General features: G+C 37.5%; 2 protein-coding genes and 3 pseudogenes across 2 annotated transcripts; 3 read left to right on the top strand and 2 right to left on the bottom strand.

Annotated features, from left to right (window-relative positions):
• The first annotated feature begins 1,789 nt into the window (after positions 1 to 1,789).
• Positions 1,790 to 2,745, top strand: LOC110218078 (olfactory receptor 8G1-like; annotated as a pseudogene).
• A 12,113-nt stretch (positions 2,746 to 14,858) lies between these two features.
• LOC110218106 (olfactory receptor 8G50-like) lies at positions 14,859 to 15,808 on the top strand (annotated as a pseudogene).
• A 12,459-nt stretch (positions 15,809 to 28,267) lies between these two features.
• LOC110218115 (olfactory receptor 8G50-like) lies at positions 28,268 to 29,199 on the top strand (annotated as a pseudogene).
• Positions 29,200 to 43,521: 14,322 nt separating this feature from the next.
• LOC110218079 (olfactory receptor 8D2-like) lies at positions 43,522 to 44,443 on the bottom strand. The gene is given in 2 exon segments (XM_021000623.1): positions 43,522 to 44,139; positions 44,141 to 44,443. Coding segments are annotated over 2 exon segments (921 nt in total).
• A 20,519-nt stretch (positions 44,444 to 64,962) lies between these two features.
• LOC110218080 (olfactory receptor 8B3-like) lies at positions 64,963 to 65,933 on the bottom strand. The gene has a single exon (XM_078146509.1). It carries the CDS (start codon positions 65,902 to 65,904, stop codon positions 64,963 to 64,965), a length of 942 nt encoding a protein of 313 aa, XP_078002635.1. The 5' UTR covers positions 65,905 to 65,933.
• Positions 65,934 to 72,089: the final 6,156 nt, after the last annotated feature.

The following is a 72,089-nucleotide window of genomic DNA, read 5'->3' as shown; positions in this document are numbered from 1 at the left end:
AAATTATCCTTATAATGTACTTACTCATGACCCTCATTGCTCTTTTCTCAATATTCTCCAACTTTTCAATGGCCCTCCTAAGCTATGGAAAACAGAACTACATAAAATGTTCCCAGTGTGGTTTGACCAAAGTGGAATATGATAGAGCTATCACCAGAACTATCGCAGAAGCCTCTGTGTGTGTATTACTAATGAGGTACCAGGAATCTTCTAAACAGCCATAAAAGCCTTAACATACAGCAGCAGGAGTTTTGTTCACACATATCATTTTTGGAAGTTAAGACTCTTCATGTAGCTCAGAAGACCATTACTTTTTGTTTTTGTTTTTTTGGCTCTCACATATTTCTTAATTATATTGAGTTTGCAGTCAACTAAAAAACCCAGATCTTTGTCAAACAAACTGACTTTTAAATATGGCTCTATATTTTTTAGACTATTGAAACATGTTTTAACTGCTGTTCAAAATCTTACATTTATTTTTTTAGTAAATTTCATCATATTAGATTCAGCCCAATCTTTTAAACTGTCATGATATTTCTGGATCATGTTTAGGTCAGACTGTAAGTTTACTGTAATTGTAAGTTAGTCATGTCTCCTAGCATTGTGTAATGTTTGTATTTGATAAGCATGCCATCTATACTTATATCCAAGGTATTTAACAACACAAGAACAAGTAAGAATTCCTGATGCACTATACTGGAGACTGCCTATCCAGATAACTTTTAAAAATTATGACTACTCTTTGTGAGTTCACCAAATTACAATTCTGTCCATTCCATATCCCTTCATTCTTTCTATAATAGGATTTTTATGAAATATTTTGATAAAATTTAGGCACATTATATATTACAGCAGTTTCCTGGTTGGCCATCATATTAACATACTGTTCTAGTAAAAACTATCTGGAGTTCCTAAGAACTGTCTCAACAGAGGACAACCAGAATTTCTTCTCAGCTCATACCTTTCCAACTGTTTGACCTTACCAATAACTGTACTTTTCTGAGACCTTTTTTCAATGTGATGAGAAAGGACACAGAGTACACAGTCCCCAAGTTGGCAAACTCCAACAGTATTTTCTGGGCAGTTCATGGGCTATGGACAGAATTTTGCAAGATTTAAGAACTAGAATGGAAAGGTCACAGGAAAGTAAATTAGATTTAATCTAATCAATTAGATTGAAGCTAAACAATCTTTTTAGATTAAAGATGAAAGAATTGTACATCTTCCTCAACAGCATCAATCTTGGACCTTGGATAATATCATCATTGCCTTTCTTACCCCTGTAGCCATGTTAACAATTGTAGAAAGGCATTATTTAGAATTCAGTATAACCACTACTATAATTGACATCAAGTGAGAATTAATTTTAGATTACATCTCTTATGTTTACTAACTGTGAGAACTAGACCCTCAATATTTTCTAATATTTTTATACATGTAATACCTACTTCAATAATTGCTGCAAATACTATAGTTTGCAAATAAAGATCTTTGAAACTATGAATGTTTGTAAGAATAAAAATAATTATTATTGTATGTTGGAGAGGAAGTCAGGCATGGATTTTTCCAATGGTCTGGAATACATGAAATATATAACCGTGAAAGCTGAGAGTCGGTAGCTGTTTATAGGAAAAGAGAATTAGACAAAAAGATTAGGTGACTGTACACAATTTTATTCTTCTGTCTGAGCTGATTTTTGAAACTGGTAATGAGGACACCCTCTTTCTTGTTGTTTCTGTTTTTTCTTCATGTTTACAGTTTCTTGCCTCCTCCTACTCTACAATCAAAAAGAATGGAGAAAGGAAATTATTCCCTAGTGACTGAATTCATCCTCATAGGGTTAACAGACCAGCCAGAGGTCCAGCTGCCCTTCTTCTTCCTCTTCCTAGGGATTTATGTAATCACAGTGGTGGGAACCTGGGCATGATAATATTGATTAGACTTAGTCCTCATCTTCACAACCCTATGTATTATTTCCTCTGCAGTTTGTCCTTCATTGACCTCTGTCAGTCAACTGTCATTACTCCCAAAATGCTGATGAACTTTTTATCAAGAAAAAACACCATCTCCTACCCTGACTGCATGACTCAGTTCTATTTTTTTGCCTTTTTTGCAATTTCTGAATGTCAAATGTTGGCTGTGATGGCCTATGATCGCTATGTTGCTATATGTCATCCCCTTCTTTACAGTCTTATTATGTCTTATCAAGTGTGCTCCTGGTTGGTAGGTGGGGTGTATGTATTGGGCCTCACTGGGACCTCAGTTCACACCGGCTGCTTGCTTAGAGTGCTCTTCTGTAAGGAAAATGCCATTAATCATTACTTCTGTGATCTCCTTCCACTCTTGAAGCTCTCTTGTTCTAACACATACGTCAATGAAGTGGTGGCTCTGGCCTTCAGCACATTTAATCTCCTTTTCCTAACCTTGGCCATTATTTGTTCTTATGTCTTGATCATAGCTAGCATTTTAAAAATTCACTCCACAGAAGGCAAATCAAAAGCCTTCAGCACCTGTAGCTCCCATATTGTAGCAGTTGGTATCTTCTTTGGCTCTTCTTCATTCATGTATCTGCAGCCATATTCAGTGAACTCCATGGATCAGGGGAAACTGTCTTCTGTCTTTTATACTATTATAGTTCCCATGCTAAACCCCCTAATCTACAGTCTGAGAAATAAGGATGTCAAAATCGCCTTGAAGAAAATTATAAAAAAGAACATTTTATTGAAAGGAGCAATACCAAAATAATTGGTTTAGTGGAAGTTAGGATTCCAAGGGGGAGAGAGAGAGAGAGAGAGAGAGAGAGAGAGAGAGAGAGAGAGAGAGAGAGAGAGAGAGAAGAGAGAGAGAGGGAGAGAGAGCAGAGAGAGAGAGAGAGGGAGAGAGAGGAGAGAGAGAGAGAGAGAGAGAGAGGGAGAGAGAGAGAAGGAGAGAGAGAGAGAGGAGGAGAGAGAGAGAGAGAGAGAGGGAGGAAAGAAGAGAGGGAGAGAAGAGAGAGAGAAGAGAGAGAGAGAGAGAGAGAGAAGAGAGAGAGAGAGAGAGAGGAGAAGGAGAGAGAGAGAGAGAGAGAGGGAGGGAGGAAGAGAGAGAGAGAGAGGAGGGAGAGAGAGAGAGAGAGAGAGAGAGAGAGAGAGAGAGAGAGAGAGGGAGGGAGGGAGAGAGAGAGAGAGATGGGGGAAGGTGGGGAATAAGGAAGAGATTTGTACAAAGAAGATACCCTGGCCAACACATATAATTAATTTGAATTCCAACTCAGAGATTCTTTGGGGACATATCTTAAACTACGGTAGGCTGAATTTCTCTTCCCACATTTACACTCCTCTTACAACTCTTGCATATCAGATGAGTAAAATAACTGAAATTCATCCATGGATTGATTTGCTCCTTATACTGAAAGAGATGGCTCTTCTAATTTAAAAAGATTTATAGAACTGTAATTTTCCTGGATAACCTTCTGTGAGGAAATGATTGCTGCAATTAGAATTAAACTTCCAAGGATTCACAACATGAATGATACAGAAAAGTATTTAAAAAATTGCAATTCCCTCCCACTTGTTTTTAAGTTGAAGAAACTGTATCCCAAAGAGGAGAAGTGACTTGCCCAAAGTCACAGAGCAAGTCAATAACAACACCAGGTCTTGCACTTAGTCTCTTCACTCTCAGTCTTTTGTCTTCTCCAGAACATCATGTAGTCATCAATACAAAGGAATTAAAAAGTGGAAAACGAATTACAACCTTATATGTGATAGGATGTGTACAGTAAATATTAAGGACCCATCCTCTAACTCCATAACAATATGTAAAGAAGTTCCTTATTCGTATAACCAGCTTTTAAGAAGGCCTCATGCAGGCAGAGAGAAACATTTCTGGGAGATGCTGTTATAGCCACACAGTGTTTTTCTTCTTGTGTTGGAAGAACTCAGGCTCAGAGTCAATAGCAGCTATAGAAGCATGAACTGTGGGAAAAACTATTGTCCCTCTGGAAGTTTTAAAGCTGACTCTATAATATGTGTGGAAAATTGCATACATTTTCAGATTTTTTTCAGTGTGCCTATTGGTTCTCTTGATTTTTTCCTCATGTCCTTTTATTTCATTTCTTTAATAACAATATTCATTACATAGGAGAGTTCTTTGACAAAGGAATAGGAAGAAATATTTAGAGGTGTTTCAGTTATATAAAAAAATGCCTATTTAAAAATAAGCATATATCAATAAAAACCTATTTAAAAATAAGCATATATACAGAATGATGTATGTGAAGTTGTGGCTGAGAGTATTTGGCTGTGGCAGCAGCAAGGTGGGGTGTCATATGTATTGAGAAAGTAATGATATTGATGGCATTTGGGATACAAGATGACATACTGGGAAGAGGAACATTATGTCCCAGAAGTCTTCAGGCATGCTGCCTAGGCCTTGGGTGCAAGTGGCCTGTGGGCCTGCTGTTGCAGCCTCATGCCTTGCAGTTTATTTCCTTTTAACCGACCAATGCAGGAGTAGTGATAACTAACTTTCTACTGGGTAGGACAGGTACCAGACTATGAAGCATAGTCTCCCTTTCCTCCTCCTTCTCTCTGTCCAAGTAAAGAAGAACTGGATTTGAAAGTTTGTTCCATTTTGTAAAGTAAATTCTTTAATTCATGTTAGAATGTCTAGATTTCTTTTGCTGTCTAGACAAATCTAATTGATCTAACTTTTCTTGGCCTATGTGTATTATTATTATCCATTAGTAGAGAAGAACTCAGGCCCAGAGATGCAATCATTCATGGGATGTGCAGAAAGGATTTTTCTCTCCTACCCACTCCCAGTCAGCCATTTCATTTTGAAATACATTAACTAGACAAATAGGAGACGTATACCTATGAGGGAGCTAAGCTACTCATACTCTAGTGAGACACAGATACAAGGAAGGCATCAGACAAGGGAAAAAGGGGCTTTGAGGAGCACGACCTCTGGAAGGAAACAAAAAAGCTGCCTAGGAAATAACCTTGATAATAGTGAGTTGGGTCCTAGACAGGACTTCCAGGCCTTGAGGTTCAAAAGGTATAAATCACCTTTGGCACATGTATTCCTTACACTTTGTCCTTCATTGCTGTTAGCCTTTAGAGCCTCTATAAATATGGATATTAGAGAGTTTTAGGTAAGTGTTCAGCCAAGGTTTTATCAAAAATGAAAAAGCTAAATTTGCCACCAACAAAAAGGAAACTAAAATAATTGTTAGGAGCTATTTTCCCCTATTATATGCCATTAAATCTGACAATCTAAGTGAAAACTATGAATATTTACAAAAATCTAAATTGCCCAGATCAATGAAGAGGAAATAGAATAATTAAGTAGCCCCATCTTAGAAAATAAAATTGAACAAGCAATCAATGACCTCCTTAAGAAAAAATTCTGGGGCCAGATAGATTCACAAATGAATTCTACCAAAAGTTTAAAGACTATTTAATTCCAATACTATATAAACTATTTGGAAAAAAGTCAAAGAAAGAGTCCTACAAAATCCCTTTTATAACACAAATATAGGGCTGATACCTAAACCAGGAAGAGCAAAAACAAAGAAAGAAAGTTATAGACCAATTTCCCCCATGAATATTGATGTAAAGAAATACTAATAGATTACAGCAATAAATCATAAGAATCCTACATTATGACCCGTGGATTTATACCAGCAATGCAGGGATGACTCAATATTAAGAAAACACAATTGACCATATCAATAATAAAACCAATGGGAAAGGTTTTGATAAGATACCACATGCCTTTCTATTTAGGAAAAAGAAAACACTGAGCATTCTAGGAAGATGGCATAGTAGGTCAGAAAATTCCAAGCTCTCTGGATTTCCCCCACACATGATTTAAAATAGCACATAAAGAAGAAAACAGAGTGGTAAAAATAAATAAGACTAGGGGCAGAACAGTGGTCAACCTGGGACAACCAGGGAAGATCTGAAGAAAAATCTCAGGATGAGATTTGGCCCCTATGAAGTGTAAATACTTCTAGGCTAGTTCTGCTTAAACAAGAAGCAGTGAGACCTGGAGATAGCTGTGTTGGGAGGCAGCCTCAGCCCCAGCCAAAGGAACTTTTACCCTAGGAGAGTGAGGGGAGGGCAGCTGAGCCAGGGAAGATTGAAGGAACCTCTGCTGACAAGGTACATCAGATCCAGCTCTGTTGTAGAGACATTGCCTTGGGAGTGAAGGAACCAGCTCATGTCCAGTGAGTACAAAAGCAGTGGGGCAGGGACACTGCTGACTGTGGACAACTACAGAAGGCTAGAGGTCTTGGTTTTGGTTCCAGGGCAGAGGGAGAAATGAAGGATCTGAGGTCAGAGGCACCATCTCCCATACCCCTAGAGGTGATTACCAAAAATTAGCTGCTACATTTTTTTTAATGAGGCAAAGGAGAAAGAATTCAACCATAGAAAGGTACTATTGGAATAGAGAGACTGGGGTTCATCTTCAGATGAGGATAGTGAAGCAAAGAAACCCTATTCAAGCCCAAAAGAGTAATGTCAAATGGTCACCTGCCAAAAAAGAATTCATAGAAGAACTTTAAAAAGACTTTAAAAATCAAATGAAAGAAATTGAGGAAAACTAAAGCAAAATAAGAGCAATCCAAGAAAAACAAGAAGACTATGAAAAGAAAGTCAACCAATTAGAAAAGACAAAAATCCTAAGGAAGAAAAAGACTCCTTGAAAATCAGAATTGGGAAGCCAGTGAAGTCAGTGAAGTTGTAAGAGACTAAGAAATATATCTCTCTATCACCCCGGGCCACTTCCCACACTTAATCCTAGCTAGGCTTTTTCTCCCTTGGCCATGTGGTCCAGGTCCCTGGTGTTCTATTATCTCACAGTTCCTGCACACTACTTGGCCACTTCTAGATCCTTCCCATAGCCTTTTTGTATATAAGATCCATCTTGTCTCCATTAAGGTGCTCAGATTCTTAGAATCTAGCCACTGCTCAGATTTTCACAATCTAGCTAATAGCTCACAGGTGCTCAGATTCCTTAAGAGTCTTGCTAAAATGGCAGATTTTTAATAAACTTTATCTTTGACTAAGAAATAAAGAACAAAAGTAAAGAATGAAAGAATAGAAGATAATGTAAAACATCTCATAGGAAAAACAACTTACCTAGAAAACAGATCAAGAAGAGAAAACAAGAATAATCAGACTACCTTGCCCTCTTCACCAGTGTTTTGCTTCTGCCCACTGGCTTCCCAATCTACCCTCCCTTCTGTCATTCACCTCTTCTCTTTTCTTCTTCCTCTCCTACTTCCACTTCAGGTAAGATAGATTTCTAGATTCAACTGATTGTGTATATGCTTCTCTCTTTAAGCCACTTCCAATGAGAGTAAGGTTCAAGTGATGCCAACTATCACCCTTTCATCTTCCCTTCCAATATCATAGGCCTTTAGTGCCTCTTCATGTGAAATAATCCTTTTCACAAAAATAAACTCAGATCTAAACAATTTGAAAAATATCAATTGCTCAAAAGTAGGTCAAGCCAATATAATAAAATGACAATTCTACCTCAATTAATTTTATTTATTTGGTGTCATACCAATCAATCTACCAAAACAACATTTTATAGAGCTAGAAAAAATAACAACAAAATTCATTTGGAAGGAAAAAAGGTGAAGAATATGAAGGCAATTAATGGGAAAAAAATGTGAAGAAAGGTGCCCTAGCCATACCAGCTCTCGAAATATATTACAAAGTGACAGCATCAAAACAATCTGCTATGGGCTAAGAAATAAAGTTGTGGTTAGTGAGATAGATTGGGTATACAATACACAGTAGCAAATTATCATAGTAATGCAGTGTCTGATAAACACAAAGATCCAAGCTTTGGGGACAAGAACTCACTATTTGACAAAAATTGCTGGCAAAACTGAAAAACAGTTTGATAGAAACTAGATCTAAACCAACATCTCACACATTAAAGCATGATAGTGTCAAAATGGCTATATGATCTGGATATAAAGAGTGATTCCACAAGCAAATTGGGAAAGAATATAATAGTTTACCTGTCAGACCTACAGATGAGAAAAGAATTTATGATGAAATAAGAGATAGAAAGCAAATTATGATATGTAATTTTCAATTTATTAAATGAAAAATATTTTGCACAAATAAAACAATGCAATCAAGATTAAAAGGAAAGCAGAAATCTGGGGAAATTTTTTTACATCAAGTTTCTGTGATAAAGAAGGTCTCATTTCTCAAATATATAGAAAACTATAGAAATTTGTAAGAATACAAGTTGTCTCCCAATTGATAAATGGTCAAATAATATTAACAGGCAGTTTTCAGATGAAGAAATGAAAGTTATCTAGTCACATAAAAGATGCTCTAAATCACTATTAGTTAGCAAAATGCAAATTTTAAAACTTACCACCTAAAACTCATCAGATTAGCTAAAATGACAGAAAAGGAACGTGATAAATGTTAGAAAGGATGTTGGAAAATTGAAATGATAACGTACTGTTGGAGTCATGAATTGTTCCAACCATTCTGTAGAGCAATTTGGGACTATGTATATGTATATAGCTGCTCTTTTTGTGGTGACAAAGAATGTGAAATTGAGGAGATGACTATCAATTGGAGAATGAATAACCAAGTTATGGTATATGATTGTATTGATTGTAATGGAATACTATTGTGCTATAAGAAATTATGAGGGGGAGGATTCAGGGAAGATGGTAGAGTAGATGAAAAAATTCCAAGCTCTCAAGATTTTCCCCTACAAAAGAGATAATTGCACCTCAGGGCCAACAAAGTGAGGGTAAAAACAGATAAGAATAGAGGAACAACAGGGATCTTCCACAACCTGGATATTTCCAGAAGATCAGAAGAAAAATCTCAGGATGAGGGTTTAGCCCTGTGAAGAGAAAACACCCTCTGACTAGGGTCAAGCTCCTTAAACAACAAGAAGCAAGCCCTAGGGTTAGCTGGTTTGGGAGGCTGCCTCAACCTCAGCCACAAGAACTTTTATCCAGGGATAGTGAGGGGAGTTGGGCATCTGAGCCAAGGAAGATCTAGGGAATCTTGCTGACAAGGAACAGACACAGCTGTTGGAGAATGGTAGGAGAGAGGAGAAGGAACCAGTACGCCTGGTGAGTGCGGAAGGAGTGAGGCAGAATGTCCCTGGTTGTGGGCACTTACAGGAAGCTGGAGGTTTTGGCTTTGGCTCCAGGTTAGAGGGGAGAACCGAAGAACTGGGGCAAGAGGCACCATCCCCCATACCTGAGGACTAGAGGCAATTACAAAAACTAAGTTATCGCTACAAAAAATGTACAAGCAAAGGATAAAGAATCCAATCATAGAAAGTTACTATGGGAAAAGAGAAGACTGGGGTTCATCTTCAGAGGAGGATATTGAAGCAAAGAAACCCTCTTCTACACCGAAGAGTAATGTCAAATGGTCACCTGCCCAAAAATAATTTATAGAAGAACTTTAAAATACTTTAAAAATAAAATGAGAGAGGTTGAGGAAAAACTTAAAAAATGAAAATAACAACCCAAGAAAAACAAGAAGAATATGAAAAGAAAGTCAGCCAATTAGAAAAGGAGATCCAGAATCTTTTTTTTTTTTGGTTTTTGCTAGGCAATGGGGTTAAGTAACTTGCCCAGGGTCACACAGCTACTGTGTGTTATGTGTCTGAGGCTGGATTTGAACTCAGGTTCTCCTGACTCCAGGGCCAGTGCTCTATCCACTATACCACCTCGCTGCCCCTGGAGATCCAGAATCTTAAGGAAGAAAATGACACCTTGCAAATTAGACTGAGCAAGGTGAAGCCAGAAAAGTTATAAGAGATCAAGAAATAATTAAACAAAATACAAAGAAAGAAAAAAATAGAAGAGAAAGTTAAATATCTTATAAGAAAAAATAACTGATCTAGAGAACAGAGCAAGAAGAGAAAATATAAGAATAATCAAACTTCCTGAAAGCTATGATCAAAAAAAGAATCTTGATACAATAATACAAGAAATAATTAAAGAAAATTGTCCTGAAGCATTGGAACAAGGAGGGAAAGAGATCCTTTGAAGAAAACTCATAGGAATATTACAGCCAAATTCTAAAATTCCTAGTTCAAGGATAAAATATTAAGAGCAACAAGAAAAAAATTAAATATGACGGTGCCACAATTAAAATCATACAAGACTTACCAGCAGAGTCAGTAAAGGATCACAGGTCTTGGAACACTATCTATTGAGGAGCAAATGAACTGGGCTACTGGCCAAAAATATTATACCCAGCAAAGTTAAGCATAATCCTGAATGAAAAAACAATGGACATTTGATAACTGCCTGACTTTCGGGACTTTATTTAAAAAAAACTTAAACAATAGAAGATTTGACATACAAGAGCCAAGAGAAACATAAGGTACATACCAAAGAGTAGTCACAAGAGATTCAATAAGTACAGACCATTTAAATGTTATATAAGTAAAATGTAAAATGTATATCTAAGACTGTCATTAGCAATTGGGTAGTTTGTAAGAAAGATTGGGATGGACTTGAGCATGATATAACTTTAAAAAGTAAAACCCTTTAGGAACAGCTAAAAAGAGTAGTTGTTTTATACAAATGAGGTGCAAGAAGAAGAATCAACACAGAAAGAATAGATGGGGGAGGAGGGCTGGTAGTCCTGGTAACCTAGTTTCATTGGGAATGGGTTTAAGACAGAACAATATGTATATATCTAGAACAGTATAAAACTTTTCTAAATTTAGAAGAAATAAAATGGTAAGGGGATAAGAAGAGGACAACATAGAGGGATAGGAAACAAGAGATATGCACAAATGTACAAACAGATCAGGAGCAAAATTCTTTAGGGAAAGTATATGTACATGTATGTATGCGTATACATGTGTATAATGTATATGCATATGTATGTACTACATCTCAACAGCACGGCTCGGTCTAGCATCCCTTATCAGCAGAGTTTCCCTAGATCTTCCTCTGCTCAGACATCTGACTCCCTGCACTATCTGGAGGTGAAAATTCCTGTGGCTGTGTCCCAGTCTACCTCCCAACTCAGCTGACACCAGGGCTCACCACTTGCTGTTTCAGTAGAACTACCTGGAGGTATTTGCACTTCATAGAAACCAAATCTCAGTAGTGATATTTTTCTTTGGATCTTCTCCAGTTTTTCTGGGGGAACCACTGTTCTTCCCCAAATTTTGTTTATTTTTACCACTTCATGTTTGGCCTGAGGTGCTATTTTGTCTTCTTTTGGGGGAAAATCAGGAAAGCTTGGAAATTTTCTGATGCAGTTCTCTATCTTCCCAGAATATTCTCTCAATTTAAAAAAAAAATAGAAAATGAGAAACCCATTTGTATATGTCTGATATCCTGGCACCATCTATAGTTAATGAAGATAAGCCTACTTTACTGCTACTTTGAAGACAACTCTGTCTGGAATTTAGGAGTAGTATACTACCTATGCAATTCAACCATGGCTTGACATTACCCTGTTTTCACTAATATAAAAAAATTTACATGCTTTTCACAGTTTTTGACTGGCTTCATCACTGATTGGTTATAACTTGCATTTTCTTGGTTTATTTGGAAAATAGTATAATTGACAGTTTTCCTGGATGCCCCACAGAAGTTAAGAGACTAATGTTATGAAGCTAAACTGCTCTAGTACTAGGTAATCTATGGCATATATGTACACAGACATGTAGCAACTAGCTCATAAACTTATATACATGGCACATATTTAAGTTAATCTGCATTTTTAACATTTTCTTAAGTCTATACAATCAACAAAATAATAAATCATGCTATGATTTGTAGCATTTGCCAATTTCTGACATAAATACACTGAAAATTGAACAATTTGCTCAAGTCCTTTAGAGCAGGCAAAAGAGAAAAATCAGAGAAAACATGCTTGCCCCACAGTTAAGAGACATCCAGATCAGCACTTATCAAAGGTATAATGTGGACAAGTCATATAATCTCTCCAAGGCAGCATTTTCTGAAGTGTATAAAGCATAACAATAACACCTACTTGCAGAACTGGTGTGAGGAATAAATAAGATATCTACGAATATATTTTGTAAAACCTTAAAATTCTTAGTAAATGTCAGTTATCATAAACTTTTGAAATAAATTTTGCATTTCCTTATCTGTCATGAAACATCTATGTTACCTATTTATAAATCATGAAAGACTCCACCTTATTTTCTTCTGATGGATTTGGAACAAATTGGGAGTAAGACCTAGAGCACCATTGTGGCTTCCATATCACTGGAACCAGTCATTTCTCACAGAGAAGCATGGGATCAATTTTATTTTATTCAGAAAATGAAAGCAAACAGAAAAAAATGAAGTTTTAAAGATGAATATGTTTTAGTTTTAGTCACTCCTTGAGGGGGTTGAAGAATATCAGAGACATAATTTTATCAAGTCAGAATCCATCCTTTAGGACAACACCATTTTGAACTATGATCTCAATAGCAAAATTTCCAAGATTAATTTAACTTGCAGGCATCAGATGGGGATCTTCCCCATCCCAACGCCATTGTTTCTCATTTTGGTAGCTTGGGGACAGTATCACAACATTGTATTAAGAAACAGAGGTGTGAAACAGATGGGCACTGAGGCTTCAAAAGATATTAATCCACCATTAACTGGTGTTCCCTAGTCCATAAAAACTTTCCAACTCAGCTGGGCAAAGCTCTGAGAGCAGCAACTAGATAAGATTGCTACAGCCTACCAAATCACCAAAACAGAAATCTCCTTTTTAGTGTTTCCAGCAACTGGTCATCTGGCCTCCTTTTGAAGAGCTCCAGGCTTCAAACAGCTCCGACTTCCTCAATTACCATGACTTCTGAATTCAAGATACTTCAATCATGAAAAATACTATTCATTACTTGCCCAAGATCCCCAATCCCACATCAAATTGGTTCCAGGTGCCAGAATTCCTAGGTAAAGCACTGAGATCAGCACCTGTAAAGATCATTGTACACATGGATAGAAAAAAAAGGAAGAATTGAGAACAAAATGAAAATATCAATGACTTCTTCCCAAAAAGGGGAGATCCCTTATGAGATAAGTCCCTCTGGGAGCCTCTGTCTGTGAATTATTAATGAGGTCCCAGGATGCTTATAAAACAACCATAAAAACCTCAAGTTACATCATCAAAAGCTCCATTGACACTAATAACGCTGTTTCTTTGTCTATGATTGAAGGGCACACTCTGGATAAAATCACAATTAGAAATCATTATTTTCAGATCTAATCAATTGCCAGAGCATTTCAGAGACTAAGTGCTGTGCTCTAATTCCCACCAACATTAAAAGGATTAGAAGGCTCTATGTCAAGACCTTTATAGAAGACATTTCCCTGCCAGGACTCTGTGAGTGAAGAGACTCTAACATCCTAAACAGGAGTGTGAGTATTTGATTAATTTGACATTTTTCTACTTTCTAAATTGAGATTCTTGGAACCTCAGAACTTTGCAAAAGAAGAATGTCTCCATATTCCATTCTACCCATCTCTGGCAATGGGATGGGGCTGAAGAATGAGTACATTTCTTTGTAAAAGTAGAAAAAGACTTTGGAGGTATGAGTGACTGTAGCTCAGAATTATGGAATTGCAGGATTTTAGAGTTGGAAGACACCTTCTATCTAGTTGAAACCATATCCCACAACCTCCACCAAATACTCACTCCAGCAGTGATGGTCATCCAGCCTCTACCTGAAAATGTGCACTGAGGGGGAGCTCACTCTAACCAAGCAGCCTGGGACACTTTGAGTTCTGTACAATTGTTCATACATTTCATCCTCACATGAAGCCTAAAATAGTCTTTTTGCTATTTTCATGAATTGTTATCGGGCACAAATTAAGTGGGTCAAATCCTTTTTTCATGTGTCAGCCCTTAAAATTAAGAAACAATGACCATGCCATCCCCTTTACAGGCTAAACTTTCATAAATCATTCAAATTATTCTTACATGGCATGTACTCAAGATCATTCATGACCTTCTTTGCTGTTTTCTGGACACTCTCCACTTGGTCAATGTCCTTTCTGTCTCTTTTTTTTTTGGGGGGGGGCGCAAAGGAATCAGGTTTAAGTGACTTGTTCAGGGTCATACAGCTAGTGAGTATCATGTGTCTGAGGTCAGATTTGAACTCAAGTCCTCCTGACTCTAGGGCCAGTGTGCTATCCACTGTGCCTATGTACCTGCCCCTGTCCTTTCTCAATCAGGGGAAAAAGAACTGGCCAAAGTACCAGGGAGGTGGTTTAAACAATTATCACCCCCTTATTCCTAGAATCTACATATCCCTTCATGTAGTCTATGATTACATTAATTCTTTGAGTGCCACATTATACTGCTGAGTCATATTGAATTGGCAAGTGTAATGTAGCCCAGTTCTTTGACAAACAAACAGACCTTTAAATATTCCTCCAGATTTGGTATTGAAAATGTTTAAGTGCTATGAAGGATTTTACATTTGTCCTCATAAAATTTTATTGTATTAGAATCAGCCCATTGTCCTAACCTGTCACATTTTTGGATCATATTTTGGTCAAAGTACAAGGTAATGATCACTCCAAACTTTGTCAAGTTCAAATTTCATGTGCATATCTGTTATCTGAGGTATCAATCAAGATGAGTCACAAATTTTGATACTGATAACAAATAGTGAACAACAAATACATTGAGAAGATTTGAATACATTATATCCATAGCTTTTCCCTATAGATGGTTGTAGAAAATAGAGGCAGAAAAGGCTAATCAAAATCAAAATTATAATTTTACTCCTTTCTCTGTGCCCTTACTTGAGACTTGTAATAATGAGGACTTCTTTTTTCCCCTCATATCTGTAGGTTCTTGCCTCCTCTTACTCTACATTGAAAAAGAATGGCTACAGGTAATTGCTCCCTAGTGAATGAGTTCATCCTCATAGGACTGACAGACCAGCCTGAGCTACAGTTGCCCCTATTACTTTTGTTCCTGAGTATCTATGTGGTCACTGTGCTTGGAAACCTCGGCATGATCATATTGATTAGACTCAGTTCTCATCTTCACGCCCCCCTGTACTATTTCCTCTGCAGTTTGTCTTTCATTGATCTCTGTGAATCAACTATCATTACTCCCAAAATGCTGGTGAACTTTGTGTCAGAGAAGAACACTATCTCTTATCCTGAGTGCATAACTCAGTTCTATTTTTTTGCCTTTTTGGGAATCTCTGAATGTCACATGTTGGCTGTCATGGCATATGACGCTATGTTGCCATATGCCATCCTCTTCTTTATGGTCTTATGATGTCCTATCAGGTTTGCTCCTGGTTGGTGGGTGGGGTGTATGCACTGGGCCTGGCTGAGGCCACAGGTCATACAGTCTGCTTGTTTAGAGTGATCTTCTGTAAGGAAAATGCTATTAACCATTACTTCTGTGATCTCCTTCCACTCTTGAAGCTCTCTTGTTCTAGTACCTATGTCAATGAAGTGGTAATCCTGACATTTGGTACATTTAATATCTTTTTCCCAACCCTGATCATTATTTACTCTTATGTTTTAATCATTGCTAGCATTTTAAAAATTCAGTCCACTGAAGGCAGATCAAAAGCCTTCAGCACCTGCAGTTCCCATATTGTAGCAGTTGGTGTCTTCTTTGGCTCTTGTGCATTTATGTACCTGCAGCCATCTTCATCTAGCTCCATGGATCAGGGAAAAGTGTCCTCTGTCTTTTATAGTACTATAGTGCCCATGCTAAACCCCCTCATCTACAGTCTGAGAAATAAGGATGTCAAAATTGCCTTGAAGAAAGTGATAGAAAGAAAAATATTCCATTGAAAAGAGAAATGTCAGAATGAGTTTTTTGGATGCTGGATGATGTGGAGGGAGAGAGAGAGAGAGAGACAGAGAGAGAGAGAGAGAGAGAGAGACAGAGAGAGACTTTATTTTGTAACAGTCAGATACTCTACCTCAACACCCATAATTTCTAAGAAGCCCAACTCAGAGAAGCTTTGGGAACATATCGTAAACCAGAGTAGGTTGGTTTTATCTTCCTATATTTGTCCTACTATTCAATGCCTCTCTACCTTGCATTTCAGATTATTAGACAGAAAGGAATCATAATATGCAATTCAATCATGGATTAAATTGCTTCTGATATTTAAAGAGATGGCTTTGCTAATTTTAAATCTCTGTGGAAATACATTTTTCTGTTTGTCCTTCTTTAGGGCAACCACCATTACAACTAGCAATTACATCTACAAATTTTCACAAGATAAATGATACAGAGAATTTTGAGTGAGTAGATTTACAAGTTTTACAACTCTAATCCATTTCTTTATTAGTTAAAGAATCCATACCCTCAGAAGGATAAATGACTTGCCCAAAGTCACAGAGAAAGACAATAGAAAAAACAAGGCTCGAACCTAATTTTCTTGGATTTGTGTGACAGTTTACCCAACGTTTAAGTTGAAGGAGAGCAATTCTCTCACTATGATACCTTAAATAACAATAACAAGAACTATGTCTATAGGTTGAATGTTAATGAAAAGCAGACTAATGGGAAGTTTGTGATCTATGGTGCTGGGATTAAAGAATCCCAGGCTTAACCATTGGAATCAAGGTAGCAGCAGCCCTGTAAGGACCAAAGTCATTGGTGTGAGTACACACTGAAGGAGAGGCAGCTATCAATATATTGATTAACTGCAAGCATTTCTAAATAAATCTTTTTACACAAAAGAACATGAACCAATATCTGATGAAACAAAAACTATGTGGATTCCCAAGAAAGCATGGAACTATAGCACAAGTCAACTAGCCCACAATATTGAGAGAAATAGTAGAAGAGAAACAAATGGCAAAATATATATGCTGCACAGCAGAAATCATCTACAGCACACACACACACACACACACACACACACACACACACACACACACACACACACACAAATTCTTGAATCCAAACTATTGTGATTTCCCAAAGAAGAAAAAGAGAAAATTGATTGGGAAGACAAATGTAAGTGAAATGAAGAACAATCTGGAGGATTAAAAGGATAATTGAATAATAATCTCAAAGATCAGAAACAAAACTTAATAAGATTAAAAAGCATATGATCTCTATACAAGCAAGACATAGATCCCCAAGACAGAATGAATATAGTCAGCTTAACACTCACAGGCCTTCCAGAATTATATGACAAGTCAAAACACCTGAACACCATAATGCAAGAAATAATACAAGAATACAACTCAAAACTTATGTTCACAGAAATGAAAACACCATACAAAAGAATCCACAGGTCACTTTCTTACAAAGAAGAAGAAAAAGAAAACATTCACTACAAACTCTAAGGCACAAAGTAGTTAAATTTAGTAATTCCATTAACAATTAACAAAGTGTGCAACCAATTCAGAGAAAGAAATGTTTTAATCTTATCTATTGATTTATCTGCTTTAATTCATGGTTCTTAGCAGTTTTCTTTTTCCTGTGAACTTTGGTGGTTTTAGCCCTTTTTCCTATCTTACCTAATCACTCACTGCCATACTCCCTCCATTTTTCTGTGGATCCCTGTTCCTGCACGTGAAAGGTACCTCAGCCATGTCTTACATTGTGAAATTCATAGTTCATTAGTATTGATTCCTGTCCCAAGTGACTGCTGGAGGGAACAGGACTGACTCCAGCTAGTTGCCTTTCCTTCTGGATTGGTGAGATCCTATTTTCATTATAGAACCCTGTTCCAATTCCCTCTGCTCTTTAGCTCTTTAGCCCAATGCTGCTGCCCTAAGGAAAACACTCCCACCTTTCCACATCTCATATTCAATCTGTTGCCAAGACGTCTGGATTTTACCTTTGAAACATCTCTCAAATACAACCCTTGGTCTCCTCTGATCCTGCCATCACTCTAGTGTAGGTCCTCATCACCTCACACCTAGATTATTGCATTAGTTTGCAGGTGGATTTGCCTACCTCAGTCTCTCCTCACCCTAATCTAGCCTCCATTCAGTCACCAACATAACTTTCCAAAAATGCAGGTCTGATCATGGCACCCACCTCTTCAATAATTTCCAGTGGGTACCTACTGACTCCACAGTCAAATACAAAACGCTCTATTTAGCCTACCTTTCTAGTCTTCTTACATCTTACCCCTCAACACTTACTCCTTCATCCAATAACATTGGTCTCCTGGCTGTTCCTCAAACAAAGCAATCCATCTCCCAGCTCCAGGCACTTTATTTTGCTGTCCCCCATGGCTGAAATACTCTCCCTCTTCCCCTCCTACTACTGACCACTCCAGATTCCCTCAAGTCCCAACTAAAATCTCACCTTCTACAGGAAGTCTCCTATAATCTCTCTTAATTCCAGTGCTTTCCTTCTATTAATTATTTCCTATTTATCCTGTGCAATGTTTGCTTTGCATGTGCATATATTTACTTATTTTCTCCCTCATTAGATTGTAAGTTCCTAGAAGACAGGGACTACTTTTTTTGTCCTCAGCATTTCGCACAATGCCTGGCACAATGTACACACTGAATACATGTTTATTGATTTATTGATTGATCCTAGAACACAAGTTGTTGTGTCAGGTTTTGCTCCCTGCTAGAGCATGGGGGTGCATTGTGGGGGAAAGAAAGGCAGGTATGAATGCTATCTGCTATTGATTGATAAGAATGTTATTTTTAAAGTCTTCTTGGTGGATTGGCCTGCAAAGATAGCAATGATCACTCTATTTTTAGCACACTGAACCTTTTCTTTCCTAGATCTTGAAAATTAATGAGGCCTGGAAAAATATGCACTCCTCCATCTTGTTGAGCTAGAACCTTATTGCAATACATCATTTCAAGCTTAAAGAAAATAGAGCTTTTTCCCTCTTAAAAATATTTGTCATAAGGACTTTCTCTGTGGTAGGGGGAAAGGGGAGAATATGAGAAAGATCTAAGGAATATGAAAATAAAATATACTAATAAAAGATGCTTTGAAAAGAAAAAAATCTAATAGCAAGATATCTGTTTGTACATGCAAACACCTGATGCCCTGGCACCAACTATAGTTACTGAAGAGAAGCTCACCCCACAGCTGCTTTGGGGGCAACTCTGTCTAGAATTTGGAGGAGTAGACTGACTCTGTAATTCAGCCATGGATTGACCTTTTACTGCTATTGCTAGTATAAAAAGTCAACAGAGAAATACAATTTGGCTTGATGGCCTGCAGATAGAAGAAGTTTGCTGAGACTAGCAGGTAGATCTGCCCTTAAAGGGGAGATGTTTGCTCTTGTTATCTTGCTTCACAAGGTAAAGCATACAGAAGATGTTAATCATATAAGAAAACTAAAAATCTGTAAGTCCAAACTTGTTGTTTTGCAGCTGAGGAAATTGTAGTCCAAAAAGGAGAAATTAATTGCCCAAGATCAAAAACTGCTAGCAATAATAAAACCAGATCTTAGACCCAGATCACTTGACTCCTAGCAAACTTTTTATCCATTACACTATGGAGCCAGCTATAAGAAAGAATTAAATGAATGAACATCCAAATCTCATAATGAAAACATTGAATTTGAGGGAATATGTCAAAATAATTTAAGGAGTTGTCCTACAACCTTACAACAAAGTTCTGTAATTCTTCTAAGATTAATTCTTATGGGGAGGGAGGAATTTGTGGATCACAGGTTTGAGAGTTTCCAGTATAGGTAGAGCCAGTGTTTTTCTTCCCAATTTGGGAGGGAAGATGAGTCATCATTTCCAACTGGTTTCTCTCCTGTACTTCACAGTCTCCAGAAACTCATCCTGCAAGGTGGAATCAACTCTAATTCACAGTGCCTTAAATCATTTATCTTCATGACAGGATTTCATCATGTCTCTTCCCTTTTCCTCTTCCTCCCCTTTTTAATTTTTTATGTACTAGATTGTGGTGAGCTCCTTGAGGACCCTGACTGACATACACATTTCTTTGTTTCTCCAGAGCTTAGCATAGTGCCTTGCAGGCACTGAATAAATGGTTATTGACTATTCTTAACTGAAGGACTACGCTCTGAGTTAGGTACTGCCTCAGAAATGTGAGTATTGAGACCAAGTGTGTGACAAATGCAGGATGGTTGTCCCATCTTCAGAAGTGGTTGGATATGACACAAGTATTGTTTGTTGTGTAAGCAAGACAATGGAATAGCAGCTGGAGTGGGAGATTTCATCCAAGAAAGCTGAGTGTGGAGACTGAACAGCCTGTGGGGGCTGCTACCTCAGCCCTTGGCTCTGCCACTAGGTCTGTTTTCAGGGGCCAGAATGGGAATGTGAAAGCTGACTTCCCATTTGGGAGAATAGTCTACAGACTGAAGTATGATCTCTCCTTCTTTCTTACTCCTCTCTACCTAAAAAGGGCAGTAGATTCTTCCAAAGTTGTTTTTTTTTAATTTTGGAATTAACTTTCCCAAAAGTCAGATAGACAGATAGACATACAGACAGATCAGTAGATAGATAAATGATAGAGGAAAATATAACTTTTAATTCTAATTGGCTGTACTCAATAAACAACACAAAAAATTCCTCCTCATTACCAGTTTTGGTGTCATGCTCCCAAACAGTGGTTCTCAAAGTGTGATGTAGAGATCTCTGGGAGTTCCCATGTTCATTTCAGTTTCCCCAAGACACTTTCATTGGGTGAGCCAAATGCCATGAAGTCAAAATCTGTTTAATAATAATACTGAGATGTTTTAATTTCTAAAAAGGTAAAAATAGATAGATATAACCCACACACATGAAAGTTTTAAAGAGCACTCAATTTTTAGAAAACTAAAGGAAACTTCTGCTTAGTCTAGTAAAAGGAGATGCAATAGCTCATGAGCTGTGGGTGCTGGATGAATGGATGCTGATCCATAAAGTGACTCAAACTGAGAATGCCTTTTCTGGGGTCCAAATGGAAGGATAAATTTGGGGTTACATGAAGGGAAATAATACTTCCTTGCTACTAGCAAAGCCACTGCAAATGACATCAAATCCTTTCATGACAACATACAAAAGAAGATTTTGAGTTTCATCCATTCCTAATGCTCTCTGCTCTGATTATAAACAATTGCATTAATTTGCACAGTTCAGCTTCAAATAAGATTCTTTCTACATTAACTTTATTTATGACAGGCTCCCCACAACTAGTGGATGTTCTTATTCTTTTTTCATAGAATATGTGAAAATTACATGTGGAAAACAATTCAAGAGAAGATGGGGGACAGTGATCAACCTGGTTATTTTTATACCAGGACATGAAGCTTCTTCCCTAGATAAGGTAGCCTCAAACACCAAAATGGAGAACATCTTCTTTCTATTGGAAGAACAGAGTTAAGAAAATAGTTGTGATCTCAGAAGCTCTGAAGCCAATACATTCTTAAGGAACATAAAATTGTTGGTAGAAAAGTCTCAAAGAATCAGATCAATGTTACAACTTGTGTATGGCAGAAAAGCAAGTTGAGGTTAGAAGGGAAGATCAAATGAATCATTAACAGCATTTTATCCATGCTAAATCCAGCCATATACTACTGATCTCTATATCCAATAGTTCTATGAAGCTTATTCCGTAGGAGCTCCATATGTCTAGTGAAAGTGAATTGGTTAGCTTCAATCTCTATCAACTTTGAACTGGAATCTTTTTTTTCCTTGTTACACTTTGAGTTTCCTGGGGACAGGAGCATTAAGATCAAATTGCAACTTACTTACTCCTTAACCTGACTCCAAAGCATGAACCAACTCATTTACCACAATGAACAGGGGAAAAAAAACCATAATCATTGAGGATCAATGGGATAAAGTTAAGAAAGGTTCATCTTGAGCATAGGTATAAATGGAATCTTCCTTAAAATAATAAATAGCATCTACCTAAAACCTTCAGCAAGCATTATATGTGTTGGGAACAACCTAGAAGCATTTCCAATAAGATAGAGGGTGAAACAAGGATGTCAATTATCACCACTGTTGTTCAATATTGTACTGGAAACGTTAGCTGTAGCAATAAGAGAAGAAAAAGAAACTGAAGGTAATAGAATAGGCAAAGAAGAAACAAAGCTATCACTCTTTCCAGATGACATGATAATATACTTAGAGAATCCTAGAGAATCAAGTAAAAAACTACTTGAAATAATAAACAAAATTAGCAAAGTTGTAGACTATAAAATAAGCCCACTTAAATAGTTGGCATTTCTATATATTACCAACAAAGTCCAACAGCAAGAGATAGAAAGAGAAATTCCATTTAAACTTACTATAGACATTATAAAATATTTAGGAGTCTACCTCCCTAAACAAACCCAGGAACTACATGAACACATTTATAACATTTTTTTTAATTGTTTCTCTATACTAGTGTTCTGCTAAGACTGCATTGCTCAGAGAAGTTTGGAGTTACACTTCCACTTTTCTGTTTCAAAGAAACAGATATCTTTTAGCTATTCTATCTCCTGCATTAAGGTTCACTGTCTTTACATATTGCAAGAGAAAGAATACAAGGAATGTTACCAACTGTTGAGAAAATCCCATTGTTACAATGCTATGTTTATAGCAGCATTCTGCTAAAACTGCATTGCTTAGAGAAGTTACAAAACACTTTTGACGCAAATAAAGTCAGATCTAAATAATTGGAAAAACGTCTGTTGTTCATGGGTAGGCTGAGCTAATATAATAAAAATGGCAATTCTACCTAAACTAATTTGCTTATTCAGTGCCATACCAATCAAACTACAAAAAAAATATTTTATAGAGTTAAAAAAATAATAACAAGATTCATTTGGAAGAACAAAAGGTCCAGAATATCAAGGGAACTAATGAAAAGAAATGCAGGGGAAGGTGGCCTAGCCATTCCAGATCTTAAACTGTATTATAAAGCAGCAATCATCAAGACTGGTATTTGCTAAGAAATAGAGTGGTGGTAAGTGAAATAGGTTAAATATACAAGATGCAGTGATCAATGACTACAGTAATCTATTATTTGATAAACCCAAAGACCCCAGCTTCTGGGATAAGAACCCAGTCTTTGAAAAAAACTGCTGGGAAAACTGGGAAAGAGTATGGTAGAAACTAGGTGTAGACCCAAATCTCTCACCATATACCAAAATAAAGTCAAAATGGGTTCATGATTTAGATATAAAGACTGAAAAACTGGGAGAGCAAGGTATAGTTTACCTATCAGATCTATGGAGAACAGAAGAATTCATGACCAAACAGGAGATAGAGAACATTACAAAAAGAAAAATGGATAAATTTGATAGCATTAAATTGAAGTGTTTTTGCACAAACAAAGCCAATGCAACTAAGATTTGAAGGAAGGTAGAAAATTGGGAAAGAATTTTTACAACCAGTCTCTCTGATAAATATCTAAAATATATAGAGAATTAAGTCAAATTTATAAGAATGCAACTCATTCCCCAATTGATAAATGGTCAAAGGATATGAACAGGCAGTTCTCAGATGAAGAAATTGAAGCCATCTATAGTAATATGAAAAAATGCTTTAAATCACTATTGATTAGAGAAATGCAAATCAATACAACTCTGAAGTACCACATCACACCTATCAGATTGGCCAACATGACAAAACATAAAAATGGTCAGTGTTGGAGAAGATGTGGGAAAATTGGAACACTAATACATAGTTGGTGAAGTTGTAAAATGATCCAACCATTTTGGAGAGCAATTTGGAAGTATGCCCTAAGGACTATAAAAATGTGCATACCCTTTGACCCAGCAATAGCACTTCTAGGGCTATATCCCAAAGAGATCATACACATGGAAAAAGGACCCACGTGTACAAAAATATTCATAGCAGCTCTTTTTGCGGTGGCAAAGAATTGGAAATTAAGAGGATGTCCATCTGTTGGGGAACGGCTGAGCAAGCTGTGGTATATGAATGTAATGGAATACTATTGTGCTATAAGAAATGATGAACAGGCTTACTTCAGAAAAACCTGGAAAGGCTTGTATGGTCTGATGCTGAGTGAAGTGAGCAGAACCAAGAGAAAGCTGTACACAATAATTGCCACATTGTGTGATGACTAATACTGATAAACTTAACCCTTCCCAGCAATACAGGGATCTAAGATATCTCCAAAGGCCTCATGATGGAAAATGCTATTCACATCCAAAGAAAGAACTATGGAATTTAAATGCAGATCAAAGCATACTATTTGCTTTTTTTTTCTCTTCTGTTGAGTTTTGTTTCCTCTTTCTGGTGGTTCCTCCTATTGGTTCTAATTTTTACTTACAATATCACTAATCTAAAAATATGTTTAATAAGAATGTATATATCAGATTGTGTGCCATCTTGGAGAGGGAGATGGGGAGGAAGGGGGAGAAAAATTTTAAACTCAAAAGCATATTGAAGTGATTGTTGATAAGTCAAAATTAATTAATTTAAAAATTTAAAAAACAAAAGAAAGGTTCATCAACCAAAACAACTTTTGTAGGAGTCAATATCAATCAACCAATAAATGTTCATTTGGCATCTACTATATGCTAAGTACTATGCAAGGTCTGCAGATAAAAAATGAGACAAAAGACATTCTCAGCCATCAAGATGCTTACAGTCTAATAGACTAAAGGACTAAAAGGAAAATGGCAGAAAAAACATGCTTGCCCTGCAGTTAAGAGTCACCTACTTTTGAATCTTACCTTCACTACTTATCAGAGGTGTAAATGTGGACAACTCATTTAATCTCTTATGAATATGCTTTGTGAACCTTAAAACACAAAATAAATCTCAGTAATTATTAACTGTTGAAGTGAATTCTGCATTTCCTTCTCTTCTATGAAACTATGGTAGTAGCTATGGTAGCTCTCTAGGGATCATGAAAAACTCCACCTTAGTTCCTTCTGCTAGATTCAGTACAAACTGGGAGTGAGACCTAGAGCTTCATCATGGCTTCCATCTCACTTGAGCCAACCATTTCTCATAAAGAACCATGAGATTAAATTTTACTTTATTCAGAAAATGAAAGCAGAGGGGGAAAATTGTAGTAAGGTTTGGATGGATATGTCTTAGTGTTATTCACTCCTTGAGAGGGTGGAAGAATATCAGAGATAGGATTTTATCTATTTGGAATCCATCCCTTATGACATCACTTAGAACTCTAATCTCAACAGCAAAATTTCCAAGATTAATAGAACTTGCAGAAGTTAGACTGGGGTCCTCCCCTCCTAGCTGCATTGTTTCTCACTTTGGTAGCTTAGGGACGTCATGACCACTGTATTAAGAAATAGCATTGTGAAAACAGATGGACCCCAAGGATTCAAAAAATATTCATCTGCCATTAACTAATGTTCCTTAGTTCATAAGGAATTTTCACAGATATTTAGGTAGAGCTCTGATGGCAGAAGCTGGTTAAGATTACTGCAGCCTGCCAAATCAATGAAATAGAAATCCTCTCTTTAATATCTCCAAGAGTTGGTTATCTGGCTTCCTCTTGAACAGCTCCAGGCATGGAGAATGCAATGGGAATGCAATGTGAGTGTCCCTATTAATTCTCATAATAAAAATGCAAGCTCTTTTTGCTTTGAGTTAATAATTATAGCAATGCCTTCATAATTTCCAAAATGTTCTTACCTCTAATAGAATCTTGGAAGAAACTTTCCCTAGTGCTCTGGGTCTATATGTCTGACAGTCTTCTAACTAGCCAGGGATGGACAAGAATACCCAGATCAACACTAGCAGTAGGACACCAGAGCTTTGTCCTGGGTCCTAACATTCAAAAGCCATGTGTTTCTTTTTTAAACAGAAACATTTACCAACCAGCCTACTTGCTCATGTCCCTAGACAAAAGTGAGTGCATCTTCCAGGTAACCCAGGGTACCTTGATATAGCTTGGTACAGCTTTATATGGGATTTATCTGCAGGAACAATGTTATCTCAATGTAAAGTCTGGACAAAAGACCCAAATATCCATGAACATGTTTACAGATGAGATCAGCAGCTCAGAAAGTGCTACCAGCCACTGTTACCCTATCCATCAGCTTTCACAGTTCATCCCTTTTCACTGTACACTCTAGAACTCTTCTCTATTATTAATAAACTCATTTTCAAGCTTATTATTTCTTATCATATTTCTTCTATTATCTAGTGCTTACTGAAACCTCTCATTCTGCTGAAGACACAATGTTTTTGGACATCCTTTTCAAGAATCTAAGTGCCTTCTCACATACCTTCTAACACAGGATCAGGAGGAGACATTAATATATTCTTTGGTGGGCCCTGCCACCTCCAGACTTTCAGTCAATCCCTACCAATAAGCACCTGTCATATTGAAATACTCGTTGGGGTCAACTATGGACCTCTAGTGCCCATTTTGCCTTCTCCAATAAGTTCAGTGCCTCACTTTTGCACTTCTTTTCTACCACTTCTCATCTCCTTTGACACCTCAGGCCTTCCAGTTATCCAACTTCCACATTACTATGACTTCTGAATTCAAGATACTTCAATCATGAAAAATATTATTTTTTAGTTAGATACTGCCCAAGATTTCCAGCTCTCAACTCAAATTGGGTCCAGGCACCAGAATTCCTAGGTATCTGGGATCATGACCTGAAAAGATCATTGTGCACATGGGAAAATAAAAAAGAAAGAATTGAGGACACAAGGAAAATATCAATGACTTCTTCCCAGAAAGGGAGGAATCCCTTATGAGACAAGTCCCTGTGGAAGCCACTATCAGTGAATTACTAATGAGGTCCCAGGAAGCTTATAAACAACCATAAAAACCTCAAGCTACATCATCAGAAGCTCCATTGACACTGGTAAATACTGCTTATTTCTCTATCACTGAAGAGCACACTCTGGATGAAATCACAATTGGAAATAATTGTCTTTAGATCAAATTGACTGCCAGAGCATTGCAGAGGCTAAGTGCTGTGCCCTAATTCCCACCAACATTAAAAGGATTAGAAGGCTCTATGCCAGGACCATAATGACTTTCATAGAAGACATTTACCAGCCAAGACTCTATGAATGAAGAAACTCAAAGATCCAATGCAGAAGGGTGAGCATTTGATTAGTTTGACATTATTCTACCTTCTAAATAGAGATTCATGGAACCTCAGGTCTTTGCAAAGACCATTAATACTCCATATTCCATTATACCCATCTCTGCCAATGGGATGGGACTGAAAAATGGGAAGTTGTTTAAAAATAGAAAGGGACTTTGGAGGTATAAGTGACTACATCTCAGAATTATAGTATTACAGAATTTTGGAGTTGCAGCAGACTTTCCATCTAGTCCAAACCATACCCCACAACCTCCCCCCCCCAATACCTATTGCAGCACTGGTGTTCATCCAGCCTCTGCTTAAAGATGTGTACTGAATGGAAACTTCCTCCTGCACAGGTCACTTTGGATTCTGTACAGTTATTATGAATTTAGTCCTCACGTGAAACTTAAATTTGCCCCTTTGCAACTTCCATGCATTGCTCATAAGCACAAACTGAACACATTGAATCCCTTTTTCACATGACAGCCCTTAAAACACTGAGAAACATTTACCATGTCACCTTAATTCATCCCTTCTACAGGCTAAACTGTCACAAGTCATGCAAATTTTCTTTATATGGCATGCATTCAAAATCATTCGTGAGCTTCATTGCCCTTTTCTGGATACCCTCCACTTGATCAATGTCCTTCCAAAATTATAGCAGAAGAAAAACTGAACAAAGAACCCAAGACAAGGTTTATCATCTTTTTATTCCTAGCATCTATATCTCCTTTCATGTAACCTAAGATTCTTTGTGCATTATATTGCTGAGTCATATTGAATTGTTAGCCTACTATGGACCCCAGTTCTTTGACAAACAAATAGATTTTTAAATATTTCTCCAGATTTTTGTGGTCTTAAAACTAATTCTTTTAAGTGCTGTGAAGGATTTTATATTTATCTTGATTAAACTTCATCATATTAGATTCATCCCATTGTCCTAACCAGTCATGATATTTTGGGATCATATTTTGGTCAAATTATAATTTAATGATCTCTTCAAGCTTTGTTAACTTTAAATTTGATGTGCGTACCATCTATGTTTTTGTCTGAGGTATCAATCAAAGTAAGTCACAAATTTTGATATTGAGAACAAATACGTTGAGAAAATTTAGGTACATTATATCAACAGCTTTTCCATGTGACTCATTGTATAAAAATAGAGACAGAAAAGGATAATAAAAATAGACATTATAATTTTACTCTGTTGTGTGTGCCCTCATGTGAGATTTGTAATAATGAGGACTCCTTTTTTTCTGCTCAAATCTACAGGTTCTTGCTGCCTCTTACTCTTCACTGAAAAAGAATGGCTACAGGTAATTACTCCCTAGTGACTGAATTTATCCTCATAGGACTGACAGACCAGGCAGAGCTCCAGTTGCCTCTATTCTTCCTGTTTCTGGGTATCTACATAGTCACTGTGCTTGGAAACCTGGGCATGATCATACTGATTAGACTCAGTTCTCATCTTCACACCCCCATGTACTATTTTCTCTGCAGTTTGTCCTTCATTGATCTCTTTCAATCAACTATCATCACCCCCAAAATGTTGGTGAACTTTGTGTCAGAGAAGAATACTATTTCTTACCATGAGTGTATGACTCAGTTCTTTTTTTTGCCTTTTTTGGAGTTTCTGAATGTTACATGCTAGCTGTCATGGCATATGACCGCTATGTAGCCATATGCCATCCCCTTCTTTATAGTCTTATGATGTCCCATCGGATGTGCTCCTGGTTAGTGGGTGGGGTGTATGCTTTGGGCCTGGTTGAGGCCACAGCTGACATTATATGCTTGTGTAAAGTGCTGTTCTGTAAGGAAAATGCTACTAACCATTACTTCTGTGATCTCCTTCCACTCTTGAAGCTCTCTTGTTCTAGTACCTATGTCAATGAAGTGGTAATTATGTCATTTGGTGCATTTAATGTCTTTTTGCCCATCCTGATCATTATTTGCTCTTATGCTTTCATCATTGTCAATATCTTACAAATTCACTCCACAGAAGGCAGATCAAAAGCCTTCAGCACCTGCAGCTCCCATATTGTAGCAGTTGGTGTCTTCTTTGGCTCTTCTGCATTCATGTACCTGCAGCCATCTTCAACTAGCTCCATGGATCAGGGGAAAGTGTCTTCTATCTTTTACACTATCATAGTTCCCATGCTAAACCCCCTCATCTACAGTCTGAGAAATAAGGATGTCAAAATTGCCTTCAACAAAGTGATAGAAAGAAAAACATTCTAGTGAAAGGAGAAATGTCAGAAAAATGGGTGTTTTGGATTCTGGATGATGTTGAGAGAGAGACAGAGACAGACAAAGATAGACAGAAACTTTGCTTTGTACCAACCACATACTCTACCCCTGAACCTATAATTACTAAGAAGCCCAACTAAGAGATGCTTTGGAATATTTCTTAAACGAGAGTAGGTTGGTATTCTCTTCTTATGTTTGCCCTGCCATTTAATGCCTCTTTAATTTGCATTCCCGATTGTTAGATAGAAAGGGATAATAGAATCCAATTCAAACATGGGTTAAACCGTTTCTGATATTTAAAGAGATGGCTCTGCTAATTTAAAAGTGCATGGGAACTCATTTTTCTGCATGTCCTTCTTAGGAGCAATCACTATTACAACTAGTAATTAAATATGCAAATTTTCACAAGATAAATGATACCCTTGGTTGAGAAGATTTGTAATTTCATAAATCTAACCTACTTACTTATCAGTTGAAGAAACTGTACCCCAAAAAGGATAAATGACTTGCCCAAAATCACAGAGAAAGTCAATAGTAGAATTAAGTCTTGAACTTTCATTACTTGGATTTGAATAACAGTTTACTTAAGGTTTAAATTGAAGGAGAGCAATGATCTTACTATGATACTTTGAATAATAATAACAAGCACTATGCCTATAGGTTGAATGTTATTGGAAAGCCCACTGATGGGAAGCTTGTGATTTGCAGTGTTAGGATTAAAGAATCCCAGCCTTTACCACTGGTTAATTTTCTAAGGACCAAATCCATTGGTGTGAGTAAAAACTGAAGAAAAGGCAGCTACTAATATATTGAATAATTGCACACATGTCTAAATAAATATTGTTAGGCAAAGGGACTTGAACCCATTACCTGATGAAACAAAAACCTGTCTGGATTCCCAAGAAAGCATGTAACTAGAGCACAAGTCAACTAGCCCAACACAGAAATCATAATACTTAAACAAAGAGTAAAAGGGAAACAGTAAAATTTGTACCCTGCACAGCAGAAATAATTTACACTGCAGAAAACCTGGAATCCACACTATTGTGACTTCCCAAAGAAGAACAAGAGAAAAATTGATGGAAAAGACAAATATAAGTGAAATGAAGAGCAACCTGCATGATTAAAACTAAAATTAAGTTAAAAAAAACTCAAAGATAAGAAGCAAAAAGCAATAAGATAAAAAAAAAAAGAACACATGATCTCTATACAAGCCAAACACAAAACCCCAAGACAGAACACATAGAGTCAGCTTAATACTCACAGGCCTTCTAGAATAATACAGCATCAAAAAACCTGAACACCATAATGCAAGATATAATTCAAGAATATAACTCAAAATTTATGTACACAGAAAACAAAACACCAAAAAAAGAATCCACAAGTCACCTCCTAAAAAAGAACAACAAAAAAAAACCTATGCTACAAACTCTGACACATAATAGTTAAATTTAATAATTCCATTAGTAATTAACAAATTGTACAACCACCTCAAAGAAAGATATATTTTAATGTTATCCATTGATTTATCTGCTTTTAATCTCAGTTCTTAACTATTTTCTTCTTCCTGTGAACTTTCATGGTTTTAGCCCTTTTTTTTTCCTTATATCGCCTAAACACTCACTTTCAGATTCCTTCCATTTTGATATGGATCCATGTTCCTGCACGTCAATGGTATCTCAACCACCTTTCACATTGTGAAATTCATTGTTCAACAGTTTTGGTTCCTGTCCCAAGTGACTGCTGGGGTGAACAGGACTGGCTCCAGCTAGTTGTCTTTCCTTCTGCACTGGTGAGGCCCTATTTTTGTTATAGCACTCTATTCCCATTCCCTCTTTTTTAGTTCTGTAGCCAAATGATGCTGTCCTAAGGAAAGCATTCCCACCTCTCCACCCTATATCCAATCTGTTGCAAAGACCTATTGATTTCCACTTTACAACATCTCTCAAATATACCACCTGGTGTCCTCTGACACTACCACCACTCTAGTGTAGGCCCTCATCACCTCACATCTAGATAATTACAGTAGCCTGCTGGGGGTTCTGTCTGTCTCAAGTGTCCTCACCCTAATCTAGCATCCATTCAGCCACTAAATTGACTTTCCAAACATGCAGGTCCAATCATGGCATCCGCCTACTCAAAAAATTTCAAAGATTCCTTACTGCCTCCAGAAATAAGAAATTATCTATTTGGCCTTCAAAGTCCTTCATAACCTCCTACCTTTCTCGTCTTCTTACACCTTCCTCTCCAACAAATATACCTCCATCCAATGACACTGGCCTCCTGGCTGTTCCTTGAATAAGACATTCCATCTCTCAGCTCTAAGAATTTTCTCTTGCTGTCCACCATGTGTGAAATACTCTCCCTCCTTCCCTCTACTACCGATTTCTGTGGGTTCAAGGCCCAACTAAAATCTCACCTTTTATATGAACCCTTCCATAACCTCTTTTAATTCCAGTGCTTTTCCTCTGCTAATTATTTCTTATTCATCCTGTACAAAGCTTGTTCTGTGTGTGTATATGCATGTGTGTGTGTGTGTGTGTGTGTGTGTGTGTGTGTGTGTGTGTGTAAAATGCTTCTCTCTCTCTCATTAGATTGTAAGTTCCTAGAGGACAGGGACTGTCTTTTGCCTCCTTTTTTATCTCCAGCCTTTAGCACAATACCTTGCACAATGTAGGCACTTACTACATGTTTATTGATTGATTGATCCCAGAACACAAGTTGGTGAGTCAGGTTATGCCCCCTGCCAGAGCATGGGGGTGTTTTGTGAGGAAAGAAAGCAGGGGTGAATATTATCTGCTCTTAATTTTTAAAACTGTTACGTTTTAGGCTTCTTGGTGGATTGTCCTACAGAGGCAGCCATGATCACCCTATTTTTGGTACATTATCACTCTTTTTTTGAGATTTGGAGATTTAACGAGGACTGGAGAAAATGTCTAGTCTTCTATCTTCCTGAGCTAGCATGCTGTTGTAACACAGCAGTTTTAAGCTTCAAGATAATAGAGCATTTTCCCTCTTCAGGAAAAAAAAAAAATCTTACTATAAGGGATAGTTCTATGGAAGGGGAGAAAGAGAATATGAAAAAAAATCTAGGCAATATGAAAACAAAGGATATCAATAAAAATGTTTTTAAAGAAAAAAATCGAATAGTAAGAAACCTGTTTGTCCATGCAAACACCTGATACCCTGGCACCAACTATAGTTATTGGAGAGCATCCCACTCCACAGCTCCTTTGGGGACAACTCTGTCTAGAATTAAGGAGTAGCAGGCAACCTTGGATTAACCTTCTACAATTTTCAATAATATAAAAAATCCACATAGCAATGAAGTTTGCCTTATGGCCCACAGAAGAGAGAAGATTGCTGAGCCTAGCAGATAGATCTCCCCTAACAAGTGAGTTCCTTACTTCAGATATCCAATTGTACCAGCTAAATTATTCAGAAGATACTAGTCATACAAGGAAGCTAAAAATCTGTAACTACATTCTGCTTGTTTTGCACCTGAGAAAATTGTAGCCCAAAAAGAAGATATTACTTGTCCAAGGTCACACAGGTAGGCAATAGGAAAACCAAATCTTGAACCCAGATCTCCTGACTCCGAATCTACTTTTTTATCCACTACACTATGGAACAATCCATGAAAAGATTTTAATAAAGAAACATGCAAAACCTCATAATTAAAACATTAAATGTGAGGGAATCTGTAAAAAATGTTTTAAGGAGTTGTCCTACAACCTTACAACCATATGTAACTAAGTTATTTAATTCTTTTGAGATAAATTTTTACAGGGAGGTAAGAGTGTGTGGATCCCGGCTTTGTGAGTTTCTGGTATCATGTAGATGGTGTTTTTCTTCCCAATCTGGTAAGGAAGATCATTCAACACTTCCCAACTGGCTGCTCTCCTGGACTTCAGAATCTCCAAAATTTGTCATGTAAGATGGAATCAACCCTGTAATTCACAAGTGCTTAAATCATTTCTTACCCTGGCTACTGAACTTCATCATGTCCCTTCCTTTTTCCCCTTCCATCGTTTTTCAATTTTTTTATGTGCTATCTTCCCCCATTAGATTGTGAGCTCCTTGAGGGCACAGACTGGCAATACACTTTGCTTTGCACCCTTCCCCACAGAGTTCAGCAAAGTGCCTTATACATAATAGGCACTTAATTAATGTTTATCGATTATTAAATATTGAGGTACTAAGAGTCTCAGTGAGCTCTGAGGTAGGCACTGCATCAAGAGGTGTGAACTGTGGGACCAAGTATGTGACAAATGCAGGATGGTTGTCCCATCTTCAGAAGTGGTGGGATCTGGCACTAGTCTCGGTTGTTGTGTAAGCAAGGCAATGGAATGGCAGCTGGAGTGGGAGATTTGATACAAGGGAGCTGAGTGTGGACACTCAGCAGCCTGTGGGGCTGCTACCTCAGCCCTTGGCTCTGCCACTGGCTCTGCTTTCAGGGGCCAGAATTGGAGCATGAAAGCTGACTTCCCATTTGGAAGAATAGACTACAGATTGAAGTATGGAATCCCCTTCTTTCTCCCTCCACTCTGCCTGAGGGGGGCAGTGGATACCTCCAAAGCTTGTTGTGTTTTGGAATTAGCTTCTCCAATTTCCTTATAAGTAATTTGAAATTATTTATTGCTTAGATAAATCTGATCACTCTATCTTCATGTTGAGCAATGTTTTCTAATTTGTAGACTTAGTGGATGAACAAATTATGAGACGTGATTGTAAGGTGATATTATAATACTCTATTGATAGACTAATATGTGAAAATTAAGGAAATGTGATGGGAGCATGAAACTGATACCTCAAAAGTATAGCTTTAGTAGAACTATTAAATAGAATATTATTGCTGAGAAATTAGCCACAAACCATAGATTAAGTGTCATTGCATAGGTGTTTACAGAAAGGTAGAGAAAACAATTAGGATATTACACATTCTGTTTGTTCTAAGACTGTAACAAGTTAATAAACCTGTTTGTTTAATGCTGTGCAACTGTTTGAGTCTCTTCCTGGAGTTCCTGAAACTCTGATATTATGCCCTTTCTTGCTTTACATTACAAATGCATCTTTGAGTTGCTCCACCATTTCCTTGAGGAAAAAATAATTTGCCTTGAATTGCACCTTTACATGTATACAGAAACTTATCCAGAGATTACTGTTTAGGCTGTTTTTTTTTAACATATAAAACTTCCAAGTTATGTGTGTTCCTCAAAGCTCTTACTGCATGTCGTCAACCTGGTGGCCAGATAGACTTCTCTGTCTCTCTCTGTCACTCTCTCTGTCTCTGTCTGCCTCTCTCTCCCTCACTGTCTCTCTCCACATATATGTACATATGTTTATACATATATGTATATCTATGTATCTGTGCACCTATATATACACAGATACATGCATGCCCACAAATATATATATGTGTATATATGTATATATACATATACATATATACGTACATATATACATGTATATGTATATATTATGTACATATATATATATATATTTGTGGGCATGTGTAGAGGGAAGAAGAGAGTATTTACAACCATGATATTAATATCATATACAGGTTATACATTATAGATAATAGACTAGATAGAGAGAGAAAGAGAGAGAGAGGGAGAGAGAGAGAAGTGTGAAATTGAAGACCCTCTCTCACTAGAAGAGGACTTTGCCCTGTCAGCTGTTTCCATACTTTAATTAAATTCCAAAAACTCCCATACTTAGCAAAGTAACTCCTTTTTAAAATAAAAGTATATAAGTTAGCATAATCATGGTTGCCCCACCCTGGTTACACCCTCTAAGACATAAATTTATATAGCTAAGCTTAACTGGGGCCCAAAGCATCACTTAAGCTCATGCCCTTGTAGGTAACCCCCAACATTACCCTGTGTGTGTGTCCCAGATAAAACTCCTTCCTCTCCCCTTACCATTCTAAAAATTGTATTTAAAACAAAACATGTTTTTTTTTTTCACCTGTCAGCCAGCCTTGGCTATAGCACACCAGGTAGCTTGGTCACTGAGGCTGAGTCACTAGTAAGGCAGGAAGGGCCCACCAGACCCTGACTGAGGGGAACCATGATGCAGCCTTGCTGGTAGTGGGGGTGATCCAGTATCTTTGATGTCCAATAAGTGGCTTTCTATCTTCAGGAGCAAATCTTCACTCAAGGGCAGAAGCAGGGAGCCAGTTTTGCTGCAGCCTTTCAGGACCTTCTCATGCCTCTGTAAGTACAAACCGCTCTGTGTGATCTTGCCTAAACCTGGCCTCAGGCATTTGTACCTGCTGTTACAAGAAACACTCTGTGTTGAGCATCAACCCCTACTGGACCTAAGTCACTTGAACATCAGTTCAACAAATAGATAGATGATAAAATAAAGTTTTGATTCTAATAAATCTTAATAAACAGCACAGAAGCTTCCTCCTCAACAACAGTTTTGATATCATGCTCTAGAACAGTGGTTCTCAAAATGTGGTCCAGGGATCTCTGTGATTACCCAAGTACATTTCAGAGTTTTCCCAAGACCCTTTCATCGGGCTCATGAGTTCAAAATAGTGTTAACAATAATACTAAAATGTTTAATTTCTAACATGTTAAATATGGACAGATATAACCAACATACATATAAGTCTGAGTTGTCTAAGACCTGTTTGTTGCTCTAGAAACGTATATCCCAGGAAAGATGTCAAAGAGGACAGACTACCACACTAGAGTACTTCAAACTCATAATACCGAAGAAATTCCTTGCCATTAAATGATTTTGAAAATGTGAAAATTGCAGGTTCTTTTTACTATATATGCAATTCTCTATGTGTTGTGAGTGTTAGTTCCTTGAGGGAAAGGATGGTTTCATTTTCATCTCTTTGTCCCTCCATCTTCTTTTCATGTTGCTTTGATCCATTCTTTGTCTCTCACTCACCTGTCACTCCAGTTCCTGCTTGGGAGTCCTGGGCTTCTCAGTGGTGAGAAAGCCCTTCACAGACCCATTTCAATTGAACCTACCTATCATCCTGCCATGAGGCACTCTTTCATTCTATTATTCACTTCTACCTCTGAGAACAGTAATCAGAAACATAATTTTTAGAAAGAATTGAAAATCAATTGCCCTTTCACTGCACCCATTATGCCTGCCATTTCCCAGACCAAACGGGCCTTCCTTGGCCAGTCTTCCCTGTTATATGTTGTTTTCACCTTTCAATATAAACTCCTTCAGGGCAAGGACTGTCTCATTTGTTGCCCCAGTACTTATCACAGTGCCTGGAATAATAATATGTAGTAATAAATGATTTTTCACTCATTCAGTCATTCAGTCATTTTATTCTCAGCACAGTATCTTACACATATATATACTAAATATTTGTTGAAATTAATTAAAATATGAATTTCTGAAAAGTGTTAGGGTGGGATTTAATTACCAGGGGCTCAGGGCTGCTCACTGAGTGGTGTAGCATTGAGTGACCAAGTTTAGCAGGGTTTGGATTTGTTAGGGAAGGACTGTGAATTTGGCAGGAGCTTTGCAGAGAAGAGATCTTGGTCTTCTGGTTTCCAGCTTCAAGAAAGGAAACACGTGTTTCTATATTCTGTTCAAGAAAGGATGTATGAAGGTCAACAAAGATTCTGGAAAGAAGGTGATGTAGAGAAGAGCTGGCATCTCAATCATACTCTCTCCCAAGCTTACCACACTAGAGATTTCAGGGAAATTCCCCTTGGCAAGTATGAGATTCTCTCTCTTATTGGACTGAGATAACTTACTCCCACTGGAAGAGCTCATTCATTCTGTACGTTGGCTGATATATTCTCATCCATATAACCTCTCTGATTTCTGTTTGCTATCATCAGGTTGGATAAATAAGTTTGTTTGGAATACATTGTCATATTTGAATAACTAGCCTTTAATGGGAAGGGAGTTAAGACTCTCTCTGTACATATATACACACACATACATACATACATACACACACATATATATTTAGGATGTATGTGTGTATATGTGTATATATATGCATATACACACACACACACACACACACATACATATATACATACATATATGTGTATGGCATTTCTTTCCCATTAAGGAATAGGGATCTAGAGTACAGCATGAATGTAAAAATTATTTCTCCTAGACTAATGTTATTTAGGGAAGACAAGAGATATATTTCTCCTCCAGTATACCTTCTCTAAGAAGAAAAAATCAACCAACTTAATGGCCCAATCTCCTGCTTCCCTCCTAGAAGACAACAAAGTCTCCTTTGGAGAGGAGTATGAAGAGGCCCTAGGTAGCTCTATTCTAGCCACAACTGTGAGATACACCTAGACAACCCATGTGAACACACATAACCTCCATAGGCAATATACACACATGCATGCAGCCTATGTGTAGGAGCCCATCTATAGGAATATAGCAAAAATTCCTGATCATTAATTTTTGAAAAAGAAAAAAAAGTGGGAATTTTTTGGTTATTTTTTAATGTTTCCCTTCCAAGTTTCTACAGTATTTTGCCTCTAGAGTGGTTCATGAAATTTTCAGCAGAAATAATCTCTGGCTAGACAGCTTATCAATACTGAGTGGACCCAAAGTCGCCAGCCACTATTTTAGTAGACACATTATTTTGGGTTTGTGTATACTCTTTCTGACTAGTTCCAATTAGAAATTTTTTTTCTAAAAACGTTGTGGTTGACAGTTTATATTTCTGTGTTCTCCAAATTTCTGAAAGCAACTTTGAAAGAAGGATTTTTTCCAGACTGATTTTTTTATTCTTTTTGGGGGATGATGAATCCTGATGCCACCCCCTTTGCTTCCATTTCTTACCTAGCCATTTGCAGTTGAGTAAGTGTTACATGAGATTAGAATTCTAAGTTGCTGGAAACTTCATTTAAATTAGGCAGGAAGATTCCAACACCTGTGCTACGGTCAGTTTTGCATCAGACTGGGATTTACTCTTTTCATTCTGTAAAACACATTTTGTTTAGTTTTTTTTTCTTTTCTCTCCAGAGGACTCATACTTTTTTAGAGGCATAGATAATTTGTTTCTTCCTGGTTAAATCCTAGAAAAAAAAGATATTTTAATGGAATTTTATGCTTCTTCTGTTCTTTCCTTTTTTGGAGGTATAACAAGTTTATCCAACCTATCTTGGTTTCATCCTAACCTGATATAAGAATATTGCCATGCAATTGCTGAATTTACTTATATGTTATATTTCAAAAGTCTGAATACTACTGTATATGCATATCTACATATGTATTGCCATATATGTGTATTAAATATGTATATAATTTCTCTATGTTGACACATGAAAAAGTTATTGGTACTGTTTCCATGATTTGAATTCGTGCCTTTATGCTATCTTACTACCAACAGTTATTCCAATAAACTACTGTTGCTGTGACACTTCAAATTTATTAATTGCATTAACACTTGTGTATTAATATGGATACTCAAAGAGTATCGAATTGAATGATATTGTCTTGCTTTTGCAGTTAAAAGTAGAGATCTGCTAATATTACTGGTAGACCTGGACTTTAAGAATAATAATGTTGTAAAAATAGAGAGAATAAAAGTGTAATGACTGGAAGAGTGTAAAATTAAACAGACAGTTGTTAGGGCATAGAAGACAACTCAGAAAGTTTTTGTAGTCCTACCTGGGAATCTGAACCATGGAGATATGCCTGAGAAAATGACAAGGGGAAGTTATTCTTGGGATTTTCTCATCCACCTTCCAAAGAGGAAGAATTGCTCAAAGATACAAAAGCTCTACAGGAGATGACTTAATTTATCACAAACTTTTGGAACCACTGGAAGAAAGCTACAGGTGGTACATGCTTGCTGATCTGGATTTTGGCTTTGTGGGAAACACTGTAATCACCACTAAGGAAAGCAACTTGTTAAGAAATCCAGGGATTTGGAGACCAACTCATTCTTCCCATGTACAGGTAAAGAAAGCAGCTTTCTTCTTCAGCCCTGTATCTTGCAAAGGAAAATCCAAAACTTTTGGAAGAGAATACTGCCTCAATTTTACACTTCTCTGGCATGGTTGTTACTTTAGTCAAGACAGATTATGAAGAACAAACCAAGAAGCTGCTAGAATTAATGAAAAACATCCTCAAAGGAGGCATCCACATAATCATTAAAAGTCACAATTAAATCCAGTAATTCTGCTTCATCAATAAGTGAGACTGAGCCATATATCTGTGACAGACAGACATCATAGCCCCATACTGATATTTCTTTGGTCATGAAGTATATCCCTCAGGAGAACAACACTAGGAGATGTGTTGGAAAGATAAGAGTAGGTCTAAGAAACCAGAAGGCTCCTGAGCCAGATAAAGTGATGACATTGACAAAGAGTGCAGCTAAAAATATCATTGATCCATAGCCAGATGTCATCTGCCATAAATACATGCAAACTTTAGCTGACATATATGACAGCCACAGGACAGAAGACTGTTTAATTTAGTCTCTAATACCATGCAGGGCAAAGGAGAAAAATCTTCAGTTTTCTCCTGGGGGGAGTAATATGTTCAGAGACTAGTACAGATCAGCATTGTGAATCCTGAGACTGCAGGTAAAATCACACTGCAGAGATTGAGTCAGGACTTCATGCATGATTCTGGTGCATCTGATGTCATCATCATTGCCAGTTATATCTGAAGTGAAATAGGTAATCCTCAACTTCAGAGGACATTATAAGAAGAAGGGCTCAGCCTTCAATAGCTCTTGGACTTCTCTATTGTGGGTTAAGGAAGCAAAGAAAGGCAAGAGCAAAACTATTGGTGAGTTACAGGAACAGGACTAGGAACAACCAGGTGAGAGGTGGAGCAGTGCACAATCCTCCTTTCCTTGGAGAGGTAGACAACCAAGGGGAATGGAGAGCAGGAAAGCCTGACATAAGAGCACCTGCATTAGGCAATCATCAGAGCAACAGACCTACCATCTGTTCAGACAAGGCCTTGGCTAGCTGTACTTGAAGAGAATGCAGCATTGGGCCTATCAAAGCTACGCGGCATCCTCTTCTCAGCTTCAAAAAAGCAGATTGGGAAAAAGTTCTTCCTGGTCTCCGAAAACAGACACACTGATCTCACCATCAATTCCCTGTAGGGGATGGCCAGAGAAAATGCCTGGAGGTCAGAGATGGAGTATATCTTGTTTGTGGAACAGCCAGAAGGCTGCATCACTAGATCAAAGACTAGGTTTGGGGACCTTGGGGGGTTGGGGGGAGGAATAAGGGTCAAGGAGAATGGATAATAAAGTTTAAGCAGATTAAAATGTGGAGAGAAGGGTATGTTATGAAGGGCTTTTAATGCCAATATTATAAACACCTTGAGGGCAGGAACCGTATCTGCTTTCTGTTTCTGAAGTACTTAGTATAGTACTAGTACTGTTTTCTGAGGAATTTATGTCTGTTAATCTATTCTCAGAAGCAGACAAGACTACCCCTTCACACCTAAGACAGTCTGGCCAAACTGCCCTTCTTACAGTTCCTCACATACAGTACTCCATTTCTCATCTCCAGCCTTTGCCCAGGCTGTGCCCCATGTCTAGAACATCTCCCCTCCTTACTTTCCAACTCTTAGAATCCCTAGTTTCCTTCAAGTTCAGGCCAATCACTGCCATTCCTCTAGGTGCTAATACCTTTCTTCAAATCGTTACTTTGTATCCAGCATGACATAACTGATGGAGAGCCGACCTTGAAGCCAGTAAGTCCAGGGCTCAAGTCCAACCTCTCAATGATACATTCTGGGACTCTGCCTGTCCTTTAACTTTTGGTGCCCCCAAGCAACTCTCTAAAATTATAGTTAGAGAAGGTGCCAATCTACAATGGTAGAGGGAGTTTCTTCATGTGGCAGTTCCATATACCAATAAAATCACAGGTCCAATTCATATCCCTCTATCTTGTATGTACCTATGCAAATATTATCTTCCCTAATAAAATGTTAGCTGTTTAAAATCAAGGGACTTCTTCATTTATCCTTCGTATCTTCATTGTTTAGCATTGTACCTGGTACATAGTGGGTACTGATTAATACTTATTGACTGACCAATTGATTGGGTACAAGTCATTACTACTATATGTTCCTGCGGATATTATGGGGTTTATGTGAATGAGTAGAAAGATATACATTTTCTCCTATATTATATATGTACTTATGTACATATGTGCACATATCATATGTGTACATATCATACATTTGTTTTGCAGGGTTGGGGAACTTGCAGCCTCAAGGCCACATGTGGCCCTCTAGGTCCTCAAGTATGGTCCTTTGACTGAATCCAAACTTTACAGTTCACTTTGGATTCAGTCAAAAGAATGTACTTGAAGACTTAGAGGGCCATATTTCCCACCCCTGGTTGGATACAGATGTGCATTTTTATGTAGTTCATAATGCACTGCCATTTCTGCTTACCAAAAGTGGCCCATACCTGTCTCTGCATCAAGATCTATGCTTCTTATCTATTTATTATTTGCAAATAGGTTGAGATTATTTCACACCCAAGACCTCTAATAATTCATTTTATTGGATAAAACTGGAAAGATTGGGGCAGGGAGAGAGTAGGGGTCTGGAGGGAGGACATTTATGCAATGCATACAGATCCAGTTTGGAAATCAGAAAGACTTATGTTGTCCATCATTTAAACTGCCATTACTTGAGGCAGCTGTCAAAGACTAGAGTTATAGCTAAAATGCTGATCTGAAATGGAAGAGAGAATTTTCACCCCAGTTGCTCATATGTGCATGCACACACACACACACACACACACACACACACACACACACATACACATATACACACACACATATCTCAATCAATGAAATCAAAGGTCTGAAGGAAAATACATACGTGTATATGTGGGCATACATATACAATAACAGGGTAAATGTATATATCCATATATACATGTATGCAAGATACAGTATTAAATTTCCCAATAACAATGACCTTGAAGTCACACAATCTGTGTTTTGAGGAACTGGGTGGTACATTGGATAGAATGTTAGACTTGAGTCAGGAAGCTCTGAGTTCTAAACCTACCTTAGACACTTACTAGTTGTATGACCCTGGCCAAATCACTTAACTTCTCTCTGCCTCAATTTCTTCACCTAAAATAATCCAAATAGAGATAATAATAGCACCTATTTCAAAGGGTTTTTTTTAAAGATGAGATGAGATAACATGCCAAGTGCTTTCCAAGTGTTAAAATCATCTATAAATGTTACTCCTTGTTGTTATTAACAAAGCTCATCTCTTCTACTTACTACCTGTGTGACTGTGAGCAAATCACCTCTCTAGGCTTCAGTTCATTTATCTATTAGATAATGGGGTTGGACTAAGTAAAATATAAAGTCCATTACACTAAATGGCTCCAATAGTAATTGATGGCATATATGTGCATGTACATGCAGTGTTATATTGGTAAATGATTAAAAACTAGATTCCTAGGGGGGGAAAATGTGTGCATGTCACACTTTAAAGTTCAATCCGTATTGTTAACATTTTTCCATCATTTTCTTAAGTCTATACAATCAACAAAACAATAAACCAATCCCTGATTTAGAGCATTTGCTAATTTGTTATATGTAAATGCTCACACTGAAAATCTAACCATCAGCTCAGTGCCATTTTGAGTTGATGTTTGAGGTGGCTCCAGCACATCCCTAAATATGAATTTATATATATGTATATGTGTGTGTGTGTATATATATGAGTGTGCTTATATATACATACATATGTGTGCATATACACATTAAAAATGAATATATATATTTACATATACACATACATATGTATGTATATAAATAGATAATGAGGGAAAGAGAGATAGATCAGGAGAACCGTTCCTAGACTTTGGCCAGTCTCTCTTCTTGGGCAGTCCATGATCTTCTTTGAAGCTTCTTCAAACTTTCTCACTAGTCCACATGGGGATCCTATGTTAGAAACTCAAAACCATGAAAAAGAACAGGAGTGAGTTGCACATTAATCTGAATCCCTAGAAAGAAAAGAAAAGGAAAGAGTTTGAGGAGAATTTCATTTATTTTGCTTATTCACTGATTCCTTCAACAGGCATTTCTTGGTCGTTTAGTAAGAGCATATCCTTGTAATAGATGCTAAGAAAGCTTTAAAAGGGCCTTTATGATTTCCGACCTCAAGATACTAATGAAGGAAATACTCCCATGAATATGCTGAGAAGCCTAGCTTCTATCAGAATGGATTGGCTTCCCAAAACAGAGGTGATTCCAAGAAACAAATTTGGATTAGCTTCCCATTGGACTCATTTTTTCCTCTACTTCTGGGAAATTCTGAAAATCAGGAGAAGCTTCAATTTCCAACCACCTTTCTAATGGCATTCTTCACATCCTTCTTCCTCAGACTATAAATCAAAGGGTTTAGCATGGGAATCACTGTAGTGTAAAATATTGAAGATATCTTCTCTTGCTCCATAGAGTTACTAGAAGGGGGCTTGAAGTACATGAAAGTGATAGACCCAAAGAAGATTCCTACAGCTATGAGGTGAGAGCTGCAGGTACCAAAGGCTTTGGACCTGCCCTCAGTAGAGCGAATGCGTAAGATGCTGAACAAGATAAAAGTGTAAGAGACAAGGATAGCCACAGTGGGGGCTAAGGTGTTTACTCTCCCAATAATAAAAAAAAGAACTTCATTGACATGGGTACTTGAGCAGGAGAGGCTTAACAGGGGAAGAATATCACAGAAGTAATGTCTGACAACATGAGATCCACAAAAGGAGAGCATTGCCATGCAGCTGATATGTATTGTGGCACCAAAAAATCCCAAGGAATACACCACCAACCTCATCACAGAGCACATTCTTTGAGACATGAGAACATTATAAAGCAAAGGACTGCAGATGGCAACATAACGATCATAAGCCATTGCTGTCAGAAGGTAACCTTCAGCAATGGCTAAAATTAGGAAAAAAATAGAGTTGGGTCATGCACTCCAGAAAGGAGATGACATTCTTCTCTGCCACAAGGTTCACTAACATTTTAGGGGTAACAGAGGAGTAGCAGAGATCAATGAAGGATAAATGACTGAGGAAATAGTTCATGGGGGAGTGAAGTTGAGAACTGATAGCAATCAACAAGATCATGCCCAGATTCCCCAACACAGTAACCACATCATTTCCCAGGAACAAGAAAAAAAGAGGAAGTTGGAGCTCTGGCTGATCTGTGAGCCCTGCGAGGATAAACTCCATCACCATAGAGTGGTTTCCTGTGGCCATTTTCCTATAAATAAAAAATGTGGAGATTGAAGAGAAGAGTTACATTCCAGGCAATTTTCCCTCCTTAGAACAGAATGGCATATTCCTGACCATGCTGGGGTTGCTTTTGGAAGCTGTGAGTGCATAATTAGTAGAATGTCTTAGGACATTAGCTAAATAAATACCTGTTAGAAATTATGTAGATTGGATTCCTCTATGAGTTCAAGAGATTAGAATAGATGACTTCTAAGCTCACTTGCAACTCCAAGGGTTTATGAGTGAAAAACATACTGTCTACTCCTAGATACCCTGTCCGCACCAGTGTTCCCTGAGGACTCTGGGAAGGCCAACATAATGGGACCAGAGGCTTTGTCCCACAAGATGCAATGACACTTCTGCTGTGTGAGAGAGACCCTACATCACTGTATTTGAGCCCCATATGAAATGTGTGAAGCTCACACACATGTTCTAATTTACCTAGAAGCTCCAAAATTCACTTTTTTCAAATGGAAAGCCCACTGAGTGTTTACTCAGTGATATCATAGAAACAAAACCTACTGCCTCATTCTGGGCATAGTCTAATGGAACCTTTAAGTCAGAGGTTCACAAAAAAGGGGCCTATACCTACTTTTATCTCCACTATAGCACCTAGTGGACAACCCAGACATTTTTTCAAATGAATGGTTACATAAGACATGTACTTGGACATAATTTGGGATTTGTTGCCCTCAGCCTACAGCAAAATATAGGTACTACCTCTCAGTCCTCAATCTAGTCCACCAAATATTTACTATGTACTTACTGCAGGTAAAGCACTAGGATAGCCCTAGGAATGAAAAACAACTCTGCCTTCATGGACCATAAATTCTAAATTCGTAGCTCTGGCCATATCTCAAATTAACCACATCCATGAGAATAGACCTCCTCTCAAAGAAATGCTCTGGATTTTTCCTCCATTAAAGAGCAATCACAGTGATGGCCAAAGTTCCATAGTACACCAACTAAAGCAGTCAAACAGAAGGGAAAGAAGGGGGCTACACATAGTCTGTACAGCTGACAACTCTGACAAACACTCATTTGACTGTTAGCATCAAAGGTCCCATTGCTTTATAATCACCACTCCTTCCTGCACACTGGTGTCCCCTTCTTTGAGTCTGATCTACTCAAGCTGCAGAGAAGCAATTCAAGTCATAATAACAAGGACAACTAACTCAGATATTTATAAGAGGGTCTAAAGGACTTTGACTAGACCAGACAAGGCTTCAAGGGAGAAAAAAAATCTAGGTCCCACAGACAGAAAAATAGTTACACCATTATACTTAAGGGATTTTAAGGTACGCACAACACTGGGGTCACCATGCAAAGAGTATAATAGTTTCTCATGCTTGTAAGACTCGCTTTCAAAATATTTTGAGAGCCCTAGAGTATTGCTGCCTCTACTCCATAATTACATTTTTAGTTGGGATTAGGCAATGGGTAAAACATCAGAGAGAAAAAAATAGTTCAACTTTAAAGAAAAAAAATCTAAAGTTTGGAAAATACTAAAAGAGAAATGGGCTGCCTCCCAGGTTTTACTTATTGATTTGCCCTGTCAGGATCCCCATGCCAAGACTACCCCTCTGTTTACTGTTAGGAGTCACCCTGTTTTCCAGAGCTAAGGCCCAGCAAGCAAGCTGTGTCCTGAGCTTGGCATAACAACAATCCTTCATGCTCACCCTCTGGATGAAATCAGCCACAGCAAAATCCCAGAATTGTTTTGCAGCACCAGGTGGTCCCTGAGCTTGGACAAACTCCTGTAGTGCCCATGTTCTGGTCATGAAGCCCTGCTAAGAATCAAACTTGTCTCATTGTTTTTGTTACCACTCATTGTTGCCACTATAGTTCACTGTGTAGCCACTTGTATATGTATTAAGATTTGACTACACTGAGGCGGGTCTATTCTTAGAGGAGGCCCTGGCACACATATCTAGTTTCCCTCTTCCAAAGGAATAAAGAAAGCTTTTTGCTTATAACCTCTGATATCTCTTTTGTTTTATTTTGGGGTTTTTTGCTTTACTTTTTCAGAGTTAACTGTGGTTGCGATAACCTATGTAAGCTCATGGTATTTTCAGAGTTAATAGTGGTGGCAAAACCACTGTGACTCTTTGGTCATTTGCCTTCAGGCTTAACAGCTCCCTCTAAGTTTTTAAATAAGATTGGCTGACTACTGGTCAGGGATATTACAGAGGGGATTCCTTCACAATGACTAAAATAGATGGCCTCTGTTATACCTTCCATCTCTGAGAGTCTGATTATAGATTTAGCTTATTTTTAAGGGTGATATCTTTTTCAGAGCTTTCTTCTCCAGGCTTTGGTTTCCTCTTCCGTAAAATGAGATTTTGAACAAGAGGCCCTAGAAATCTCTTTACTGCTTTAGTATGTTATGTTTTCTAGGGCTTCATTAGCTCAAAACTAACGGAATGACTTTCCAATAAAAAAACAAAGCAGAAAGGGACATTGAGTTTTTCTTAGCTACAGGAACTAGCCACTTTAATGACTACGGAAATAGAGACAGAATTTTCTGTAATTAGCAATGATTCATTGTAATTAGCATAAGATTCACTGACAAAATACCCTATTTTTCTGATTCGAAAATGAAAAGGGGAAGTTTCAATCAGAGAAACAATTGAACCCACTGGGAAATACAGATGCCCCATTGGCATTCATGTTGATCTCAAGTCCATTGATGGAGAACAGGTGTAGTGGGAAAAACGCTAAAGACAGAGAGCCTGGTTCTGAACATTATTTACTTCCTGGGTAACTTTAAGAAAATCACCCTACCTCTCTGAATTTAAGTTTCTTCATCTGTAAAATGAGGTGATTGAACTAAATGATGTCTAATATCCCTTCTACCTCTAAATCTTATTATCCTGTGAACACTATTCTTTTATCATGGAATCTGAAACTAAGATATAAGCAATAGGGAATGTGGGAATTTTGATCTTCTGGAGATAAGACAAAGGTTATAAGCTCCACCAATTCTTTCCCATCTTTTTTTTTTTTACTTTTGCTCTTGAGCTGATTTCTGTAGGAAACAATGACATTATGGAGAACTGAAAGAAAACTCCTCCCTCCAGCTTCTTTGTAGTTTTCTTATGCTGAGTCCCTCAGATCATTTAAAAAGAACCCAGGCTTGTGACTCAGGGATATGATAGGAGTTCACAAGATTTTCAAACCATAAATCAGATAACAATTTAGATGAAAAGATCCCCAAGGCACAACAAGAGAGAAAGAATTCAAAAGACATATTTTAGACCTGAAGACTTGCTGACTTTTGCTGGTTAGTTAGCTGGGGTGACTGTGAGTAACTCCAGAACTATGGCTAAAGGAAATGTGCTCTCTGCCTACAGGAGAGAGGCTGCCCCTCTGCTGAAGTCTATCAGATGGTAGCAGAGAACAGAAACAGAGAAATTCAAAGGAAAGCAGCTCAGCAGAAAGGACCAGAAAAGAGCTGTAATTGGGAGCTCAGTGGAGATGTACAGCAGAGAGCAAACAGAATATAGCAGCAAAGGAATCCAACTCAAGGGAGAAAGCAGCTTCCCCGATGAAATCACACAAAGACATCAGCTACTTTGAAACTGGTAGAGATGTGAATCAAACTAGAAACCCGTGTGCCTTGATCACACGTGTTCCCTAATCATCTGCCCCACTGGAAGTGTTCCCTTCTCACAGCTATTCCTATCAGAGTTGGCATCCTCCTTTGTTAATGTGGTCATTTTAAGGAGACTGTGATCTTCTGTACATGGAAGATCTATGATTTCACTTATTTTGCAATACTGTTTCATTAAATATATTCTGCTTTGAAGCAATGTGTCTTTTAGTTGGTCTAGTTTTAAAAAAAAAAAGAAGCAATAGTGAGAGCTCATTAGCTATGGGTGCCAATGGATAGTGAACCAAAAAATTGATTCAAACTGAGTGTTGCTTTATTGATGACCATATGGGAGGGCAGAACTTAGGGGTTATATTAGGAGAAAGAATACTTCCTTTTCATTGGCAAAGCCACTGCAAATTACATCAGGTCATTTCAAAAAAAAAATTCAAAACAATATTTTTAATTTCATCCTTTTCAAATGTTCTCCCTTCTCATTATAATCACATTTATTTGCACAGTACAGTTCCTAATAGCATTACTTCTATTTGTCTCTGACACACAGACAGTTCTCCCTAAGTAGTAGATTTTCTGTCCTTATTTCATGAGAAGAAAAAAAAACAATGAAATCAAGTGCCTTGCTAAAATGTCATGGGAAGAAGTCAGGAGGAAGTATAGGACAATAACCAACCTTAGGCCATGAAGCCACTTCTCTAAATAAGGTAGCCTCAAACAAAAGTCAAAATGGAGAACATTCTCTTTTTTTCACAGAACTCTTGTGAAGAACAAATGAGATTAGGCTTGAAGAATTTTGTTAACCTTAAAACACTTATGTAAATGTCATTTATTGTTGAAAGGAACTTCATAAAGAAGCAGAGGACCAAATTTTATTTTATTCAGAGAATGAAAGCAAAGAAAAATTTAAACAGGAACTAGGGTTATATAGGTCGTAGTTACTTCTTGAAAGGTGGAAAGGAATACTAGAGGTAGAATTTTATCAATTCATAATCTATAATTTATGACATCAGTTTGCATTACAATCTCAGTACCAAAATTCCTAAGATTAATGGAATTTGCAGGAGTTAGACTGGGGTCCTCGCCTCTTGGCTGCATTCTTTTTCTCTTTAGTAGCTCAAGGGCTCCAGGACAAGAGCATGTTGAGAAACAGAGCTGTAACAGAAGGTGAGTACTGAGGTCCTGATACCTGAAGCCTCAAAGAATATAATCCACCCCTGATAGGTGTTTTTGTCCACAAAGAGCTTTCTCAGAAGGTAGATGAGAGCTCCAAGAATAGCAGCTAAACAAGGTTAGTACAGCTCAGAGAATCACAGAAGCAGAAATCTTCTATACAAGATGCCCAGCAATTGGTCATCTGGCCTCCTCTTTGAAGATCTCTAGGCAGGGGGAATTCAATTGTCACTGTTCATTGTCATCATAAAAATACAGACCAAAATATTCCCACCCGCAAAAACCTCAGCAACCCATAACTTTTCACTGATTTCTAATACCTTCATGAGGGAATTGTGGGAATTGAGTAAACCACATAGACTCCATCTTGTAATTCAATTCTAGCTGTAGCTCAGTTCCCTTTTTATTCAACTATGGATCTAGCCTAATTTCAGTCTTCTGAGAAAACTTTATTCAATCATTAGAATTGTGAGAAAGTTTTGTTGCATTGTTTCAACCTAGCACTGCATGTCTGAGAAGACAGACTATCTTTTCCTATTGCTTGGAGACCCTTGACTAAGGACCTAAGTTATGCTGACCAGAAACTCAATCACATCCAAGGACTGAGGCAAGAAGTTTTCTTAAAATTGCACACTTCAAGCAATCCATATGACTTATCTGAAAACTGGCCCTATACTGGTCAGTTACTGGTTCTTTGTTCCTTTGACTAAGTACAGACACTTGGAGGGGAATAGGAAAACTCTTTTTCTGATTTCAGGGAATTACACCTGCTTGTTCTCCACCTCATAATTCAGAAAACCACTAATCTTTCACCAGTTAGAGTCAGATTACCTTATCTTGTATACTGGTTTATATCTCATTAATTGTTTTCTTTTAATTCATAAAAATCTGTCTCCCACTGTATTCAGGGTCTAGTAACAAAGAAGTCTCATCCAGATTTGTTATGTAATTGGTATGCATCAATCTTTAGAAAGCTCAAATCTTTGTTTGCTCAGTTATTTTGGACTTCTCCCACCACACTAGCTACAACTAGAGTTGGACAAATCAATCCTGGAGCTTTAAAGGATGAAAATTTTCTAGTGGTATGGGCTCTGGGATTTAATTGCTAGACTAATAATATATTGGCTATCTGTCTCCTATGTTCACAAATGTCACTGGTAGCTGTGGCAGCTTCAAGACATCATATGGTTATAAGTAAGCAGATGACCTCCCTGCATCTGTATCTATAAGCCTGAGAGAACTTCTGAGAAAACAAAACCCATACTGAATAAATCCAGGGAACTGGGAATCAGAAGTTTAAAAGTAAGAGAGGAAGAACAAAGAAAAAGGAGGATTCATACTTACCATTTACCAGAGAGGCAGTTTTAGAGCAGTCAGGGGGTTTTCCTTTCACAATTTACTGTTGGTAGTAGTGACTTTTTAAATATGATTGAGCACAATGGCAGCACCTTCTCTTTTTCTAGAAGAAGATTTTGGAGTATTATGTAAACCCAACAATTCGTGATCACTTAAGTAAAGCCAGTCCCCTATCTACACTGCCCTCCTCAAGATAAACCAGGATTTTTCTCTGACCTTTCAAAGAAGCTCAGGTTGATTTTGCTGAAGACATTTTCCTCCCAGGACATGATGAGGGAAGGATGAGAAACTAATTATTTTAATGTATTGAGATGGGGGGGTAGAAACACATAGGTCCTTGATTCCCATGGGATGACACATCTCTGGAGACTAGACTGTTGGTGGAAGACACAATTAATGACAATGCAAGTAAAACCTTTAGCAAAGATCCCAAGGTATCAGGATCTGTGAGGAATAAATAAGTATCAGGTCAGAAAGAAGTATAAGAAATAAGTATCGTTGGTTGCTGAATAGAAATATTCACAATGACCTTTCCAAGTAATTCCTTATGGGGAAAATGTAGTATAGCCTAGGAAATTTCATGCATACCTGCCCAACTCTTTCTTTGGAACCAAAGCTGAAAGTTACATCAGCTTGAGTTCCCTCACCAAAACAAAAATAATCTCTTTATTCCTACTGTTATTGCCGTACTTTATCCTTCATTATCATTAACCTGAACTATTGTAATAGTTTCCTAATTGGTTTTACTTCCTTCCTTCTTTTCTTCTTTTCTTCCTTCCTTCATTGATTTCTTCCTTCCTTCATTTCTTTTCATTTTCTCTTCAATTGTTCCTCAAATCACTGCAAGACCCTTTACTTATGGATTAATCTAGTCTTGTCACTTCTCTGCTCAAAATCTTTCAATGGCTCCTTAGTGATAAAGTTCAAATGCAACCTGGCATTCAAAACACTTCACAATCTGATACAATGTAACTTTTCTAGCCTTATTTCATAGTACCTCCTTCCAGGCATTCTGTGTGACAGCAAAAGTGGACCACCATGCCCTGTGTTTTCCCACGTCTTTCTCTGTTCATGCTGTCTTATTACTTATATGCCCTTTCTGCCTCTTCATTCCCATCTTACCTCTGACACTAACTTGCTGAACTTTACAAGCATGCTTCAGCCACCTCAGCACCTCAACTTCTTGCCCTGGAGTATCTGCTGTCTTCTTCAATCTTCTCACTCTGAAACATCCTTCAACCATGCTGTCCCCCTTCTCCCATTTGTGAGTTCCTCTTGGGGCCTCCATTTTGAGGAAGAGCCCAGGCCAACCAATCTTCATGGTCCTCCTACCTCTGCTACAGATTTTCCAGACTTCAACATCGTGCTTTCCCCTGCTCCCACTTTCCATTGCCCTCCCCCCGTACCTTTTCAGCTCTCCTTTTGTATATTACCTTTTCCCATTACAGTGTAAGCTCCTTGGGGGCTTTTTGGTATTTGTAACTCCAATGCTTAGCACAGTGCTTGGCACATAGTAAGTACTTAATAAATACTTGTTGCATTCTAGTACCACTTGTACTAAATTCTTGCCCATTCTTTTTAAAAATTGCTTTAAAAAAAACTCCAAAAATAATTCATCTAATACATATGTGCACAGCCCTACAAAACAAATTCCCATTTTAGTCATTCCAAAAGTGAAAATCTATATATTTTAAATTAATCCCCTCTTTATTAAAATGTGAGTAGAATGTTTTATCTTCATTCTTTTGGACCCAGGGTCAATCATTGCATTGATCAAAGTTCTAAAGTCTTTGAAAGTTGTTTTTCTCTGTGGTACTGCTGTCACTGAATAAATTGATCTCCTAATTCTGCTCACTTCCTTCTGCATCAGTTCATAAAGGTCCTCCTGGTTTCCTATGAAGGTATCCATTTTTTTTTTTTTTGGCACAATAACATTTTATTATGTTCATGGGCAATGTCTATAGTGAAAAACTAGGATATAGGGCTGGAAAAATATCATCTCTCTGGCCTCAGACACAGAACACTCACTAGCTGTGTGACTCTGGACAAGTCACTTAACCCCAATTGCCTCACACAACTAAAAATTCAGAGGGAGAAAAATAGCATTTCATCAGATCATGAAGGGCCTTGAATGAAAAACGAAGGGTTTGAACTTTGTAAAATTTGCTTGGTGTCTTGAGTCAGCTAACCATTCATTAGACTTAGATATAAGGATCTTAACCATAGAGGGCATCTTGGTGCATAAAGATTTATCCTTAAGCTGAGATAGATAACTGCTGTCTAGGAAACATATAACAGTTTGAAATGCCATAAAATCTAGAACCTTTAAAAAGATATAAGTGAGATAAAAATTCAGTCTTTAAAACAAATACCTTTGCATTACTAATCAGAGCTTATGTTGCAAAAGTGGAAGGAATTAAGATGGGCTCTTTTTCTTCCTGCCATCAATACTGTTTCTTTCTTGTATTTCTTAGACTTAGGGATAGTGAAATCAAACAGGTTTTTGTTTTTGCTCACTACAAGAAGCTGTGAGCTGTGTGTGTGCATGCATGTGTGTCCCCAGTACTGTCAGAAAAAATTGAAATTAAGAAACTAATTTTACTCCTGTCCCCTGTCCTTATGTAGGAAAGTGTTGGTTTTCTAAAGAATTATTTTCTTTTAATAATTATGGTTTTTATAACTAACTTCTGTTGAGTTTATCATGAAAAATGCAATAAGGTAAAATTATTTTTGCTTATTGAAACTCATAATTTTGATTATAGGAAAAATGAAAGTATTTAGCATATAGAAATCAAAAGCAAATTTACTGGTTTAGTACAGCTTTGTTACACAGTTGTCTCTGTGTATACTGCTGCTACAGCCAGTGGCAAATGAGAAAGGGGTGTGGTGGGGTGGAGTGGGGACAGTAAATTTAGTAGCATGGTAAAAATAAAATGGTGGTTAGTTCAGCTGAGAGTGAATTGTTTGCCTTTAAATGTTAGTTGAAGAGGTGGAGCCAAGAGGTGAAGTAAAGGCAGCTGCACTTTTGGTGGAGTTGTGAACTGATTCAATCTTCTGTAGAGCAGTTTGGAACTATGTCCAAAGGGCTATAAAACCAAGCACACTCTTTGACTTAGCAATACCACTGTTAGGTCTGTATCCCAAGGGAGATTAAAAAACCTAAAAGGACCTCTATGTACAAAAATATTTATAGGAGCTCATTTCTGGGGGCAAAGAATTAGAAACTGAGAGGATGCCCATAAATTAGGGAATGGATGAATAAGTTGTGGTATGTGATTATGATGGAATACTATTGTACTATAAGAAATGGTGACCAGGATGCTCTCAGAAAAACCTGGAAAGGCTTACATGGGCTGATGCAAAGTGAAATGTACTGTGTACAAAGTAACAGTAATATTGTGAGATGATCAGCTGTGAGAGACTTAGCTATTCTCAGCAATAAAATGATCCAAGACAACTCTGAAGGACTTATGATGAAAAATGTTGTCCATCCCCAAAGAATTGATGGTGTCTGAATACAGATTAACGCACACTCAATTGGGAATGGAAATCTTTCTTGCCCTACAGGAAAATGGAGGGAAGGGATAAGAGAGCAGTGATATGTTAGAGAGGGCAGATTGGGGGAGGGAGTAATTAGAAGCAAACACTTCTGAGGAGGGACAGAGTCAAAAGAGAGAATAGAATAAACAGGTGGCAGGATAAGATGAAGGGAAATATAACTAGTTTTTCACATGACTACTATGGAAGTGTCTCGCATGACTACACATGTATAACCTGTTGCTTGCCTTCTCAATGAGGGTGAGTGGGGAGAGAAGAAGAGGGAAAATTTGGAACCCAAAGTTTTAAAAATAAATGTTTAAAATTGTTTTCACATGCAGCTGGGAAATAAGATATACAGACAATGGGGTATAGAAATTTATCCTGCAGTACAAGAAAGTAGAAGGGGAAGGAAAGGGATAAGAGGAGGAGGGAGAGATAGAAGGAAGGGCAGATTAGGGGAAGGTGTATTCAGAATGCATGCCATCTTGGCATGGTGGGAGTGACGAGATAGGGAGGAAATTTATGAAAGTGAATGTTGAAAACTAAAAATAAATAAATTAATAATGAAAAAAGAAAATAAATAAATGAATTAGGTCATTTTTACTTTTTCTTTACCTAAGATCATGATTGCTAGCACTACCTTTTTTGCTTCAGCTGAAGGATAATAGATTATGCTCCAGCCCCTTATTTTAACTCTGTCTTTCTGTTTCAAGTGAGTTTCTTGTAATTATGGCTTTCAGGCACTCCAGTAATTTGCAGATTTCCTCTCTTCAATCTATTTTCCATGTCAGTTTTTTCCTATGAGATATTTTACATTTTTTCTCTTATTTTTTCATTCTTTTGACTTTGTTTTATTGTTTCTTGATGCCTTATGGAATCATTAGCTTTCATTTGACCAATTTTAATTTTTAAGGAGTTACTTTCTTCAGTGATGATTTGTACCCATTTGGCCAATTCTAATTTTTAACAAGCTGTTTTCCTCAGTATATTTGTGCCTCTTTCAGCAAGCTGCTAATTCTCTTTTTACAATTTTCTTGCATTGCTTTCATTTCTTTTCCCAATTTTTCTCTACCACTTTTATTTAATTTTTAAAATCATTTTTAACTTTTTTAACTTTTTCATTGGCTCTTCAAGGAATTCTTGTTGGATTTGTCTTCCATGTGCATTTTTCTTTAAAGCTTTATTTGTAGATATTTTTCCTGTCACAATGGTACTTTTTTGCAGTCGTTATTTTTGTCATTTGCTCATTTTTTCAGTCTATTTTTTTTTGACCTTGGACTTCATGTTAGAGTTAAGTTCCACTCAATTGTGAGTGTGGGGATGATTTCTAGTCTGAGTTTCTATCTCTAATGAGCTTCTGCTGCATTTAAAACTCAATGGGCACTTATAAATATTTGATGTCTCCAAAATGATGTGAACCATAGAGAGATTTACTCACTGCTTTCCTGGTCTGTTCTGTGGTCCTTACACAAGCAGAACCCACATTCCCTCATAACCACAATTGCTCCTCTCTGTCCTGGAATTACAACCCACAACTAGGTAATGGGTGACAGAGCTGCCAAATAGTGCCTCATCATGTGACCAGTGATAGTACAAGGGTCCCTTGGAAATTTTCCTAACCAGGTACTTAGTTCCTTTGCCATTCCTGGGTGCTAGGAACTACTGGTGCTGCTGCCACTTCCTCTAAGTCCCACAGTTGTGCCACTTCTGCTGCACCACACTCCCAGGCAAACACTTCACCAGTGTCTAGAATCTTCTTGTTCAGTCTTCCTAAGGTTCCTTGGGCTGGAAAAAAAATAATTTACTGTGATATTTTCTTGGTTTTCCTTCTCAGAATTCAGTTTGACATGATTTTTAAGTTGTTTAGAGGGTTGTGTTGGGAGAGGTTGACAAAAATGTTCACTCCACATCTTGAAAATGTATTTTTTTAAATGTGAGCTCCTTGACAGTAGGAACTGTCTTAATTTTTGTTGTTGCTTATAATCTCAGAAATTATTTAGCTCTTAGGACTTTTTAGAAATGATTTTTCATTTATTCTTCCATGTTCATAGGCATAAACTTTATCCTAATTCTCCTCTATCTATGCTCCTCAGTTCAAAAATACAATTGGATATGATTCATACCGGGTTCACTGATCACTCTTGATTGGTTGATGCTCTTGAGTCTTCCCTCAGTCATTGCAACCCTCAGAAATGGTGTTTTTCCTTTTCTGTTTTCCCTTAATATTTTCCTTCCATATACATCCCAGCTTCCTTGGGAGTTTCCTTAGCTGGTGGAGTGATGGGTTCTCAGATCTGAAATTTTTTTTTGGGGGGGGGTGTTGTTTGCGTGTAGCCTTGTGTGTATGAGAGAGAGGTGAGGGGGATTTCCGCAGTCAAATCACTGTTTCCCTTGGCTCAGTTAATGGAAAATGGAAAACAAATCAAAGTCTCAATGTAAAAGACTTCCAGGGGATTCCAAAGCTTACTGTCAACTTTCTTGGAGACCTGGTCATCAATGACTTTTTTCCTAAGGGAACAATCAGATAAAATTGCATGAATTCCTAACTCTGTCTCATTTCCAATTAATCCAAAATAATGAGAAAAGCAAAGATGTTAATGGAATAGAATCATTCAATAGCCAGGACAATGAACAACCTGTTTTTTCATTTTGTTACTTATATAAAGATGACAAGATTTCCCAAGGTGAATTGTTTCTATGCATAATATCGTTGCTATGTATGGTAGTTGCAGATTTGTCAGTCCAAGAGGCTGACCAGAATGGGTACAGTATCATATCCTTTTAGGAGTTTGTGAAGGTTTTGGAAAAGGTGGGTATAAAGTACACTAATTGACTGGGACCCAATTGCTTATTTTTTCTGGTACTTAAGAAAGGAAATTTCATTTTTCTCCCTTCTACCATTAGACCCTTCTCTCCCAAAGTATTGCTTCTGTTTTATAACAAACCCCAAATATTGTCAGCATAAATCTGCCTTTGACGTTATAAGCAGAGTACTCAAAATGGCACACCTGGCATCTCCTGTTCCTTTTTATTATTTTTACATGAACAATAGAGTTCATTTATATAATAACAATGTTATAGCATAAATTGATCCTCTTTACACTGCATCAGTTCATATATCTTTTTTAATTTCCTATTTCTTAGAGCCATAATATTCTACCACATTCATATACCACAATTTATTCAATCATCATTAAATTATTGAATATTCTCTTAGTTTCCAAAGTTTTTTTGGCAACCACAGAAAGAGCTGCTATAAATATTGTTTTAACGTAACAGACTTTTCCCTCTTTATTGTTCTTTTTTTTGGGTATAGGCTTAGCAGTGGTATAACTGGTTTGATTGGCACATACTGTTTAGTAACTTTTTGTGTATAATTCCAAATTGCTTTCCAAAATTGTTGTGTATATTCAGAGATCCACCAACAGTGCATCAATGTACCCGTCTCTTATTCTTTGCAGTTCCCCCCTCCAAATTTCTCCATTTATCAACATTGCCTCTACTTTTTGTTCTGCTGGGAGATACAAATCTATCAGTCTGAGAAAGTGATAAAAGGAACACCTCTGCAGGACCAGCAAAGCTCCTTCACTGGTTGGAGAATGTAGGTATATTTCTACTTTAGCATGCTTTCTCAACTTTTGTTAATGTATCCTCCCATAAACATATAACAGCACAACTAATATTTCAGTCTCTGGCACCTTTTATCAAGCCTTTCATACTCCTACACTCTTCCTCCGAGTTATGCCTATTACATTCTCACATCTTTAAATTATCAGGGTTTATGAAATTGGTAAGGTAGCTTAACTGTTTTAACCATCTTTCACTATTAACTAGGACTCTGCAGTGTTTCCTCTCTGGTAGTTTTTGGGTAAGCAACATTTTCCCTGGAGGGACATGACTCTCTATACTCCATGTTATAGTTGAAGGGCTGCATGATGAAGGTGTCCTTCCTCAGAGCTAGTGGCCAGGGTGAGAGGTGATGGATCAAGTCCTCTAGGTATACTCATTCAGGCCACTTTGCTGATGCTTTGTGACTTGATTGTTTTTGTCAGTGTAGTATTTACTTGTCAGAAACTTGTCATCTATCTGTTAGCATTCCTGATTTCTGGGCTCTATTATTACTGGAATGGCTCCTGAGGCGGCATCTATGTTAGATATCTCAGGCTCTAAGAAAGAGGTGGTTTAGTGTCCTCTAAGGTGTTCTATATTCACATCTGTAAAATGGTTTATTCCTCAATATTACTACACTTTCACTTGAAGCATCCACGTACATAGGTCATTACTTAACTTATCGCAGACCAAGAGCTTTTCAAGCAGTATTTTGAAGTTTTGTATCCAAAAGGTTTCTTAAAACAGACAGTTGTAAATGATTATCTGGAAATTCTTAGTCAACTCTTTTTCAGGTCCAATGAGGTGAATTATTACAAAGATAGCTTGCTGTTTAACTAGCCTTAGCTCCTCGTATATACTGCAGCTGACGCTTCAGAAATAAGTGGTCTGGCACTGATAGTCATCCTGGAGTGGATCTACAGCCCTAGGAAAAAGCCCTTGAGGCAGCTAGTGTGCTACTTAGAGTCAAGAAGTACAAATTCTCACTACCTCAGTGCCAGGGAGTATAAGCCAAAATAGCAACAGCAAAGTTCCACTCTCCTCCCTTGAGTTTTCAGCTTTTCTTCAATCAATCAGCAAGAGTCCATCTAAAGAATGAGAATCAGCTGCTCAGCAGTCTCATCTAGAAACCTTTTATGCCTTGTCTTCCCAACATTTTGTGACTTCTCTACTCAGCTTACTTTTTTGCTTCTTCTTCTTCTATCTCTTTTCATAGTTTCTTCTCAAAACTTCCTGGCTGCTTAACATTTTCTAACGCCTTTAATTAGGCCCTCCTGGGAGTCACTGACTTGTGTTACTTTATTAGGTAAGATACAAAAAATCCACCTTTCTAAAAGGTATGAATCCAACAGTCATTATACAATCTTCCTATAGGTCCCAAATTTGATTTATAACTTTGTCAGTCATAATCTTTAAAACTCTAAAAAATCACTTGCAAATGGCCAGATGGACCATAATGTTCTGCAACTGGTGTTAACAATCATTGCTCTGACTTCAAACCAGTACTCTCAGTATATTCATCTGTTAGAGAGTTATCTGTCTGATCCTCTGAACTACCTCAGATTCTCCAAAACATTTTATCTCAGGGGCGGAGCCAAGATGGCAGAGTGAAAGCAGTGACTTGCTTGAGCTCTCCCCTAAGCCCCTCCAAATACTCATAAAAAAGGGCTCTAAACAAATTCTGAAGCAGCAGAACCCACAAAAAGACAGAGTGAAACAAATTTCCAGCCCAAGACAACCTGGATGTTTGATCAGAAAGGTGTATCACGAGGGGCTGGGAGCACAGCGCAGCACGGCAGGAGTGTGCAGGCCACAGCAAATCTGCAGCAGGGCTCAGAGGACTGAATTTCAGGCAGCTGTGTAGGTTTCCAGACTCCTCAATTCACAAATGCCAAAGACAACTTAGAAGGTCAGTTGGAAAAGTCTATTTCTGTCAGCACTGAGAAAGGAAGGCGGGTTTCAGCTCCATTCCCCAAGAGCGTGGCCCTAGAGGGGTGGGGCAGCTGCTTCCCGAGCTTCCAGCCCACAGACTGAGGGGGAATCCAGTGGCTGATCAGAGAGGGATTTCAGGGATCTCTATGCTGGTGCTGAAGCAGGAACCTCTTGCTTTGCCTTTGTTTGGATCTGGGTCACAGTTCTGGGCGGCAGTGCTGGGGTGAGGAGGAGCGCTGGCTTGTAGTGGCTGTGTAGAGAAACATCTCCTCACAATTACAGGACAGAAAGGAGTACTTGTGGTCACAGGCCAGGAAAGGAGTAAACACCTGGCCCCTTATCATATCACCTTGGAAGAACTGAAAATTTCCAGGTCCCTACAAGTATCTCTGATAACAGCCATACAAACCCCTGAAGCTTGGGACAGTACACTCTCCACATTGGAAGCAGACTCTTACCTTAACAAAGAGTTTAAAACTCAAGTAATTGGCCAGGATCATGAGCAAGCAAAAAAAAAAAACAGTACAAAAAAAGTCAGACTATATTATCTTACTTTGGTGAAAAGGAAGATCAAAATATACAACCAGAACAAAACATTTTATCTCAGAAATGGTGTTCCTTCACAAATGGTGCTCCTTCCTTATCAGTTTTCCTTATATAAATGCTTTTTCCCCTTACCTTTTCTGTAACTAAACTATTCACTTACCAAAAGAGACACCTTGTTGGAGGAGCACATTTAAGGCTGTAATGAGCAATAAATAAAGAGAGAACATAGATTTTCTAGGGCTTCCCATCAATTGTTTGAGTCAGTAAATGTGGTTCTCTAGAAAGGATCGTCTGCTGAGTATGAAAAAAGTTCTTGCAAAGTTGGCCAATATTTCTACTCCTAGATATTTCAAAATTATTATTTGTGAAAAATATCTAAAATTGCATTTTGTGTAGTTTTAATCCAAGACATTGAGATACAAGAGAATCTCTTAATTTACCTCAGTAGAAAATGAATCAGTGACATGTTACTTTGTGAAGTAAAATGCAAAAATATTCATCTTTCTATAAGGTATGAATCTAACAATTATTATACACTCTCCCTATAGGTCCCGTGCTTGATTTAGAACTTTATCAGTTATAATCTTTAAAACTCTAAAACAAAAATTCACTTGCAAATGGCCAGATGGAACACAACCGGTGTTACCTATCATTGCTCTGACTTCAAACCAGTACTTTCAGTATGTTCATCTGTCAAGTAGTTATCTGTCTCATGCTCTGAGCTATCTTTGGCTCTCCTCAACACTTTATCTCAGAAATGGAGTTCCTTTACAAGTACATCTTATCAGTTTCCTTATACAAATTCATTTTTTTTCTTTCCCTTTCAGTAAGTAAACTATTCAGTTAAAAGAGACATCTCATTGGAAAAGCATGTTTAAGGCTGCAATTTTTATTTCCAAAAGGCAATAAAAAGAGGGATTACAAATTTTCTATGATTTCCCAATAGTTGTTTGAGTCAGTAAATGTGGCTCTCCATAGAGGATCATCTGCTGAGTATGAAAAAAGTTCTTGCAAAGTTGACCAATCTTTCTAGTCCCACATAGTTTAAAATTATTATTTGCAAAAAATGTCTAAAAATGTATTTTATGTAGTTTTAATCCAAGACATTGAAAATATAAGAGACTCTTTTAATTGACCTCAGTAGGAAATGATTGCCATGAAAATGAAAAGTCTTCTCCGTGAAATATACCTAACTATTGAGAGGACTTAAGATATATGAAATCTGTGCATTTTTGGATGAAACTTGTATTTAGATCATATGACCAAAACCTGAACTTGGACAGCAAACAGCAGGGATGGTCATAAAAAGTCCAGGATTTACATAACATTTGGCATGTCTCTAGATAAGAGATTATGTGGGCAAATGTGCTTTCTTGAAACAAGGACAGGAAGTAAACATCTCTTGACCTGAACCTAATAAACAGGGGCAGAGACCAAAGAGTGCTGGCCTTGGAGTCAGGAGAGATATAGGTAAAATTCTACTTTCAACACTTACTAGCCATGTGATCATGGGCACTCCATCAAAGTTTTTTCTCTGTAAAGTAGGAACAATAACTAAAGTATTTACCATGCAGTATTGCTGTGAAGATCAAATGAGATGAAGCATAGGCAGTATTTTGGAAACCTTAAAGAGATCTAAATATAACCTATTAATAATGACTCACATTTAGGTAGTAATTTATGGTTTGAAAAGTACTTTCCAAAGCTCTAGATATGGTTACTGCACCTTTGGGCATCCAGGGTTAGGGTTAGGATTAGTTAATCATCAGTATGGCATCTTTTATAGCTTGTTTCCAAGGAAATTCCCTTTTACCTCACCTCTTCCTTCCATCAAGGTAATTTTAATAATGGTAATAACAATGACAGTGTTGGCAAAGGGAAGAACAACAACAATAACAACAACAAAGAAGAACAAGAACAAGAAGTGTTGGTGATGATGATGATGATGATGGTGATGATGATGATAAACAATAACTGTAACTTATATAGACTTTTATTGATTGTCAAACATTTTCCTTATGTTTAATCGATTGATTCTCATGACAACCTTTTGAAGTAGTATTATTATTCCTACTTTGTTGATAACAAAACTTAGGCTGTGAAAAATTAAATTTGCCAATGTCAATTATTTACTAAATATCTGAGTTAGGATTTGAGATGAGATCTCAACACTCTTCCTACTATACCATGCTCCTTTTCAATAACAAAAACCTTGAAGTCTAAACTGCTCCTCAAATACTGTTCAACTCTTCAAATATAGACTCTTCTTCTTACTGCCTATTTCACCCTGGCAAGTAAATAACCTCTCTGTAGAATGACAGTGTTGGACTAGATGGAATCTAAAGTCTCTTCCAGTTCTAAAACTAAGGACCTTTGTTTTAGAATAGGGTCATCTCCAAACTTACTGTTTTTGCGTGACTACAATAAAAATATTTTGAACATGCATCTCTGAAATATTCATTACTTAATTATATATACTAGCATGTTGATATATTATTATTATCATACCTGTTTGATTAGGCTCTCCCACAGAGACTACAGATATTGTTACCATATCTTTAAATGAAAAGTTGCAGAAAGGACAGTTTCACTGGTAGTTTGGAGTTTCAGTCACAACTGACTAACAGGGCTTCTTCTATGGAGGTAGGGAAAATTTGTGGGTTTAACTTTGATCTATGAAGATCTATAAGGAATTTATGCATAATTCACAGAGACATAAGGTTCTTCTCAAAGCTATTTTATCTGTTCTTTTAAAAAGAAATATAAAGAGAACTTTATGAAGAAGGCTTAAGGTAGTAAAAATTTAAACTATATTCTGAAGAAACTGTTACCTGTGATAGCTGAAGAAAGGACTGAGAAAAAATAATAATTTATTTCCTGGGAAATTGAATTTTACTCTATCTCATTAATTGGATGGATGAAAGAATTCAAATAAGCTATTAGTGCTCATGATAAGTTCCAAGAGAAGATTGAAGAAATCGTCTAAGAAGGCAGTTTAGATTAAAAATATTTCTGCATAAATGAAGGAAAAGAAATGGCCATGGTATGTGTACAATTGTATATTCATATACAACATATACACAAAATGAATAAAGATGCTTTTGGGAGGAAAGACACAAATTGCTAGGGGAATTAGGAATGGATTCATGAGGAAAGAGATATTCAAAATGAGTTGAAGAAAACCACATATTGTAACAGTTTTGGGTGAGAATGGAGTATGCTCCAGGTATGAGAAAGCCAACACAAATCATCAAGGTAAAGATGGAATGCCATGCAAGAGGGACAAGTAGGCCATTATGGTTAATTCAGGTTGTGAGGAGAGGAGTAAATGTAAGTGAATTGGAAAAGGAGGAAGGGGCCTAAGTGTAAAGAGTTTTAAACGCCAAACATATTTTCATGACTTGGTCTCTTCCACCCTTCCAATCAGCTTCTGATAATAAATATAAAGTTGTTGAGTCATCATTCACATTTGATTCTCTGTGACTGAATTTGGGATTTCTTAGCAAAGATACTGGAGAGGTTTGCCATTTCCTTCTCCAGGTCATATCACAGATGATGAAACTGAAGCAAACAATGTTAAGTGACTTGCCCAGAGTCACATAGCTAGTAAGTGTCTGAAGAGAGCTTTGAACTCAGGTTCTTCTATCTCCAAGGCCAGCACTCTATCCACTGGGCCACCTAACTGCCCTATAAATGTCATAGGACATAGCACCCAAAAAATGCCTTTTGCATTATGAGGGTTCAGTCAATTTGAGAAAGGAAAGAAAACTACCCTCAGGAAAGGTTTGTAAGTCAAATCAACTTGTTCAAATCTCTCTCATAACTGTTATAAGAACATTTTCTACCAGAAATTTTTTTTTTCAGAAACAGAAAATGTTTTCCTCAAAATTTTTACCTCTTAGTTTTCCATTTCTCATCATGTCCTGGTTGTAAATAGACTTGCATTTACACACTACCAGGAATGTTATTGTTCTGAGCAAGACCAGCCCTAATGTATGTGTACTGTGGGAATTAGAAAACACCTGTATCATCTTCTAATAGAAGCAATTGTGCCTAAAAGCATAGAAGTTTGGGTTTGAGAAAAAGTGAAAGGAAATTACTTTGACTTTTCATTTTAAGGACAAATTATACTTTTGTGCACCTATCCAATTCTGATAATAATTTTGAAAAGGAAAAAAAAAAGCAAAAGTGCAGTTATAAAAGGGGCCATAAGATTGTTATGTTGGATTTGCTTGAGGCAGGGTGGAATGGAGTAAAGAATGTATTATATCTACATCATTTGGACATTTTAGTACTATTTTTTCAGCAACCTACTTTCATGTACTGCCTCCCTAAATTGCTGATCAGTAACAATAGGCACAATTATGATGTAACTTTTTGAATGATTTCACAGAGGGTTATAGATCAAAGATTTATGGCTATAAAGGATCTTAAAAGCCACATAGTCCAAGCACCTCCATGTTTACAAATGAAAATTCTGAAATCCACAAAGGGACTTGCCCAAGGTCACAGAGATCAAAAACATCCAGGATTAAAACCCTGATCCTCTTATTATATAGCCAGCACTTTCCACTGCCTCTTTAAGCCTAAGGAAGCAAGTCATGTTGGTAGAATGTTAGGCAGTAGAAAATGGGGAGAAAAGAATTTGGGTACAGATTCCTTCCTGAGATAATTTTAATTAACCAAGAAAAGAAAAATAACCTAAGGCCCTTGAATTCAGCTCATATTATGAAAATCCTGCTTATGTTCTGGAAAATATTCTTGTTTTCAAAGTTTTCCTGAAAGCAGCCTGAACATCTTTATTCCTCAGACTATAAATGAGGGGGTTTAGCATAGGCCCCACATTTGTATAAAAGATTGAAGATATTTTGTCCTGGTCTATGGACCCTGATGAAGATAGCTTTAGATACATGAAAGAAGCTGATCCAAAGAAAACAGCAACAGCAATTATGTGGGAGCTACAGGTACTAAAGGCTTTGGACCTGCCTTCAGTGGAGCTGATGTTCAGGATACTGGACAGGATGAGAGCATAAGAGGTGAAGATGGTGACACAAGGCACTACAAGGTTAATGCGCACAACAATGAAAACCACCAACTCATTGACATAGGTGTTGGTGCAAGAGAGCTGGAGGAGGGGAAGTACATCACACATGTAATGGTTTATAACGTTGGTATCACAGAAGGATAGTCTCAGCATGCATCCAGTGTGAGCCATAGCACCAGCAAACCCCATTACATATACACCACCCAACAGCCATGAGCAGACCTGATTGGACATGGTAACAGTATACAGCAGTGGATTACAAATGGCAACATAACGATCATAAGCCATCACTGTCAACACATAGATTTCAGAAATAACAAAAAAACAGAAGAAATAGAGCTGAGCCATACACCCTGAATAAGAGATGATGTTTTTTGTTAGGACAAAATTCATCAACATTTTGGGACTAAAGACAGAGGAATAACAGAGATCTATGAAAGATAGGTTGAAGAGGAAATAGTACATAGGAGTGTGAAGCTGAGAATTCATCCTTATTAAAATGATCGGTCCCAAGTTTCCCACTATAGTGATCACATAGGTCCCCAAAAACAAGAGGAATAGGGGTAGCTGGAGCTCTGGTTGATCTGTTAAGCCTGCAAGGATGAACTCAGTCACTGAAGAGGCATTTTCCAAAGCCATTCTCTTCTTGAGGGATCTGTGAGGAGAGGAAAAAAGTCATGCTAGAAGCAAAATAAATTCAACAAACCCTCTTCCCCAGTTATGAAAAAGGAACAATTCTGGTAGTGTCTAAAAACCATCATCACCATGCCACATAGAATCGTTCTTATCATGCCTAAGATATCCAGGGATTTTGATTGGGCTGAGTAACTGTCTCCATGAGCTGGAAGATTGCAGAAAACTGTTCCGGAGCTCCCCTGCAGAATAGCAGTTGATATTCCTCAGACTCCAAAGCAAAAAGAAACCAGGAAAATGACAGTGTTTTTCCCATCCACCATCATATCCCCTATGCTGGCCACCTCAGGTAAAAACTTTATCTACATTGCAGAGGTGATGAAGTAATATCTCAAAGAGTTCTGCAAATGCATATGGCAAAAGTATTGTTATTAATATTAATTATATTAACAATATTATATTACATTATATTACATTAATTATATTAACAATATTACCAATAAGGTTGTTATTTGTAAAAAAAAATAACAAACATGGGCATTGATATAACAACTACTATGCGTCAGACACTGCCCTAAATCCTTTACAAATATTATATCATTTGATCTTCATAATGACCCTGGGAAGTAGTTGTTATTCTTATCCTCAGTTTATAGTTGAAGAAACTGAGGCAAACAGAGATTAAGTGACATTGCCCAAGGTCACACAGCTTTTAAGGGCCTTAAGTTGGATTTGAACTCAGATCTTCTTGACTTAAAGACTAGGATTCTATCCACTGCACCGCTCAGCTGCCTGTAGACTGGATCTAGAGTCCGTTTTTCTGAGTATATTGTCCTATGGAGATAAGGGACTAATGGTACCAAGGTCCCCATTATCTTTGTATGTTCTGTTCCCCAGATGATACCTAGACTATATATATGAGTCAGTGACAGAGATTAAGGGCATATGGAATCCTCAGATCTCCTGGTTGGCAAAGCAGGGAAGACAAAATAGAATTAAAAATCAAAAATGAACGTCTTACATGCTCACCCTTCTTCTATGTAGACACTTCAGTAATGATCTTTACTGGTTTTGAGCCACTGGATATTGAAGGAGAAACAATTCTGATAGGGGTGATCAGAGATTTTCTCTCTTCTATTCCCTTTCCTACTGAAGCAATCAGAGCATAAACCTCAGCCTCTGGACTGAATTGAGAGATATTTTGAGCTTTAAAGATCACAGGTTATGACTATTAGTTCACCTGGGAGTGCTCCAGATTTAGAGGAGGAAATGGTGTCTTGAGGTGTCATCATAATCAACAACTGATAGGAAACAGAAGGTTTTATTCTGGATATAATATCCTCATGGAGTATATTGAAAACACAGGGAGGATCCAGCACATTCTCCCCTTTGAATCAGACTCTTCAGGGAGCAGTAATTACAATGTCCATGTTTACACACTGTACCATGGAACTTTTTTTTTCTCCTAAGGGATTCAATCTTCTACTCAGTCTTTAAATTTACACTGGGGCTTCTCTCATTTTCTTCTAAGCTTGGTTCTGAGATTTTCTCTCTTGAACAATGTTCTATGCAACCACTATCTCTATGACTCTACTACATGATTCAGAGAATAAAGGGAAATAAAGAGAATAGAGGGTTACAGCCCCAAACTGAGCTCTCAAGAAGATACATGGGACCATGAGCCATCTATATGCTCCTGTCAACATGGAACCAAGATACTTAGACAGAGTTATCCTATTGGTGTCCACAGGAAAATATTCTCCTCACCACGTATGATACTAAAGCCAGACTCATTAAGGTTTTAAAGAAGTTAGACCCTTTACCTTGTGCACCATTTGGATACATGGGAGTTTATGTTAATATGTTATACACATACACACATACACACACACACAAACACACAAGCATACAGACATATATATTGTATTTAATTCTGTAGTTATATATTGATCTACCCACCACCAACCCCAACAAATTGTAAATTCCTTCAGGATGACTCTTGTTTTGATTTTTGAATAAAGGAATGCATTAATGAGAAAAGGACTTAAAATATAAGGTATCACTCAATTTTGGTTTTTGGTAAGCATAGGATGGTAATACTCCACATATGGTGATTCAACCTCTTCCACTATGCACTACATCATGGTTTGTAGAGGGAAAAGGAAAACTTTTTCCTCTCCTTTTATTATTTTTTATTTTTATTTATTTATTTTTAGTTCGCAACATTCACTTTCACAAGATTTTGAGTTCCAAATTTTCTCCCCACCTTCTCCCTCCCCTCACCCCAAGATGGCATGCATTCTGAGTACCCTTTCTCCTAATCTGCCCTCCCTTCTATCTCTCCCCCACTTCTCTTAGCCCCTTCCCCTTCTATTTTCCTTAGGGCAGGATATATTTCTATATCCCATTTCCTGTATATCTTATTTCCCAGTTGCATGTGAAATTTTTTTTTAACTTCTGTTTTTAAAACTTTGGGTTCCAAATTTTCTCCCTTCCTCCCTCCCCACCCAGCTTCACTGAGAAGGCAAGCAACTCAATACAGGTTATACACGTGTAGTCATTCAAAACACTTCCATAGTAATCATGTTGTGAAAAACTAACTATATTTCCCTTAATCCTATCCCATCTCCCATTTATTCTATCTCTCTTTGAAACCTGTCCCTCCTTAGAAGTGTTTGCTTCTGATTAACCCTTTGCCCAATCTGCTCTCCCTTCTACCATCCTCCTGCTCTCTTGTCTCTTCTTCCCCCCCCCATTTTCCTGTAGGGTAAGATAGATTTCCATACCCCATTGAGTACGTATGTTATTCTCTCCTTAAGCCAAATCCAATGAGAATAAGATTCACTCATTTCCTCTCATCTTCCCCTGTTTCCTCTCCACTGTAAAGCCTTTTCTTGCCTGTTAGATGTGAGATAATTTAGCCCATTCTACCTCTCCATTTCTCCTTCTCTCCATATAATCCTCTCTCACCCCTTAATTTTATTCTCCAGATATCACCTCTTCATTTTCAACTCACCCTGTGCCCTCTATCTATCTATCTATCTATCTATCTATCTATCTATCTATCTATCTATCTATCTATACACACACATATATACATACATATACATATATACATAGACATATATAGACATACATATATATACACATACATACATACATATAATTTTTCCCTCCAACTACTGTAATACTGACAAAGGACTCATGAGTTACAAATATCATTTTTCCATGCAGAATGTAAACAGTTCAACCTTAGTAAGTCTCTTATGATTTATCTTTCCTGTTTACCTCTTCATGTTTCTCTTGAGTCTTGTATCTGAAAGTCAAATTTTCTCTTCAGCTCTGGTCTTTTCATCAAGAATGCTTGAAAGTCTTCTATTTCACTGAATGTCTATTTTTTCCCCTGAAGGATTATGCTCAGTTTTGCTGGGTAGGTGATTCTTGGTTGTAATCCTATCTCCTTTGCCCTCTGTAGTACTATATTGCAAGCCATATGGTCCCTTAATATAGAAGCTGCTAAATCTTGTGTTATCCTGATTGTGTTTCCACAATACTTGAATTATTTCTTTCTGGCAGCTTGCAATATTTTCTCCTTGACCTGGGAACTCTGGAATTTGGCTACAATATTCCTAGAAGTTTTCCTTTGGGCATCTCTTTCAGGAGGTGATTGGTAGATTCTTTCCATTTCTATTTTGCCATCTGTTTTTAAAATTTCAGTGCAATTTTCCTTGATAATTTCTTGAAAGATGATGTCTAGGCTCTTTTTTTGATCATGGCTTTCAGATAGTCCAATAATTTTTAAATTCTCTCACATGGATCTATTTTCCAAGTCAGTTGTTTTTCTAATGAGATATTTCACATTGTTTTCTATTTTTTTCATTCTTTTTAATTAACAGTGTCTTGATTTCTCATAAAGTCACTAGCTTCCAATTGCTCCATTCTAATTTTTATGGAAGTATTTTCTTCAGTAAGCTTTTAGACTTCCTTTTCCATTTGGCCAATTTTGCTTTTTAAGGCATTCTTCTCCTCATTGGCTTTTTAGACATCTTTTGCCATTTGAGTTAGGCTATTTTTTAAGGTATTATTTTCTTCAGTATTTTTTTGGGTGTCCTTTAATGTTGACTTGTTTTTCATGATTTTCTTGCATCACTCTCAGTTTTTTCTCTACTTCTCTTACACACCTCTCAAAATCCTTTTTGAGCTCTTGCATGGCCTGGGACCAATTCATATTTTTTTGGAGGCTTTGACTTTGTTGTCTTCTTCTGGTTGTATGTTTTGATCTTCTTAATCACCAAAGTAAGATCCTATGGTCTGACTCTTTTTGAGCTGCTTGCTAATGATCCCAGCCACTTACTTGAGTTATAAACTCTTTGTTAAGGTAGGGGTCTATTTCCTGTGTAGAGAATGTACTGTCCCAAGCTTCAGGAGTTTTGTCCAGCTGTTTCCAGAGATACTTCTAGGGACCTGTAAATTTTCAGTTCTCACAAGGTGGTGTGATCAAGGGTGAGGTGTTTACTCCTTTTCTGGCATGTGTTCTGGTTTATGAGTCACCACAAGCACTCTTTTCTGTCTTGGAACCTTGAGGAGGATTCTCTCTTCACAGCCACTGAAAGCTCCACCATGCCAGCACTTCTCCTTGCCCCAGGACCACCACCCAGAACTGTGACCCAGATCCAACCACAGGCAAAGCAAGAGAATACTGCCTCAGCGCCAGCAAAGAGAAACCTGCAATCTCCCTCTGATCAGCCACTCAATTCCCCCTCAGTCAACGGGCCAGAAGCTCAGGAGGCAGCCACCACCCCAGGGCCATGCTCAGGGACTGGGGCTGGGACCACCCACTTCTCTTTCACTATTGACACAGACTTTTCCTACTGACCCTCTAAGTTGTCTTTGGTGTTCATGGGTTAAGTTCTATGAAAAATTAAAAGAAAAATTAGTTCTAATTGTATACAAACTATTTTTAAAAATAGGAATAGAAGGGATCCCACTAAATTGCTCCTGTGATGCAAATATGGTGTGATGATTAAATAAAGGAGAGACAAAATAAAACAAAAAAGGGAGCCAAATTGCTATTTAATTAACATAAATATAAAAATTTAGACAAAATGTTTGCAACAAGGTAGGCTACAGCAACATGTAAAAAAGATTATACATTATCACAAACTAGGATTTATACCAGAAATGAAGGCTAGTTCAACATTACAAAAACTATAAACATAAAAGATCTTATTAATAACAGGAATGACATTATTAGATTCTATTACTCAATGAATAAAACACTTTTAACAAAATACAACACACATTTCAGTTTTTTAAACCACAATAAAATGTATTAATTACTATACTTTTCCTTAATATGGCAAGTAATCACTAAGACCAAGATGTACAATTATGTATGAAATGGAAATAAACTAGAGATTTTTACCAAAAAATCAGGGTTAAAGCAAGGATGCCCATTATTCACCACTCTTCTTTAATACAGTGTTAGAAATATTAGCCTTAGCACAGTGGATAGAGCACCGGCCCTGAATTCAGGAAGACCTGAGTTCAAATCCGGCCTCAGACACATAACACTTACTAGCTGTGTGATCCTGGGCAAGTCACTTAACCCCACTGCCTAGCAAAAAATTAATTAATTAATTAAATAGAAAAGAAAAAAAGAAGTATTAGCTTTAGCAATAAGGAAAGAAAAAGAAGAATGGAATCAGCAAAACGCAAAGGAAACAAATTATTTTCAGGAGGAGCTGAGTTCAAATCCGGCCTCAGACATATAACACTTACTAGTTGTGTGACCCTGGGCAAGTCACTTAACCCCATTGCCTAGCCCCAAAAAGAAAAGAAAGAAAGAAAAAGAAATATTAGCCTTAGCAATAAGGAAGAAAAAGAAGTATGGAATCGGGAAAATGCAGAGGAAACAAAATTATTTTCCATAGAGTAACATTATTTAGGGAAACAGATATAATTCCAGTCTGGTAACTCCTCTCAGAGAGGAGGAAATTGGCAAGCGCTGAGGGGTTTCTTAATACAAATGTCCTAAGGAATGGCAGCTGGAGTGGGAGATCTGATACAAGGGAGCTGAGTGTGGAGGCTCAGCAGCCTGGGGGGCTGCTACCTCAGCCTTCAGCTCTGCCAGAATATGCTTTCAGGGGCCAGAATTAGAGAAAAAAACCTGACATCCCATTTTGAGAACA

This window comes from Phascolarctos cinereus, unplaced genomic scaffold, assembly GCF_003287225.1.
Source record: "Phascolarctos cinereus isolate Bilbo 61053 unplaced genomic scaffold, phaCin_HiC Scaffold_726;HRSCAF=1367, whole genome shotgun sequence".
Lineage (NCBI taxonomy): Eukaryota > Metazoa > Chordata > Mammalia > Diprotodontia > Phascolarctidae > Phascolarctos > Phascolarctos cinereus.
Note: the sequence above shows the minus strand (reverse complement) of the source record. Positions and strands in the feature narration are given on the sequence as shown.

What these genes read in the sequence shown, in the direction of transcription:
- LOC110218080 (XM_078146509.1), bottom strand. Translation starts at nt 65,904, where the DNA reads ATGGCTTTGGAAAATGCCTCTTCAGTGACTGAGTTCATCCTTGCAGGC.